Source organism: Hakea prostrata, chromosome 8, assembly GCF_041222555.1.
Source record: "Hakea prostrata isolate BN-2017 chromosome 8, UWA_Hpros_2, whole genome shotgun sequence".
Taxonomy (NCBI): domain Eukaryota; kingdom Viridiplantae; phylum Streptophyta; class Magnoliopsida; order Proteales; family Proteaceae; genus Hakea; species Hakea prostrata.
In genome coordinates this window covers 23,849,010-23,921,098 of record NC_142607.1, presented here as the reverse complement: position 1 = coordinate 23,921,098, position 72,089 = coordinate 23,849,010, and the positions used below count along the sequence as shown (strand labels likewise).

Genomic DNA, 72,089 nt, shown 5'->3' with positions numbered 1-72,089 from the left:
AAATATTCGAAGATATCAAAAGAAGTAAAGTGAGGCTCACTCCACAAACATAGCGGAACGCAAGATGAAAGTCAAAAAGGAAATAACAACTGAAACAAATGCACTAAGAAATAAACTAGGAACAAGAGTCTTCTAGTCTATAGATAACGTCTTCATAAGTGTGGACTTCATCAACCCAATGAATCCTTTCTAACTCTATGCTGTTTTCAAAAGTAGTACGCAGCTTGATCCGCCAGGGGATCATCAGAGTAATCTTGATCGTCGCCAGTACCTTGCGTGTAATACGCTTCATCGGCTTGCGCTTCACTGTCCTGCTCGTCATAATAATCGGTACCTGCAGGATAATCTAACAAGAAAATATACAAAAAGGAATGAGTTTCGAAGAAACTCAGTAAGGCAAGTTAATCCATAACATCATAGATAACATATGACAAAACATAACATGATGCAATGCAATATGAAACAGATAAAGTATGAATGCATCTAAACTCTATGTATACTGGTCTCTATGGTAGACATGCTTTAAGTCATAGCACCGTACTTCTTTGGGTAAGTCAGTCACTCCCCCTCAGCCATCCTGGCATCTTGGGTTTGCCGGTAATTGGGTAAAGTCCTCATCAAACCATGGTAGGGGATTTAGTCAACATACTCTCTCACAACCATTTGGCATAAGTACCGGCGCATGTCAGGGAAAAGCCTAGCCCAATGCAAGTCATCTAGTCAGTTATATCATCTCAGTTCCAGATACGTCCATTCCTCGTCCTTGACGATCCTTTCCGGTATCCTTCGCACTAGAGTCAGCGTATCCTATGGCACCCACCAACTCGGACTACGGACTCATCAACCCTATCAATTATCCACATATGGTAAACGGGAAGCTCTCATGTCCTCTCATGGGTTGGTTACCGGTCTTGAGCGCCTATGAGCCCAAGTCTAGCCATATGCAACCCTCCAATAAATGGCCCCCACAATATGATTCCCGTCCTCTCACGGGTTGGTTACAGGTCTTGAGCGCCCGTGAATCACATTGCTACCACGGGTCGTTCGGTCTCAATACCCTTCCGATTCGGGTCTGATATAACAGGGGTATATCCTAGCCAAACACTGCTAGACATCCCTAGGTATGACAACCAATGATTCGGGAAATCGTCGATGGGCATCTTCGGAGAACATCCCATACTATTCCCTCCGATGTCCAAGGACAAAAGTGTCAAAAGGACACTACCCAATCCCAAACCAAACTTAAGCAAACACATTCTCAGATCAATCATGACATATACAACCCACAGTTCATCATATACAAGAAAATGTAAAAGCAAAATCAGATTAGGTAATAATAAGTAATTCATATAACATGAATAATGAAAAAGATAATATAAACAAGTGCTACTGTTCTCACAGTAAGAGATCAGAATTAAATTACAATAACAGTAAGTAATCTCATAGTTTCATAAGGTAGAAACCAGAGAACAAGCAATCTATGTAGTTAAGGAAATAATTGTCCTTACCTTGATTATCGAAGAAGATGATCCAAAGATCAAAGTGAGCAACTCCAAACTTAGCAAATAAACTCCTAATAACCATAGATACAACATTAGGAAAGATGCCTAAAAGATTAGAGAGCAAACGAATCAAATCGGCGAAAACCAAAGCGTACTAACTCCTTTGGTCGAGTGCTTGGTAGACTGGCCCGATCGACCAAACAATCGACCAAGCAAGTCGCACGGAATTGTACTGATCGCTTTGGCCATAACTTCCTCGTTTGAAGTCGGATTGATCCGAAATTCGAAGGGGAACTTCCTAGGATGTATTAGAATCATATGGGAAGATAAAATCATCAAGTCATGGTAAAAATTTGGGTTCTTGATTTAACCCAAGAAATTAAGGTTTCAACCTTTATGGCTCCCCAAGAAAGGTTATGATCACAGAATGAAAGGGAATTAATGATTTGCCAATTATAACAAGAAAATCATAGAAATTATAGTTTAGGTTACTAGAAATATTACCCATGAGGTTTCCCTCGCATGGGAGGTCACCAAAGTTTTCCAGAAATCAAGCAAGGGTTAGGGTTTCCAGAAAAATATACGGCCAGGGTTGAGATCATGATGATGATCATAGATCTCAAAGAAACGAAGGAGATCACGAAGGGATGGTTGCAAGGATGCAGCATCTACTTCCTGATCTCAATCAAGAACAAGATCGAAGAAAAGAAATTCGCAATGTTGAAGCGATTACTAACCTTGAATTGTAAGAACAGCGATGAGAGGCTTCAGATCTGCAAAGGAGTTTTTGAAATCACCAGAGAGAGTTTCGGAGAGGTGTTCTCACGTTCACAAAGTGTTTAGGAGGCAGCCGTAACAAAGAAATACGAAGTAGGGTTTAAATAAAAGTGAAAAACCCTAAAATTATAAATTCTCGGATTTCACACTCCTTTGGTCGAGTGCTTGGTCGAGTGGCCCACTCGACCAAGGAGTCGACCAAGGCAGACAGTAAGGAATAAACAAGGATTTGGAGGATCAAATGGACTTTAAACCTTATGGGCTTTTGCATACACATCAAGTGACATGTTAAGTGTAAGGAAATACCTCCAAACCAAGTCAGATAATACTCCAAGTCCTTCAACTAATCTCATCTTCAGATAGCTGCAGCTTCCTTTCCAAATCTACACAGACATCGGGTATGGAACTCCATCAACAACATCCATGGGTTCAGAGTCAAACACCATGTCTTCTATTGAGATGGCCCATAGTTGGCTTCTTCCTTTACTCCGGAATTCGGACCTAAAAACAACCGGGTTACCGGGTCAAGGTCAGGGTTAGGTTAGGGCTGGGTTTCACACTTGTTCTTCAGTCAAGGCTCGAGGCGACTGCCGTTCAGCAGTCACAACAGCCTTGGCAGCTTTTACCTGAAGACTCTTGGGATCCATTCTTGGAGGCACTACAAAGACAGGACAAGGGTCGAGTTAGAAGAATTCTTAATTTTTTCAAGGTAATAAAGCATGGCGGATAGAGAGCTCACGTCGAGCCAACCCCTAATATTGAAGGATGGAGTTATATTCCATCTCATATCCATGTATCTCTTGATACCATGGAATTGACTTGATCTTCCTGACTGTCGCTCTGTCTCCTTGGGATAAAGGAAGGACCCGGTTACCCTCAGAGTATGAAGTGTACTGCTTCTAGATGATCAGGAAGTTAAGGTCAGATTGAGGCGCTTGACAGAAGAAATATCACTTGCGCCACCCTTTGTGATTAGAAGGGCAAGTTCCTTTGGCAAGAATGCTACCCCTCCAGTCAAGTTCCGCTCTATCGCGCTTGGAAAGCACAACCCAACCAGGAGGATGGGAGATAGAAAGAATGTGAAAACGTACGAAAAGAGGAAGAGAAGGTGTGATGCCAAGTTCAAAACATAATCCCAAGAAGCCGACAATGAGACGCCAGCTATTGGGAAGAAGCATTCCAGGACAGATGTCCCAATGATTTAGAACATCTACAAATAAGGGATTGAAGAAAGGAAAGCGAACCCCGCTTTCCAATGCATCTATATACAGGGAAAATTCACCCGGAAGGGTCGAATCAACTCTCTCATCTAGTTTTGGAGCCCTAAGATGGTACGAAGAAGAAAAGCCAAAACCCTGGACAGCTAAAGCAAGATTTTCCTCATTATAGGAGGAAGCTACAGAATCAGGTCCACCGGCAGATTTGACGGATTCTTTTGACCTCCCAGAAGACTCGACAGTTGCCCTAGGAGTCATGGAAGGTCCAGACTTAGGATGCATGGAAGAAGTCTAGGTTCTTTCTTCTACTCTTTGTTGACTAACTTCTGCGAAGTCACATCAAAGAGCAGTTAGGGTTTTGTTGTCACTATCCGACTGCTCGGAGGGGAGAGAAACAAAGGCCTCACTGCCACTATCACTTTTACAAGTGCTTGGCGCAGGGGAAACCCTATTATCTTCCATTACTAAAGAGTATGACGACAGTTTCTAGAGAAAAAGAAACCTGGAGACGGAAAGTAAACTTTGCAAAAAGATCGTAAACTTACTGATTCATTGAGGCAAAGAGCTCGAGAATGAAAGAATCGTAAAGGGAGGAAGAAGACGACGAGGTTTCAAAATTCTAGACAAGAAGAATGAAACCTAAGAAGACAACGAACAACTTTTAAGCACCCGCATGGATGTTCGAGGACATGAACGATCGAGATTCATTCGGCATCAACGATCGAGATTTGAGGACGGTTCAAAAATTTGAAATCACGAATCCAAAACAGGTGTTAAACTGTCATTTTGATTGTGTGAGCCACGATAGTTCTCTGTGTTAGGAGGATGTTTAGTGGCACCCTCACAAAGCTCGAGGAAAAAGCGATACCACCGCATTATATACGAAGTGACGTTTAAAGGATTATGCAAGACTATTGCTTGACAACAAACCCAGTTAAAAACCAAGCCCTCGGGATCGACTGAACGCTTGGTTTGGGGGGCTTGTGATACGGAGAAAATATGATCGAACTTGGTTCATTCATGGTTTGACCTTCGACTCCGGTCGAGGCGAAGGGAATCGACTCATTTCCGAACGAGTCGGGTTCAGGAGGTAGCTTGCTGAGGAAGAAAACTAACTCAGCTACAGGCACACCCTAATCCAATACTTATGGAGGAGGTTAATTAACCTAATGATGGCAATCAGAATTGGGCGGCTGTCACTTATCACTTTTAGAAGGATAATCATCAAATAAACGATTCGATTATCCTAGGAGTCCTCTACTAGTCCAAACTAGTAGAAGTCTATCACTCAACGGATCTATCTGTTGAGATCCAACGGCTATCCGAAGAAGGCTCGTATACATCCAACGAAGGAGATTCGAAGGTACATTCTATATAAACATCGCCTCCCCACAAGGGATGGAGGATCTAGATACACACACTTGAACGTGAACACTCAGATGCTTACTATCTGAATCGTATTCTAGTTATTCATTCCTTAGCTCTGTGTTCTAGCAGAGCCGTTTGTGATTAAGTTCATCAACTGACTTAGCCTTCGGAGGTGGACTCCCGACCCCCACGGTTGGGCCACGTCTGACGCTTTGTTTTGCAGGTCATTCTCAGGAGATCTAAGGGCTGAGCAGATTTTGGACGCATCAACATCACATCATGTTTTTGTACATATCACAATCAAGTCCAAATCATATTCACATCATTCATAATTGAATACAGTATGTAACTCACAATATGAGTAACCTATTGTAATTGCAGAAGTAATGTAATGTAAAGAAAGTAAAACAATAGTAGCTGAATCATACATTCGAATCACATCATAACAAGGTATGTAAATATGTATATTGTGAGTGGAGTACTCACCTAGAATTCGACTTCGTATTCTTCAAGAAAGAAATCAATGGGCAAGTCCAAGATTACCAAAATAACCCCAAACAAACATGGGTTAAGCATTAGGAACAAACCCTAACGATCGGAGACGAAACGAAAGCAAAATAGAGAAAAATTGAGGTTACTGACTCTATGGGTTGATTGGTTGGCAGCTTGGCCCAGTCGACCAAGTGAATAGTACGTAACAGCAAACCCTAAATCAGTGATAACTTCTTCGTTTGAAGTCCGATTGCTCTAAAATTCGAAGGGGAGTTCCACAAAAACATACTAAGATTATCTAAGAAGGTCTAAGCATCAAATATGATAAAAAAGATAGAATTCTAGTTGAATCATGAAATTAGGGTTTTACTGCAGACAGTCCATGGATCTTATGAAATGACTAGAGAGAATAATGATTCACTCTAAGGAAAGAAGAATAGAAATTCACAATCAAGAAAGGTGTTGGAGAAGATCCAGCAAATAAAAGATAAATCATGGTTCCCAATTTGGATACCCTTTCATGAGCGTTACCCAAGAATTTCCCTTCAAAATCAACCAATAGCAGATTCTCAAGGTAGAAAGGGAAAAGCGAACCACCCAACAATTATGGGGATAGAAGGAAAGGTTGTAACAATGGTGTGAGACCTTTCCCACAATCATAAAGATAGGTAGAAAATTAAGGAGAGGGTAACTCATGATTTTAGGTAAGATCAAAGACATAAAACATCACCATATGATTTCAAGAAACATATAGTGAATGGGGGGATTCACTCTAAGAAAGAAATAATAGTATTTCAAAATCAAGAAAGGTATTAGAAAAGATCCAACAAATAAAAGAAAATCAAGGTTCTCAAATGGGATACCCTTTCTTGAAGGTTACCCAAAAATTTCCTTAAAAATAAACCCAAGGTAGATTCACAAAGTAGAAAGGGAAAAGGGATTCACCCAAAAATTATGGGGAACAAATAACAATAAGTCTTTTGTAGGAATAAGCAAACGAGTAAATCTAACATGCTTTGAAATCATAAATAATTAGAAGGGTTAACAAATCATGAAGATCACATTTGATTTCCCTTCGAAATCATCATGTGGAGAACTCACAAGGTTATAGAGTGTATGGAGATCCAATCTAGAACAGTAGGGATAGAAGGATCAGTCATGGGAATTGTCAAATCTCGCCAGCCGGTACCCTATCTAGAATACCCAGAGGTGTGATCCACAGCCCCAAAGATCAAGTTTAGGAACGATCATATCCATTTATCACAATAACATAATCAAAAGCAATAACAAATCATTTTATTCCAGTATTTATTAATAAAAGTCAAGAAAGGATCTCAGAAGGATCACTAAAGAATATCAGAGTGCAGAACAATAAGATACCAATCAAAAGACAACTGTAGAGTATAGCGGAAATATACCCCACAAACATATGCGGAAGGTAGATCAAAATCTAAATAAAGCTCTAAGCTAATACAATAAAAGTCTAGAAGAAACAAGAGAATCTAATCAACTCTTCAATCGGCTCTTCTTCTTCTTCAGTCTTCATCTTCTTCACTTTAGGGTCATGCTCTTGAAGCTTCAGATCAGCATCTAGCACACGATCCCATCGGCGAATAAGACGATGGCGGCATCCGTCAATGGGAGCCATCAATACAATCCAAATCCGAGTGTTGGCTGCCTCGCTGTTCATTATCTTATCCAAGGACTTCTGGAGCTGAACCATATAAGGAAAGGTTCTCCGTGTTGGGGCACAAGTTCTCTTTTGATCCTGTAATGTCATCTAAAAACAAGTCCCCCGAAGGGTAAGCTCAAAAGAACTTAGCAAGTAATCCAAACACAATAAGCATCTTCACATGCATTCACATACAAACATATATGCAATGATATGAAACAATAAATGCAATATGCTTTTAACTCTATGTATGTATGCTGGTCTCTATTGGTAGACATGCTTTAAGTCATAGCATCATACTTCTTTGGGTAGGTCTCAATTCACTCATCCTCGGTTGGCACACCTTACGGACAACCTTGGCTGGGGTTTAAGTCATCTCTCTCTCACATCACTGTTTGGTCTAAGTACTGGCGCATGTCAGGGTAAAGCCTAGCCCAATGCAAATCTTCTACTTAGTCATATCAACTCAGATCCAGATACGCCCATTCCTCAGCCCCTGGCGATCCTTTCTGGTATCCTTCACACTAGAGTCAGCATAGTCCCATACTACGGACTCATCAACCATATAGGTCATCCACATATAGTAAATGGGAAGCTCTCATGTCCTCTCACGGGTTGGTTACCGGTCTTGAATGCCCATGAGCCCAAGTCTATCCATATGCAACCCTACCAATAAATGGCCCCCACAATGTGATTCATGTCCCCTCACGGGTTGGTTACCGGTCTTAAGCGCCCGTGAGCCCAAGTCTATCCATATGCAACCCTACCAATAAATGGCCCCCACAATGTGATTCATATCCCCTCATGGGTTGGTTATCGGTCTTGAGCTCCCATGAATCCCCATTGCTACCACGGGTCGTTCGGTCTCAATACCCTTCCGAATCGGGTCTGATATAACAGGGGTATTCCTAGCCAAACACTGCTAGACCAATCCTAGATATGTCAACCAGTAGTTAAGGAAAGAGTCAAGGGGCACCATAGGAAAGCGTCCCATACCACTTCCACTGATGTCCAAAGACAGAAACGCCAATAGGGCATTCCTCATTCCACAACTACGACCTAAGCATCCACATCACATCATGATTCCAAACATATCATATTCACACTCATATCCACATCATAGTCCATATTACATTCTCATAATCAATAATCAATTCTAATATTAAATTAACAATGTGGACAAGCTACTGTAGTTGCAGAAGTATCATGATGTAAAGAAAACCAAACAACAGTAGTTAAATCATGCATTCATATCATAATACATAAAGACATGTAAATAGGCATATTGTGAGTTGGAATACTCACCTGTAATCCGAATTTATAGTCTTCAAATAAGAGATTAGAGAACAGATCCAAAATCACCTAAACAAGCTTGACAAAACATGTATAGGTCATAAGAAGCAATTCCAAAAGATTGGAGTCGAGACGGATAAAAAACGGACTTGCTGTCACTGCGGGTTGATTGGCTGGGTTGACTGGTTCAGTCGACCTAGGCAATCTGCCCAGAATAGTGTTCGACAACAACACCAAATCAGTCATAACTTCTTCGTTTGAAGTCCGATTGATCCGAAATTCGAAGGGGAACGTCACAAAAACATACTAAGACTATCTAGCATGGATTAGACACCATCCATGATCAAAATTAATGACTTTCTAATTTAGAATCAGAAAACAACATGGTTTTCATTGAAAACATGCTATGAATGAAAGAGATGAACTAGAGATGATGAGATCTCATTCTAGTACATGAACACAGTAAATCAAGAGTAAGAATGATCATAGAGATGCATCTAATATGCTAGAAGAAATCAAAATAAGAACATGATCATAGTTTAAGAAGAAATCATGAAAATCATGTTGAGAATGAATATGAAATCATAGCATATAGAATGAGAAGAGATTGTAGAAGATATAATTGCAGAGATGCAATATCTTCCTCATAATCTTAGATTAGAGAAGAGAAAGATCATGGAAAGAATGAATCAATAACATAGAAGTAAGATTACTAACCTTTGATTGAAGAACAAGAGAGAGAAAGCTTGAGAGTTGAATGTAGATCTTCTTCCACACCAAAGGAGGCTTGGAGATGAGTTCCCTTCATTCTCTAGGTGTTTTGGAGGCTAGGGATACTAAAAACATGAAGTCTTATGGTATATATAGCAATATAACCCTATTTAGAAGATTCTGCCCGAATTCAGTATCCTTGGGTTGATTGGCTGGGTAGACTGACCCAGTCGACCCAGGCAATAGACCCAGGTAGTCAACTTATCCGGAAACAGGGATTTGAGGGCCTTTCTATTATCGGAATCAAACGAAACTTTAAACACATAAACTATGGAGTGGACTCATCTCTTCACGGAGGATTTGCTAGTATATTCAGAGTTGGTGAGGTTGTTCTTTAGCAACCTTACATGCACAGAGGAGTCTAGAGGTCCAGGACATCCTCTTCGATTAGTCCTCAGGAGCAGGGTCCTTCAGACACGGATCCGCTTCTCCACGAGAGCATTGGCTGAGATCCTATGGGTACCTTACTATCCACGGCAATGCGTGTGGATACCTGCGGGGGAAGGGATAGACAGCTACTTGATGCCGTACGAGCTACACGAGATATGCTCCACTCTAAGGGATGATCGACGATGCTACACCCCGTGGAACAGCGGGCGGATGATAGATTCGGCACGGATCATTGGTCGCATTGTCGGCCGAAACATTATGCCGAAGGCCGGACATCACCATCAGGTCACAATGATTGAGGCCTTGGTCATCTACTTCATTTACATGGGCTTACAGATAGACTCGTCTTACATCATTTAGCAGGTCATGCTGGATTTGGTACTGCGTCCTAGTATGCGGAACCTTTGCTATGGAAGGCTTCTGACTTTGATCTTTTGGCACTTCGGAGTGAGTCTTGAGGATACACCGATGGTCACTGGAGCTCCTGGGGTATACGATCGGGACTAGGACCATCCAACATATGAGGCTCACACAGACAGAGAGATCTCCTGGTCCAGAGGGTGAGGATGATGAGATAGAGGAGGAGAGGGATGAGTCTAATGATGGGGAGAGGATGTCGGTCTTGATAGTGATGATCAGGCCGGAGATGACACATAGATGCATGAGGCTGAGCCAGAGCATCACGAGATTCCTCCTTCATCACACTTTGAGGTAGGTGGTCCGTCTCATGCAGTTCAGAGACTTCAGATCTTGGTGCACAGATGAGATCGATGACTTCCATGCTAGAGAGGATGGGAGTCAGACAGGAGGAGATGTTCAGCACCATGGAGATGAGGCAGGAGAGGATAGAGCATCAGGTGACTCAGCTAACAGAGGAGTTCAGGGCTTTCAAAGACCAGAGCAGATCACCAAGATAGACTGTACTTTAGGATTTTCATTATGCATTATCAGATGTAATCGTTGTAAAAACTTTTAAAATTAATGAAGTTCACCTTGTTTCACTTTATTATTGTGTATTATGCACTTTTCTTTTATTGCATTAAGTGACATTTGTTTAAGTATAACTATGGTATGTTATTCCAAAAGTCCAGTTATGCTTTATTAATTAAGTTTCTAATCCAGTGTCCTATTATTCACTTCTAAGAGTAGATGAGTCATTTCAGATCTATGACTCAAGAATGTTCTGTTATTGTTTTATGAGGTTAGGATTTCCTTGAACTTTGGGATCTGATACCACTCTGTCACATCCACCCAGCCGGTACCCTACCTGGCATGCACGAGTGTGTGATCCACAGCCCCAAAGATCAGGTATCGAGGTAATCAATCTCCCACATAGACAATAACATAATCATGAACATAAATAATCAAATGTGCAAAGTATAAATGAGAGATCCAAATAAGGAAGGAATAAATCATATATCATCAGAGTACGAAAGGTAACAATAATGTCAAATCATAAAGTAAAGTGAGGCGAAAATCTCACTCTACCAATAGCGGAAAGTAGTTCAGAAAGAAAAGGAAAAGAGATAAAAAACTAATCCCAATAACAAGTACAATGACTGACTAAATCGTTCTCTATCTTATAGAGGACATCTCTATAAGTATAAATCTCAAAAATGGCACAAGGTCTCTTCCACTCTATTGACGGACTAAGCATTGTACGCAGCATAACCACCCGCGGAATCTTCAATGTGATCGTCGTAACCGCAATCACCTTCCTGGAGGTATTTCTCTTCTCCTTGAGCTTCTTCATACGAGCAGTCATGATACTCAGAACCTGTAGAGAAATCTAACAATACATAGCACAAAAGGAGTGAGTTTCAAAAGAAACCCAGTAAGGCAATTAATCCATAATAACATAAATAGCAGTATTTCAAAGCAAAGTAAGATGCAATGTGATATGAAACATATGATGCAATATGATTCTAACTCTATGTATGCTGGTCGCTATTGGCAGACATGCTTTAAGTCATAGCACCGTACTTCTTTAGGAAGGTCTCATCACACAACGCTGTTTGGTAGTGGGTCCGGCATCCCTCGGGACATTCCATGGCTGGGATTTAGGTCACCGCTCTCTCACATCACCATTGGTCTAAGTACTGGCGCATGTCAGGGTTAAAGCTTAGCAAATGCAAGTCTTCTACTTAGTCACATCAACTCAGATCCATATACATCCATTCCTCGCCCCTAGCAATCCTTTCCGGTATCCTTCACACTAGAGTCCTCATAGTCCCTGACTACGGACTCATCAACCCTATTGGTTATCCACATATGGTAAACGGGAAGCTCTCATGTCCCCTCACGGGTTGGTTACCGATCTTGAGCGCCCATGAGCCCAAGTCTATCCATATGCAACCCTACTAACAAATGGCCCCCACAATGTGATTCCTGTCCTCTCATGGGTTGGTTACCGGTCTTGAGCGCCCATGAATCCCCATTGCTACCATGGGTCGTTCGGTCTCAATACCCCTCCGATTAGGGTCTGATATAACAGGACATCCTAGCCAAACACTACTAGACAACCCTAGGTATGTCAACCAACAGTTTAGGAAGGTGTCCAAAGGGCATCTCTAGAAACATCCCATAATATTCCCATAGGTGTCCAAGGACAGAAGTGTCAAAAGGACATCTTCCTTACATCATGAATGAAAATGATAATCTCCTCAAGGATAATATTTCTTCAAGTGTCTACCATTCCACGAACAATCCAGCTCTGTTTGTCGTCATGTTCTTCAGCTTATATGCTCCCGAACCAACTGGTTTAATAACCATATATGGGCCTTCCCATGAAGGGTCCAATTTCCTCTGGTGGCGTGGGTCCGAAGCTAAGGTATTCCTTAATACCAAGTCCCCCACTAGGTATCGACGACTCTTCACTCCAGAATTATAATGTGACGCTATCCTTCTTTGATAATGTTGAGTGCGTGTTATTGCTTTTGCATGAACTTCATCTAACAAGTCAAGGCTATCTAGCAATCCTTGTTCATTTTCTTTTTCCTCGAACTCTCTTTCCTGTAGTGTTCCAACCATTTCCTCAATAGGTGCCAATGTTTTAGATCCGTAGGCCAATTTAAAAGGAGTTTCTCCTGTGGGAGTTCGAACCGTAGTTCAGTAGGCCCACAGAACGTTGTGGAGTTCTTCAACCCATAAAGCTTTATCAGCTTCGAGTCTCTTCTTTATCCCCTCAAGTAATGTTCAATTTGTAACCTCCACTTGGCCGTTGCTTTGGGGGTATGCCACTGATGACATACGATGCTCGATCAGATATGTACTGCAAAATTGTTCAAATTGTGGATTATCGAATTGTATGCCATGATCGGTCACGAGTATTTTGGCATCCCGAACCGGTAAATGATAGACTCGAGCAAGAACTTCTCCACTTTTCTTTCAGTGATGGTTGCCAGAGCACTAGCCTCGACCCATTTGGTGAAGTAATCAATTGCTACTATTAGGTATTCTCTTCCGCCGGATGCTTTGGTGAATTTTCCCATGAAATCGATTCCCCACATCACAAAAGGGATGGGATCTAGAATCGAAGTCAAGGTTTCAGCTGGTCTTTTAGATACCGTAGCATGGATTTGACAATTGCTACATCGATGAACATATTTCATAGTAGCTTGCTGGAGCTTCGGCCAATACAAGCCGAGCCTTAAGATTTTGTGGGCCAGGGCCCGACCGCCCATGTGAGCCCCAAAAATTCCTTCATGAACCTCTGCCAAAGCTATTTCTAATCCCTCGGGACCTAAGCATCTTAAGAGGGGTCTAGCATAGGATCTTTTGTATAGCCTTCCATTCTGCATTATGAATCGTGCTGCTCGTACCTTGATTAATCTCGCCTCTTTTGGATCTTCTGGCAACTTATCATCTCTCAGATATTCCACAATCGGATCCATCCAGCATCGTGCAGCTTCAATATAGGATACCTCCTTATCTGGTAACTTGGGAATGTTACTTCCTCTATATAGACTAAAGGGTCTAAATTCTTTTCCTTGGCATTAGCTAGTCTTGATAGCTCATCTGCCATTGTATTTTCTTTTCTTGGGATCTGAAATACTTTCAGATTCCTGAATTCTTTCTGCAATGCTTGCACAATCTCTTGATATTTTTGCAATCGGGGTTCTTTGACACCATACTCCCCTTGTACTTGATTGACAATAAGCTGTGAGTCACTAAAAATAGTTACCTCCGCTATCGCCAATGCTTTTGACAAGCGAAGTCCAGCTATTAGAGCCTCGTACTCTGCTTTATTGTTACTTGCTTCGAACGCAGATCTTAATGCATACCGAATAATAAAACCTGCTGGGCTTTTCAGAAGAAATCCTGCCCTTGCGCCTTGTTTATTGCTCGAGCCATCCACGTACACCTCCCACATGGTTGGAATACTAGGCTCGACAATCTCTTCCATTGGTGCAGTTGTTTCTACCACGAAGTTAGCCAATGCTTGGGCTTTAATTGTCGTTCGAGGCTTAAAGCTTACTTGGAACTCGTTGAGCTCGACCGACCAAGCTACCATTCTTCCAGACAAATCAGGTTTACGAAGAACTTTACTAAGAGGAAAAGTTGTAAATACCTCGATTGGATGGGCTTGAAAGTATGGCCGTAGTTTTCTAGCTGCTATCATAAGAGCCAAGGCCTGCTTTTCGATCTGGGAATACCGTGTTTCCGCGTCGAGTAGTACATGGCTGACGTAATAGATTGGCCATTGCTTTTTATCTTTTTCCTGAACAAGTACCGCGCTTACTGTCGAAGGGGATGTTGCCAAATATAGTTGCAAAATTTCCCCCTTTTCCGGTCGGGATAGTAGTGGTGGTCTTCCCAGTGTTTCCTTTAGATCTTTGAATGCCTTTTGACATTCTTCAGTCCATTTCGCCTCCTTACTGCCCCTCAAATCTTTGAGTGCTTTGAAAAAAGGTAGGCCTTTTTCTCCCGACTGTGAGATGAACCGGTTCAACGCGGCTACTCTTCCTGTTAAGCATTGCACATCTCGAATAGTCTTGGGTGCTTCCATATCGATCAAAGCCTGTATTTTGGCCGGATTAGCCTCAATACCTCTTTGTGATACCATAAAGCACAAGAACTTGCCCGACGAGACTCCGAAGGCGCACTTTTCCGGATTCAGCTTCATTTGGTACTTCTGCAGTATTGAAAATACCTCCGCTAAATCCTCAATGTGTTTTGACCTCATAGTGCTTTTCACTAGCATATCATCAACATATGCTTCCACGTTCTTCCCGATCAAGTCTTTAAAAATTTTGTTGACAGCCCTCTGATAAGTGGCCCCTGCATTTTTCAGGCCAAACGGCATGACTTTGTAATAGAAACTCTCACGATCAGTCATGAAGGCAGTAAACTTTTCATCCTCTTTGTTCATGAGGATCTGTTTGTATCCTGAGTATGCATCCATGAAACTCAATGTTTCATATCCTGCTGTGGCATCTATCAACAGATCTATCCTGGGCAACGGATAACAATCCTTTGGGCAAGCCTTGTTGAGATCTGTGTAATCTGTACACATTCTCCACTTTCCATTTGCCTTCTTGACCATCACCACATTGGCCAACCAGACTGGGCATTCTATGGGTTCAATAAAACTAGAGTTCTTCAATTTTTCAACCTCACCCCGAACGGCTTCATGCTTTTCTATGGAGAAATTTCTCCTCTTTTGAATTATATGTTTTACCTTTGGATCTATCCAAAGTTTATGTTCTGCAACCTGCCGATCAATTCCCGGCATATCCTCTGCAGACCATGTGAACACATCAATGTTTTGTTGAAGAAAAGAATTCAGGTCCTTGAATTCTTCCAACTGCTCAAAGCCGATATAAATAATTATTTTTTCATTATCGGGATGCAGCTGGATTTGTTCCAACTTCTCGACTGGCTCAGGCCTTTGCATCTCTGCCTCGTCCCGAACGTCTCGTACTTCTATTGGTAACGCCTTTACTTTCCTCGGGCCCTCCTTATCATTCAAATATGCTACATAGCATTGTCGAGAGATTCTTTGGTTAGAAGAAACCTGACCAATTCCCATTTCCGTCAGGAATTTTATCTTCAGGTGCTTTGTTGAAACTATAGCACCTAACTTCGATAAGGATGGCCTTCCAGAATGACGTTGTAAGCCCAAAGTTCTTGAACCACCAAGAAATTTACCCAAACAATAGCCTCTTTGGGGAAGGTTCCAATCGACAAATCTAGCTGTACTGATCCTTCTACTATTGCGGATGATCCCGCAAAGCCATATAAGTGTGTGGATGACAGCTCCATCAAGTCTTCATCCACTTTAAGCTTTTGATAAGCTGCATAAGATAAAAGGTCTGCAGCAGACCCGGTGTCAACTAACACCCTATGCACTTCTCGGCGTGCGATCTCTACCTTGATGACTATGGCATCATCATGAAGTAAACAGACTCCTCTTTCATCTTCCTCAACGAAGGTGATCGAGCCCTCACCATTCGATCTTTTCCACTTCTGTGTTTCTCCGGTTCCAACAAACATGGATTTGGCTTTCAGCTTCCGGAGTGACTCAGGTTCGGGACCTCCAAATATTGTTAGTATGGGTGACCGAGTGGCATCAATCACTTCCTTACCTTTCTTAGATTTAGGAGCCTCTGTCGGTTGTTCTGGACTAATAGAACGTTCCCTTTTGTTACCTGTGCCTTGTTGTTCCGTTCGTCTTCCTCTGACGAAATTGGACAAATGTCCCTGAGATATCAATCTTTTAATATCCGCCTTTAAATGTTTGCAATCATTGGTATAATGACCGTAATCCTTATGGAAACGGCAATACCTTTCCCTATCTTGCTCCCCAGGTTTCATGGGAAGCTTTGGTGGCCATTTCAAGATATTCTGTCTCTTGATAATGTTTAAGACATCAGCTCGAGGAGTATTTAATGGAGTATACTCACTTTTACCAGGAGATCTTTGCCGCCATGCCTAGTGAGGCTTTCCAACTCGATCACGAACATTCTGCTTCGGCCTCTGCTTGTTCTCAGGGGCCTTCTGTTCTTTTGTAGAGGCTTTATTATCCCCCTAGCATGCATCCAAGATCTCCGTCACCTCTACTTGCTTCTGACACCTTTGCACCAGTTCAGCATAAGTGGTAGGCATGTCTTGGAGTAGTAACTCCAAGAGCCGTCGGTTAGTGAGTCCAGTGAACAAAGCAGTTTTAGCTACCTGTTCATCTAGATTCTCTATCTCCATTGTGACCCTGTTAAATCTTTTCAGATATTCCCGAATCGATTCACTTTTCCCTTGTCTGATAGTGAACAAGGTCTCTTCGGTCTTTTTAATCTGGATTCCACTCTGGAATCGTCCTATGAATTTTTGCACCAATTCTTCAAAATCCACGATCCTTCCCGACGGGAGATTCGAAAACCATTTCTATCCTTGCTTAATCAAGGATGAACCGAAAATCCTGCAAAGGATTTCATCGGAATTACCCGCAATAGCCATATTTTATTGATATTAACTGATATGAGTGGTGGGATCTCCCGAACCATCGAAAGTGGAAAAGGTTGGCAAGCGAAAATTGTGAGGAAATTTATATCCGGTTATGGCCTCGGCAAATGGAGTCTTTCAAATAATCAAATAAATATCATTAGCTATTCTCCCTCTCGCCAATTGTCCGAGTTTTTGATTAATATTGACCAATTCTTGACCAATATGTGTTGATCGATCTCCGACGACACGATCATTCTCACGAACCGCGCGCCTTATAGTTGGTGAGTGAGTTCCCCCCCCCCCCCCTTGGGGGGGGGGGGGGGCTTTTCCATACTCCCCCCCCCAACCCCCGTATTGGAATCGTGGTGGCTTCCTTTTTTAAAAAAAAAAAAAAAACCCCCCCCCCCCTTGCTGGTGGAGCGCGCCCCAACCCAAAGAAATATGCCACTTATAATTCAACTTCTTCGTAGTAATGCGAGAGTGGAATGATTCAATTTTTGTTAACTAATTAACTAAACTAAACGATCCTAATCTATACGTCTAATGCAATCGAATTGAAACGAAAAATAAATTAAACACAATCAATGCATAAATAAAAGACAGGGGAAAAAAAGTAAAACCAGTTAGTATGTTAAAGCAGTCAGTAAAATTTAGTTCATAGCTAAAATGCAGATGCAACACCACCCGTCACCAAAAGCAGAGGCACGATTGTAGGCTTGCTCCGGTTATGTGGTCCGAGATTATGAATGAATAGGCAGAAAGTAAATAACAGAAAATAAATAACAAAGCAATAAACAAAGCAATAAAAGGAAAAGGAAACCTTAACCAAAGAGAGGCACGACTGTAGGCATCTCTGATCAAGGATCCAGGGGAAGGGAGAACAATAAATAATGCTGAAAGTAAATCCTAAATTAAGAATATGGAGGGGTAGATAGAAGCGGGAATGGAGGGAGGAGAGGAGATTAATAAAGAAGGTTACTTACTTGCGAATTGAACAAATGATTCGAATCTCAACCAACCCTAACAACCAGATCTAGATCTAGAATGATCTAAATCTGCAATTGCTAGACCCAGAGAAAAACAAATCTAAAAAAATTGAAACTTGAACTTGAAGCTTGAACTTGAATTGCATTACATAAAAAGATTAAACCTAAACATTGAATCTAGAAATTTAAATCTCACTAATGCAAGCAAAGAAAACTAGAGAAAGCTTAAATAAACTGAAGAGAAAAGAAAGAATGCTACTACTAAGCTCTAGACCATCTTCTCCTTTGATGGAATATGATCTCCTTTTATAGAGTTTACATGAGATATGAAGCACGGCTGAATTTAAATAAAACTCAGGGTTTCTATCTGACTCATCCAATTAGGGTTTTGACGTAGTAATCGCGCCAACTTAGAGAGATCAGATGCATAATTCCACGGTTGGATTTGAGGTTTAAGTAGTCGTGAAGCTCTCCTCCAAAAATCAGCACGATCGGACATCGGATGACCGTTTGATGAAGGGTTTGATCGAAACTGGACAGAGACATTCAAAAACGGGATTTTTCCTCTTTTTCTTTCTGAATATAATTCTTTTTCCTATTTCTCTTTCTTTTATTAAATCCAAGATAGGAAATAAGATATTGAGGTATGCAAGGACTCTTTTCCATTTGGACTCTCTCAATAATATCTCTGTAGATTTGATTTAAAATCTCAGCCGTAGATCAGATTTGCCTTCTTTATCTCTTCAATATTTCGGAGTTGGCCCATAATCACACATCTCTAGCCCATCATGCTCCAGATCAGGCCCATTTTCGCATTTGAGAATTTGAATGAACTTCTTGACGTGTAAAATAGCATGATTCAAGCCCAAAACTCCAAATATTTGCTTAAATCTTGAAAAGTCCTAAAATCTGCAAAAACAACATAAAACCCAAGGTAACTCCACTCTAAGTGTATAAAATGCATGCTTTATGCCCTAAGATTTCACACATAAATGTGCTCATCAGATTCCCCCACACTTAGACTAAGCTTGTCCTCAAGCAAAAATTAAAGAAAATTCAAATGCAAGTAAGAAACTAGTGCAACAAAATAAATCCTAACTCACTTTCGTAGGAATCACGGTTACACTTAGCATGTGCAACAGGCCTTTAAACCACTAGGTTACCCCTAGAGGACGAGTTTTGTCTCGTGGATGTTTGCAGTGAATGTACATCCAAAATTCCAATTTTAGCTCAAAATAAAACATTGCAAATTCCAACTCAAACAATTGGTAAGTACTCATACAAGATCAATAGCTATGACAATTTTTCTCACCATTGATTTAAGATCCCCCATACTTGAACTTTATTACCCCATATTGATTCTTGAGACTTAGCATATATCTCAATCAAAGACTCACCTTATATCTTTCAAGTACACCTCTCCTTTAAGCAAAACCACTCATAAAGTAAGGGGGCCAAGTACTAAGGTTTTGAAGTATTTTTGACCAAACAATTTTACCAAGGCATTGATGACACTTGTATTTATCTCTCTCTTTTCTTTTGAGTAGTGAACTCTACATTACTCCACTACGGTTGGCTTGAATGACATGGTGGAGCAAACACCATAAACCCAAGTTACTTTGTAGCTTTGCTTTGCATATGCCCACATAGACAGTGATTGGAGAGTTCTTTTCAATAATCTCCTTCCTAAGAGTTTCGATCAAGTCACCTCGATTCCTGAGTCGAAGTGCCCTGTCTAGTTCCAAGGAATTCAACTTTTACTTTCTACCTTTTTTTTTTTTTTTTTTTTTTTTTTTGTCATGCCATACACAAAATTGATCTCAACTTCTAGCCAAAGAAACAAGGACCCACAAAACTCATAGATGGTCCAACGCCTTAAGTTAAGGGCCTTTTATTTTTCTAAGGAAACTCTCATCTCAACATATATAAAAGTTACCTTCCTCTCAACAGGGTTTTTATGTGTTCATGATGGGTACCAAAATCACTCTCATTTCACACATCATAGCAATTGAAAGAATATGTATACTAACCAAAAGTCAAAGTTAAACTCTACAAAGAAGCTACCCCCCCCCCCCCCCCCACACACACACACTTGAGTAATGCAATGTCCTCAATGCATGATGAAAAGAAGAATAAGGGCAAGGAAAAAGAGGGCATACCTTGGATTTTCTCAATCACCAGTGTAAAAAGGCTCATAGAGATCAATGATCTCTACACTATCAACACTTGGCATTTCAAGGAAAGGCTTTAAACGTTGACCATTCACTTTGAAAATTTGCTTAGAATGAGGATCAACTATTTCCACAGCACCATGGTTAAAAACACGGTGAATAATAAATGGACCTTCCCATCTAGTTCACAATTTTCCTGGGAACAAATGTAGCCGAGTATTGTACAACAAAACCTTATCACCAATAGAAAATGATTTCCTAACAATATGCTTATCATGAAAGGTTTTAGTTTTAGCCTTGTAAATCTTTGAGTTTTCATAGGCTTCATTTCTAAGTTCCTCCAACTCAGATAGTTGGATACGACGATGGATACCCGCATCGTCAAGATCAAAATTCAACTTCTTGATTGCCCAGAAAGCCCGATGTCTAATTCAACTGGGAGGCGACAAGCTTTACCATACACTAAACGGTATGGGGATTGACCCAAATCCATCTTATATGCAGTTCTGTGGGCCCATAAAGCATCAATCAAACGATTTGACCAATCCTTACTAGTGGGGTTAACTGTCTTTTCTAAAATTTGCTTAATCTGTCTATTGGAAACCTCTACCTGACCACTCGTTTGCGGATGGTATGCAGTAGCAAGCTTATGGGTGATTCCATACTTTTTCATCAAGGCCTCAAAAGGCCGATTAGAAAAATGCTTGCCCCTGTCACTAATCAAAGCACGAGGAGTGCCAAAACGAGAGAAAATATTTTCCTTTAAAAACTTGACTACCACTTTGTGATCATTTGATTTACAAGCTATGGCCTCTATCCATTTGCTCATGTAATCGACAGCCAATAGAATATATAGATTCCCGTAAGAATTAGGGAATGGTCCCATAAAATCAATACCCCATACATAAAAAATTTCAACAATTAAAATTGGATTCAGGGGCATCATGTTCCTTTTGGTCACTCGACCAAGAGATTGACAAGCTTTGCAAGCTCTGCAAAAAGAAAATGAATCCTTAAATATTGTAGGCCAATAGAACCCACATTGAAGCACTTTTTCTGCAGTTTTCCTAGGCCCAAAATGACCCCCACAGGCATGATCATGGCAGAATGAGAGAACAGACATTTGTTCATGCTCAGGTATGCAACGCCTAATGATTTGATCTGAACCTATTTTAAACAAGTATGGATCATCCCAGAAAAAATATTTCACTTGTTAATGGAACCGATATTTATCTTGGGTGGACCAATGGGATGGGGTTTCATTGGTCACAAGATAATTGACAATATCTGCATACCAAGGTACCATGTTTACGGATAACAATTGCTCATTTGGAAATGTTTCTAGAATTGGACTTTCTTCCTTTCTAGAATTAGAAAGGCGGGATAGATGATCTGCAACTAAATTTTCAGTTCCCTTCTTGTCCCTAAGTTCTAAGTCAAACTCTTGTAGTAGCAAAACCCAACGAATAAGTCGGAATTTTACATCCTTCTTCTGTAGCAAATATTTGATAGCTGAATGATCAGTGTAAACAATTACATGACTACCTATCAAATATGAGCGGAACTTCTCTAATGCAAACACAATAGCCAAAAATTCTTTTTCAGTTGTCGTATAGTTAAGTTGTGCATCATTGAGGGTTCGACTTGCATAAGAAATCACGGTGGGCATCTTATTTAGCCTTTGACCTAGAACTACCCCTAAAGCATAATCAGAAGCATCACACATTAACTCAAAGGGTTCTAACCAATTTGGTGCTTGTATTATAGGAGCGGTGGAGAGCTTCTCTTTCAATAGTTCAAAACATAATAAGCACTCAGAGGTAAAATGAAAGGGGACATCTTTAGCAAGTAATGAAGTTAATGGTCTGGCTATCTTGCTAAAGTCCTTTATAAAGCGGCGGTAAAAACCAGCATGACCTAGAAATGATCTAACATCCTTGACACTCTTAGGTGATGGTAAATTAGAGATAAGATCAACCTTAGCCTTATCAACCATAATTCCTTCCTTAGAAACAATATGACCTAAGACTATTCCATTCTTCACCATGAAGTGACATTTCTCCCAATTAAGAACTAAAATTTTGGCTCTACTACGTTCAAGAACTAAGCGGAGATGGTGAAGGCAATCAAAAAAGGTAGACCCATGAACAGAGAAATCATCCATAAATACTTCCAAATAATCCTCTACCATATCTGAGAATATGCTCATCATGCACCGTTGGAATGTGGCAGGAGCATTGCATAACCCAAAGGGCATGCGTCGATAGGCATATGTTCCATATGGGCATGTGAATGTGGTTTTGTCTTGGTCTTCGGGTGCTATAGGGATTTGATTATAGCCAGAATAACCATCAAGGAAACAGTAATAAGCATGGCCGGCTAAACGTTCTAACATTTGATCAATGAAAGGCAAAGGAAAATGATCCTTATGAGTGGCTGCATTAAGCTTCCGGTAATCAATACAAACACGCCAACCAGTTTGAATACGAGTTGGGATGAGCTCATTGGTAGTTGATGTAACTACTGTGACTCCAGACTTCTTAGGAACAACTTGGACTGGGCTTACCCACTGGGTATCTGATATGGGATAGATAATCCCATTATCCATGCATTTCAACACTTCTTTGTGAATGGCTTCTTTCATCACAGGATTAACCCTTCTTTGGGGCTCCCTAGAGGGTTTGGATCCATCAATCAAATTTATATGATGTTGAACTATGGAGGGACTAATTCCTTTAATGTCGGTCATTTGCCAACCTATGGCTTCTTGATTGTCTTTAAGCAAACTAAGAAGCTCATCCTCTTGGTCTTTGGTAAGATCAGAGGCAATGATTACAGGAAGAGTTTTATTGGGGCCTAGAAAAGCATACCGAAGAGTCGAAGGCAAAGGTTTCAATTCTAGTTGGGGGGCCTCAACCACAGATGGGACAGGAAGATTTCTAGACAGCTTACCAAGTGGTTCATTAAATTGTTGCAAGCTCATCATATCAGAAAAAAAAAATCACTCCCTATATCCTCTAGTTCTTCCAAACAAGTGTAAAAATCATCATCAAAACCTTTTTCAATGGATAAATCAATATCATCAGAATTGCTTTGCAACATACTAATATTCTCAGAAAAGTTTGGTTGTTTCCCCAACCTAAAGACATTGAACTCAATGGATGTATTCCCAAATGATAACTTCAAAAGATCATTTCGACAATTAATAAGAGCATTGCTTGTAGCTAAAAATGGTTTCCCTAATATCACAGGAATTTGGTCCTTAAGATTTGTAACTAGATGTGTGTCTAAGACAATGAAATCAACAGGAAAAACAAATTATCCTACTTGAATTAACACATCTTCAATTATTCCATTGGGTATTTTGACAGATCTATCAGCCAACTGGAGAGTAACCGAGGTTGGTTTGAGTTCCCCAAGACCCAATTGTTTATAAACAGTATATGGCAATAATTAACACTAGTGCCGAAGTCTAGTAAAGCATGTTCTATTTTCTTATCACCAATAACACATGGAATTGTTGGACTTCCTGGATCTCTATACTTAATTGGGACTTGTTCTGAAAGGATTGAACTCACATTTTCTGTTAGAAAGGCCTTCTTTGGGACATTCGTGGTTCTCTTTTGAGTACACAAGTCTTTAAGAACATTAGCATAAGAAGGGACATGAGAAATAACATCTAAAAGTGAAATGTTGACACTCACATTTTTGAAAACTTCTAAAATTTTGTCAACATTTTCATTCCTTTTGGTACTTGCTAATCGGCTAGGAAAAGGGGCCTTAGGTACATAAGATCTCTCATTTGAAGTTTGTTCTTTTCTCAAGGTTTCAGATAATGATTCATTAGACATAGGTACCTCTAAAGCAATTGGTTCCTCCTCAACTTCTAAGGGTTCTTCAGACAAACCCTCATTAGGAGATACTTGAACATTCTCCGCATCACGATGGTTACTAATTTTGCTCTAGTCAGTAATAGGAGATTCACGCGTTAAATACCCTTTTCCACTTCTCAATGCATACACAGAAGTAATTGGCTCTAAAGAAGAAGAAGTTGTTTCAACTTGGTTGACTTGATTTGGTGGCTTTTGTTGAATCTGAGTCCTAGGATTTAACTCAGGCTGGCTAGGCATTTTACCTTTTTCTCGCTCAGACAAAGCACTTGCAAGAGTGGAAATTTGTTTTTCCATATTATGCATAGAAGTCATGAAGGTGCTGGAAAGTACTTCCATATTTTTCTCTAAGGTAGAAAGACAAGAAAACTCTGGATTATTACTTCTATTGAAACCAGGTGGTGATTGATTTTGTGCAATATGAGGCATACGAGACATAATAGGTGGATTGGCAGGCCTAGCTAAATTGGCATTCTGAAAATTAGAGGCTTGAGGGAACTGGACATTTGGATTATGAGAAAATTGGGCACTTTGTTTTTGAGGGGCACCAAACTGATTTTGTGTGGAATAATTGCTTAATCCATTTTGGTTTTGCCCTTGAGACCATGAAAAGTCAGGATGATTCTTCCACCGAGGATTGTACGTGTTACTGTACGGGTTTGGAAACATCGCACTAACATTCTCATGTTGGCCTCCAGAATAGCTAGGACATTCCTCAATTACATGTGTAGGAGACTGACACCATGCACACATAGCAATAGATTTGTCAATAAAATGTGCTTGACTTGGTGGTGCAGCTTTAACTACCAAAGTTTCTAACTTTTTCAAAATGTTATCTATTTGTACTTCCTTATGAACTTGGCTATCAACAAAATATCCCCTACTAGTCCTTTCAGACTCTTGGGCTGACTCCCATTCTCTAGTTCTATCTGCTAGGTCTAAAAGAAAATTCCAAGCTTCGAAATCATCAGTGAATGATGTAAATCCTGTGGGGCACATTGATTCTAAAAGTTGCTTTGTTTGGTAATCGATACCCTCATAAATTATTTGGCATAAATGCCATAATTCTATACCATGGTGAGGGCATTCTTGGAGAAGGCTTTGAAACCTCTCCATTACCTTAGCAAAGGACTCATTGGGTTTCTAACGAAATTGAAGAATATCATTTCTTATTTTGTTCGTTTTAGAGAAAGGAAAGAATTTCTTCAGGAATAGGACAGTAGATTGTTCCCATGTGATAATGCTATCCCTAGGTAAGCTATAAAGCCACTTTTTGGCTTGGTCTTTTAATGCAAAGGTAATAAACCGTAGTCTTATGGCATCATCAGTAAGTTGTTGTACCTTCATAAGGACACAAACCTCCTCAAACTCCCTAAGGAACAAATATGCATCTTGATCAGGTAGCCCATGAAATTGGGGTAACATAGATAGATAATGAGATTTGAGCTCAACATTATTACCCCTCACTTCAGGTAAACGTATACAGGAAGGTTGTGCAGATCGGGTAGGATAAAATCTATCCCTAAGACTCTTAGGTGGAGGTGGTGGAGGTAGACCTTCCATGGTCAAGTTAGACACTCGGACAATTCTATTTGTAGAATCACGAGTCTAGACACACATGCACTAACCACTTAATGCAATTAATGACTCTTATGAAAGAAAATAAATAAAGTAACTAAAGAATAAAATAAAAGAAAATAACAAAAATGAAGGGAAAGTAATGAATTTCCCACCACAAAGATTGAAACAATGATTCCAAAGCCGTAAGGTTGTCGTATAGCTGAGCGCTGTATAGGTTTGATAGCAAGGGAATCCGTATAGTCTTCGGAGCCACCTACAATCGAATCCTGGGGATTCTGCAGTAGAGTGGGGACTACTATACGTTTTTGTTTCTACTCAAGTTAAGAGTAATATCTTTGATATTTTTTTTTAAACACTTCGATTTACCTAAGAATGAAAAAAATAAAATGGACTACTACCTCCCCGGCAACGGCGCCAAAAACTTGTTTGTGAAATTTTAAAAGTAACCGCAAGCGCACGGTATCGTGTAGCTAACGGGTCGATCTTAAGGAGATATGCCACTTATAATTCAACTTCTTAATAGTAATGCGAGAGTGGAATGATTCAATTTTTGTTAACTAATTAACTAAACTAAATGATCCTAATCTATACGCTTAATGCAATCGAATTGAAACGAAAATAAATTAAACACAATCAATGCATAAATAAAAGGCAGGGAAAAAAAAGTAAGACCAGTTAGTATATTAAAGCAGTCAGTAAAATTTAGTTCATAGCTAAAATGCAGATGCAACACCACCCGTCACCAAAAGCAGAGGCACGACTGTAGGCTTGCTCTGGTTATGTGGTCCGAGATTATGAATGAATAGGCAGAAAGTAAATAACAGAAAATAAATAACAAAGCAATAAACAAAGCAATAAAAGGAAAAGGAAACCTTAACCAAAGAGAGGCACGACTGTAGGCATCTCTGATCAAGGATCCAGGGGAAGGGAGAACAATAAATAATGCTGAAAGTAAATCCTAAATTAAGAATATGGAGGGGTAGATAGAAGCGGGAATGGAGGGAGGAGAGGAGATTAATAAAGAAGGTTACTTACTTGCGAATTGAACAAATGATTCGAATCTCAACCAACCCTAACAACCAGATCTAGATCTAGAATGATCTAAATCTGCAATTGCTAGACCCAGAGAAAAACAAATCTAAAAAAATTGAAACTTGAACTTGAAGCTTGAACTTGAATTGCATTACATAAAAAGATTAAACCTAAACATTGAATCTAGAAATTTAAATCTCACTAATGCAAGCAAAGAAAACTAGAGAAAGCTTAAATAAACTGAAGAGAAAAGAAAGAATGCTACTACTAAGCTCTAGACCATCTTCTCCTTTGATGGAATATGATCTCCTTTTATAGAGTTTACATGAGATATGAAGCACGGCTGAATTTAAATAAAACTCAGGGTTTCTATCTGACTCATCCAATTAGGGTTTTGACGTAGTAATCGCGCCAACTTAGAGAGATCAGATGCATAATTCCACGGTTGGATTTGAGGTTTAAGTAGTCGTGAAGCTCTCCTCCAAAAATCAGCACGATCGGACATCGGATGACCGTTTGATGAAGGGTTTGATCGAAACTGGACAGAGACATTCAAAAACGGGATTTTTCCTCTTTTTCTTTCTGAATATAATTCTTTTTCCTATTTCTCTTTCTTTTATTAAATCCAAGATAGGAAATAAGATATTGAGGTATGCAAGGACTCTTTTCCATTTGGACTCTCTCAATAATATCTCTGTAGATTTGATTTAAAATCTCAGCCGTAGATCAGATTTGCCTTCTTTATCTCTTCAATATTTCGGAGTTGGCCCATAATCACACATCTCTAGCCCATCATGCTCCAGATCAGGCCCATTTTCGCATTTGAGAATTTGAATGAACTTCTTGACGTGTAAAATAGCATGATTCAAGCCCAAAACTCCAAATATTTGCTTAAATCTTGAAAAGTCCTAAATAACACGAGAGCGTCTGACTCACCTCCAATAACTAGAGTTTCAGTTGATCCAGTTGATACTGGAGCGGATCTGGAGGATTATTACCTCCCTATCCACCATCTTCCTGTACTTCAAGAGGTCGACTTCCCTCAAGGATATTTGGATTATTTGCTCCGGGAATTTGAATGCCAGCATCTCGCTGGGCCACCGCAGCCGCTGCTGCTGTTGTCGATGATCTGGTAACCATGGCTTTTTGAAGCGTTTCCCACAGACAGCGCCAAATGATGCGTCCAAAATCTGCTCAACCCTTAGATCTCCTGCGTATGATCTGCAAAAAAGAACGTAAGATGTGGCCCGACCGCTGGGATTGGGAGTCCACCTCCGAAGGCTAAGTCAGTTGATGAACTTAATCATAAACGTCTCTGCTTGATCACAGAGCTAAGGAATGAATAACGAGAATACGATTCAGATTGTATATATCATCTTCTACCTTGTGGGTAGGTGATGTCTTATATGGAGTATACCTTCGAATCTCCTTCGTTGGATGTATTTGAGCCTTCTTCAGATAGCCGTCAGATCTTAACGGATAGATCCGTTGAGTGATAGATCCGTATTAGGTTTGGCTAATAGATAACTCTTTTGTTGATACGACTGTTATATGGTAGTTATCCATATAATAGCAATAAGCATCTACCACAAGTGTTGTTACCCGTTTCTTTGACAATTAGTCCATTCCGAACATAGTGGATTAGGGCGTGCTTGTTATTGAGTTAGTTTACTTCCTCAACAAGCTACCTTTTGAACCCGGCCCGCTTGGAAGCGAGTCGATTCCTTTCATCCTGACCAGGGTCGAGGGTGGAACAAGGATGAACCCGGTTCGATTATATTTTCTCCATATCACTAGGTAAGGATCTTTCTCCTTTCTATTATCGAATAGAGATATATAGGATTTACCTACAGATTATAAGTATGTAAAGCATTGATTGTAAGATCTATTTTACCATTCAATAAGTAAACATGCTCAATCATTTTTTATTAGATTTTTCTAAAATAAAAATTGCTTGATGAATCAATAGCTTCTATTTGAATATTGCTTTTCCTACTTATCTCTGTAGATTTTTACATTTTTGAGTCATGATCTTCCACTTGGATTATTGCATACGTTGCCTACTTTTGAAAGATATTTGTTTTCAAATCTTTTGGTATAGACTTTCTTATGAATTATTCTTAGGCTATTGTTCTCATGTATCATTTCTAATGCCATGCTTGAGTTATGTTTCATTCTTTTCTTCCCTAAAGCCTCATGAGGCCATTGCTCATGAAGTCTCAAGAGTTCAAAAAAAGCATTATAATCCAAGAATCAACTACAACACGTGCACTCAAAAGTCCCCTCTTGATTATTCCTATCAGCTTTATGACAAGTATAGTGAATCCTTCAAATAATGCATTACTCAAATGTACTTTTCCCCCAAATTTTGATTCTATGAAATCCATGTATTTCATTGAAAAACCTATTGTGTGCTTCCTCTTCTCCTAGCCAGATGGAGAATCAGTAAAACACCAAAACTCAGCTGATCTTCTCCAACTCGAATTGATCGAAGGTTCTATCTCGGTGTCTCTATGTCCAACTCACACACAACGAAGGGTTCTTTTATATCTTCTGAATCAAAAGTGAGTTTCTCAACCAATATTGTATCAAATTTCAAGGTCTCCATGAACCTATTTTCAGCTTCTTTTGTTTCCTAGTTAACATAGAAGTGGAAAGAAAAACATAAAAATTATTTTATTTGGCTTAATAAGCATACAAGTGAGAAGGAAAAAGAAAAATATAACAAAATATTCCAAGTAAAAATATTTAGACAAAGTATGAAGGAACCGTGTAGAAGTTGCAATATCTAAATCTTTAAATGATTTTTTCAATGGACAAAACATTCTTAGTATACAAGGGTAGATAAAATTAATAATCAATTTATCATATTAGATAATTAAAAAATAAAAATAAAAATAAAAAAAATAAAAATAAAAATAAAAATAAAAAAACTTTGTTTAAGATCTATTATTTTTTGTTAAGTAAAAGATCAAACTTTTATTTGAAGTGTAATATTGAAATACTCATAAATCAAAGAGATTCATTCTTGCAATAACAGTTACTCCACGTACATCCAAACTCACTAGTTTCAAAAGAATTATCAAAGAAAATACAATATACAAAGAATCCATATTGTTCACCCAAAACCTGAAACCTTGGGAGCTCTAAAACACAACTCCTTCATGACATGTTCAAACCACTCCACTAAAGGGGAAGAAGTCTGAATATTAGCGGCTGATTTTGCAAGAAAAGTTAGCACTGGGGTTTGCCTCCTATAACAGTGGGTAATCCTCCAATCAATCTACTCCATGTAAACTCCCAATCCATACCAAAGTTGCAACACAAACCAAGGAATTCTAAATTCTTTCATCACCAACATCACAGACATATAATCAGTCTCAATCCAAAGCATCTCAACACCCAAAGATCGAGTAGTAGCCAACATTTTCATCAAACCCATGAATTATGCCTCTAAGCTTGTCTTCACATCCAAGTACCAATATAAAGAGGACACAATATAACAAAAAGTCGATTTTCAAGACATTTCCTTTCTTACCCTACATGTGTACCCAAAAAAAAAAAAAAAAAAAAAAAAATCAGAAACAGAAATTTTGAAGGTTCTTTTGGATGATAAACGGACAGTAGGAAGCAGCAGATTTCATAGGTGTTTTTCACCTTGATTGAAGAACAACCTTAAAGATCACCTTGAAGCATACTAAATACGTGAATAACTAAGTAGGGGAAACATAAAATCTTCAACGTTCAATCAATATCGACGTTAGAAAATTAGGAGAGTAAGCAACTACTAAGTCCAGAGACAAATCCAACATTCTACTTTACTGAGTGACGGAAACCCATAAATTTAGGATCGTGATTCATGGAACATGGAATATCGAATCCAAAGTTTTAAAAATAGACTTGAAGCTTCTGAGCATCAAGGCAGAGAAATTGCAAAACGGGAGTAACTAGAAAATTTGTTTGGAAACTGATATTTTAAACGAAGCTTAATTGCATCAGATCTTTTCAACATTAAACATATAATATTAGATATCTGCAGGTGAGTTCGAAAGAAAACGAAAACAGATACTAAATCCTGAAACAAAAGACAGGTACAACATTCATATTGGATTTCCCTTACTCCAGAAAAGGGATTCCTGAGGATGGTGAAGCAGCGCCGTACTTACTGCTATTCGGACTGCCATTTGAAATGGGATTTTGATCATAAGGTAAACGAAAAGAAAATTTTACAATGAAATCAATTCTTCCAAGGCAAAGATTTGCTTATGGGAAAAGGGATGGAGGACGAATGGTGCTTCTCGCTGTCATGATACACAAGGGTTTGGTCAGAATCCTAAATCTAATTTTCCTGCAACCAAATCCATAGCAAGCATTAAAGAAATGAGTAACACAGGTTTCATCAAATGTAGTGAGAAAAAACATCACCGTCATCAGAGAGTTACTGTGGAGGAGACACCAGATTTGAGCTTACGACCTTCTCCTGGCTCTTGGTTCTTTGCATGAACACCTGAGACGGGTATTATACAGAGAACTGTTAAGTGTTTCTATTCTTTCTGCAAAGCGTGTCTAACAACATCTGTCACTGATCATTTTTAAATAACAAAAGAACGAGCCGGTTTCCCAAACTTGGAACATACAAACACTGGAAACTTTGAGATTTGTAAGTTGAGGGATCAATGCAATATTGAAGACAAGAAACTTCATGTAAAAAAGTTGAAGCTGCCAGGTAGCATTATAAATATTGCATATATATCTCTTCAACCCGTAACGAAAGTTGGAGATAATATGAAATCAGTAAAACTTACCCTGCAATTTCAAAACATGCCTTCTCAAAATTCGTGTTGCACCAATGAAATTTTTACAAAAAGAATCACTGAGTTGAAACTACAGGGATTAATACAAATATTTTTCTTCATGGGTGAGGAACAGGCAATGAGGAGACAAGAAAATTTCTACATATATGCTACTGAACTCCAAGCTTGGGGCACCCTGTAGGAAGAGGCAAGTCCAAATTCTCAACTATCCGAAATGTTCTTGGGACCATCTTGTCAACATATATCGTCCCATCCAAGTGATCACACTCATGCTGTAATATGCGAGCCTGCCAACCTGATGCATCTACTTTGATGGGCTGACCATGACGATCCAATCCTGCAACCTCAACATTGAGGTATCGTTCGACAACTGCTCGGTATCCATCAACACTGCAAATTATCAATCAGACAAAATCACCTAATATGATTGACATACATGCATACATACATGTTTACTACTTCAATTGTCAAGGTCCAAGGACTTCACAGTAATATAGGTAAGAGCATTTGACGGGTCCTGGATAAGAACAGAACTAACATACAACAGATACAAATTTCAACCAAATGGATATGCTTCCAAAAAAATATGACTAAGATTTTGGCATTACCCAAAGATCCTCCCGAATAACACCAAGTACCATCAGGTAATGTAACCTGAGTCTAGGGTTAGGGGTGTTAGGTAAATTCCCTAGACTTAAGAGTTAGCCCAGGAAAGTCCAGCAAAGGGGAACGGCTGAACCAAAGAGTTTTGGGTAGTTCTAAGGCTCAAAAGATGGGTGGACTTGAGTTTCAGGTCTGAAATTGATTAATCTAGTGTTTTAAAAACTCAGCAGAATATTCTAATGAAGAATATGAGTTGCAGAAAGTTTCCAGATTAGTGTAACTAGGGTTGATTGGGCAATTACTTATAGGAATAGGTTCTAGAGCTTAGGGCGATGCCAAGAGAGAGTGAAGAAAGGTAAACAGGGGAGGGGATATGCTGTGACACAGGGAAGAAGGAGATGGGGAAGGCTAAGGTGGCTAGAGCTTGGGCAGTAACTGCAGGGAAGGGCTGGGAGGATGTTTGCGATGGTTGAGGGAGATGGGAAGGGGTCAGGGGACTTCTGTACTTGTAACTGAGAGAGTTTGTTGGGACTTGTAGTTGAAAGCTTGGAGAAGAAGATGTAGGTCTTGAATTGAAGAAACAAGAGCACAATATTCAGCCGCAGGTCACCCAAAGGCTCCCACGACTTCTCACAAGTCAATTTCTCAAATCAATTTTATTCTTTAATCAACACTGACTACTACATCAAACGACTAGGCTACTTATAGCCTTAGAACCCAAATTGACTTCAACAAGGACTCCCTAACTAATAGGGATCCGAAACTTGACCCTTAAGTCAACAAATACTTACTAAAATAGGACTACAACTACTAACTTCAACATAAAACCAACTTAAAACCACAAAATAAAGACACTTAAGCTAAGGAACCCTATCCTAACCAATTAACAACCCAACAACTAACAAGAAAACAACTGAATTACTTACCAAACTAGGACTTTAAATAAAATAAAATAAAGTAAACAGAATTAAACTCCAGAATTTTTGCTGGACTTGACCCAACTAAATAAGACTTGAACCAGGGGTGGAAGATGACCAATTTGCCCCTGGTCTGGTTCCAACTTACACATGGGCTTGGGACGTCTTTAGACTATTTTGAGACTGTCTGGGGGCTCGTTACATCATCAGGATTTATTCATCATTGTTTTTTCATATTCGTCATATTTTGAGGAAACCAATAATTGTTCAACAAACGCATGTTACACAACCATAATTGCATTGTTTTGCCTTAATCCATGGGCTTGTCTAATTGTCATCACCATAGATGAACCTGATCATGGTAATGGAACTTTATTTACCTTTCATAAATTGACAGTAATATTTCAAGGCGGGGGTAAAAGTGGTCCAATAAAATATACACAGTCTTCTTCATTGTCACTTACCTATAACAAAAAATAACCTTTCCAGTCACAGGCGTCCAGTCTATCTATCACTAAAATGACTCTTCTAAATGTCTAGTAAAAAGCATTCCAGGTTGCAAACCTTTAAGTTTGGATAATATATCTATACAGTTTTCCCCACTATGTACTAAAAGGATCCATGCAACCAACCCCATTTAGTTGGGACAAGGCTATGTTGTTGTAAACTATAAGAAACACTATTTCATGCAGGATCTAGGCTCCGTAGCAATGCAACAGAAGGAATAGTTTGTTTCTCTAGGAATTCTCGTCTTGCTATGAATCTCAAACCTAGTCCACTAGAGAATTCCATTTTATTAGAGTTGTGTTTTCAATTTCTTTTCTTATTTTAATTATTTTCTGTCCTAGTTCAGGCAGAGGATCAGGTCCAGTCCTATTATTCGTTTCCTATCTTCCCTTTCCTCTTCTCCATCAATCAAATAGATCAATTTATTTTCTGCATCTCAAGATAGAGGGATAATTTAGGGCCGTGGTACATGAACAGAGATTTCAAACTCGGATTCATGAATCCGAGAATATACCCGTTGGTTGTAAAAACTCTAGATCATGAAATCGATTCACGTTTAGTGTAAAAGGTGAACCGAGATTATGGGTAAGGGTGAAACCGAGATTTCAAAACCCCTCAAAAGTGGGCGTCCCCCACATGCAGTTGAAGTAGTTTTCAGTTGATTCCGCTCTGCCGCCCTAAAGCAATCTGCTTGGTACCCTAGGGGTGTCAAAACAGGGTGAATATTGGATTGGGTGGGAGTTGTATGGTGGCTCACAAATAGCCAGTTGTGAACCACAAAAGGATGAGGTAGAAACCACAAGAGACTGAAACTGGTCGAAACCTTTGGTCAAAATTCCAGTCTGTTTCAACTGAAACATTGTAACAAAACAAACTTTTTCATTTCGGTTTTGAAAAATGCAGATATTTCAATCGGAATTTGTACCATGCTGGCAAAGTACGAATAAACTGGAAAGTGGTCTCGCATGGATGCCAGTGCGTAAGTCAATCGGAGTCCTCTTAGATTTTTGGGTGGCATCACGCAGGTACACTATGAGCCGGAGTATGTATGAAATGCTACTAAATACAGGCAGGTCCTTTATGACTAGTCTACAACTGCATCATTACCTCGCTCACACATGAGCTCATGAGAACACCACATTCGCCTACGGATGGATGCTTCGAATTTTTTCTCTCACTGGTAATGTGTCCCATGCAAATCTCCATTGGAATGTTTTTAAATGTTCTTGGTGGGTTATGAAGTAATGAAATACTTGATTTTTTGTCAAAAATTAGGGTTTCTAGCAAGATTTTATAGATTGTGCAGTTAGGGATGTCAGAACAGGCTGAACTTGGACGGAATTATGTAACGATGTAGGATATGATCCTTTAAGTTCGGTTGGATTTGGATGGCTAAATTGGAAAACATGGAGTCTCTTATTTTAGGGTTTTAGGATTATTAAAAATAGAATAAAATAAAATAAAATAAAATAAAAAGTGACAAGAGAATATTGGATGTAGGCTTCAAGCTTACCTTGACAGAGGAGCCTCAGTTGATTGTGGAGGAGCTGGAATGCATATTCGAAGGCTGAATCCTGTGCCACAGCAAGATCAAGGTTTCATTCCCTAAATAACCCATTCTAAAAGTTCCTTACCAAGGCTACACTACTGAGCTAGATTAGAAAAACACTCATAACAGCAGCAGCATAAGCTAAAAAACAACTAAATATTTAGTCTGTATACTTCCCAATCAAAGGGGTAATGTATATAGTTTTACAGCTGAAGTCCCCCTTGGACCAGGAGTTGAGTACCAACTCAAACTGTGACATAAGTACCCCTATTGGACTTAGGACTTAAGCTAAAAGGAACTTGGACCCTAGGAATTAAATTAGGAAAATAAATCCTAATAGCTAATTAAAATAAGAAAAAGACATCTACCCTCGACTTAAATTGAACCGGACGTGAACCACTGGTTCAATTGACTTGACCTAAAAACGAATAAAAACCAATTGATGGAGACTCGGTCACATCCACAAAAAGGCTCAAAAGAAAAAGGCCAAGAAATTGTGGCCTAAATAGGCCCTATGCTAAGCTTTTACAGGTTATTCATTGTTTCAACTAGAACCATGGTCTAATCAGTTTAGTTTCAACAAAATTTAGCTCTAGACTAACTCAGGGTTGGAATAGTCTATTAACTAATTCATTCAATAGTTAAAAGGTTTTATTTATATTAGATTGTATTAGGATCCACTCTCACGCAAGAGATAGAGTAGGGTTATGTCTAAAGTCCTATTAAAATGCTATCTAGATTATAGGAGCATGCTTGGATTTAGCTATTTAGGTTTTAAATTCTTTTATGCAGTTAATAGTATGTCTTTTTAATTCTCCAGACATGGAAATTGTTAAGCAGTTTCAATATCTTCCCAGGTCAATTATCTATCAGATTCCACAATTGTAAGGCTATTAAACCACATGCTTTATACCCAACTTGTGGACGATGGAGACAAATTTTTAGATTATCAACTCAGTTGTGTGCCTGAATTGTTCCTAATAGGGAGTAAGGTCCTAGTGGTTAAAGCTTAAAACTGGTTTTGGAGTGGTGTTTGAAGTTGAGACCGGGTATCCTAGGTGGATCAAGTCCTAGGTGAAAGATAGCATAGTGCTCAAAGTCCAAAAATCTATTTAGGTTGTGGAATTAGCTTGTCAAATCAACCCATCCAATAAAATGCAGTAGCCCAACAAGGTTGTGCAGTTATAGGTTATCTCCACCCCCTTCCCCTTGTTTTGATATCTTTTTTCAAAAAGACATTCCATCGAGCTGTACTCGTTGCCCCTGCATCCTGTCATAAAGACAGCCCCAGAACCACCCCCCCCCCATTGATCTTTCATAACATAGAAACCTGCAACTGCAGATTTTTTTTCATGGGCCACCATTGTTCAGAATTGGACCTCATTTTTAGAAAGCACTCCCCTTTAAGGTTATCCCCCCCAACTCAAGTTTCACCCCAGAAATTCCTCCCCAGCCCTTTTGATCTTCGGTTCGTAAATTCCCTCAACTACCCCCTCCTACTTCATAAAAACTTCAAAATCATCTGAAATTCAAATCAATATTCATTAGGGCCTACAAACCAAACTCCTAAAGCCACATGTCAAAGTAGAACACAAGCAGAAAACCCTCATAGCCCTTCAATGAAAGTCTAAAAAGATTGATGAAGAGGGCTCGTAATGATCTTCTCAAAGATCAAAAGGTGTTGAAGTGGTAGGATAGGGGGTGACTGGGCGGTGCCTTCTGAGTGGTCAATGTTGGCTAAGTTCCTTTTCTTTCGAAACCTCAGCTTCCACCCTGTCATTTGTTGAGGGATTAGTCATCAACCTGCCAAGAAGGAAAGAGACACTTGGAGGAGATGCACAGAGATTCATTAGAACTGTAGAGAATCAGAATCCATTACACCAGCTGCAGAAACTGTTGAAAAATCAGCCTTTGGAGTGACTCCTGGTATAGTCGAAGTCCCCGCCACCCTGCAGATCTCAATGACACGACAGCACCTGGAACTACACTGCTGCTGCTGCCCTTCGAGCACACCTCCTTCAGCCAAAGAGAAGGCTGCAGAAGTGGCAACAAAGGAAAAAGAGTGGAAGACCCTCCTCAAGATGTTATCAAGTATCCTTCTTACTATAGCATAAAGAGCAACTATTCAAATGTGAAGGGATCGGTGTAGAACTCAACCTCGAGAAATGTGTTTGCCATTTTGCTCCATTAGCCTCTAGGAAGCAACGATATACAGAAATTGGATTGTTGACTAAAGGAGTTGGGAGTTGGGACATTGTATTTAAAAAACCCCTTTCTCTAATATAATAAACTTTGAAGGCTTAAGAGAAAAGATATTGGGCCTTATCCTATTAAGTTCAGTTTTGGTGGATCCTAGCAGAACCTTAACCTTGTGTACTACAATCAGGCTATATAGGGAATTCCATAACTCATGTACCAACATTAGGTCCATCGAGTTGGCCAATTGCGAAAGGGTTTGGTGCCTCGCATTGCCTTGTTAACTAGGCCAATGGTTTTCGTTGCCCTCTATTGCCTAGCATCGCCTTGGTCAATCCCATATGACCATCGAAATGATTTGGTGCATATAATTGTTTAGTTTAACAATCCCATTGACTCTTGGAATTGACAAAAACCCAACTTCTAATATTATTGATAAGCTAGGGTTTGACCTTTTATCAGCTGTGGATTGATTCTGTTGAATCATGGGAGAATGTCTATATCTCCAAATCCACTTTGATTATTTCCTTGAAACTTTTTTGTGGATCTCCTTTGATACGGTAATATAATACTAGAATTTAGACTAAGGTATTAAATATTCTTTTTGAACCCGAATTTGTAAAAAATCATATTGACGTTTAATAATGAAATTTTAACCTCATATTTTTAGGGTAGGCTTTCAAGTAAACCTATATTCCGTAATAAATCAGGCAAAAATATTAAAAATCATAAGGTATAGTTTTAGAGTTGTCTTTTTACTAGATACAAAATTTAAATGTATCCAAATTTAAGAGCACTCTAATCTCCTTTGATATGGTAATATAATACTAGAATTTAGACTAAGGGATTGAATATTCTTTTTGAACCCGAATTTTGTAAAAATCATATTGACGTTTAATAAAGAAATTTTAACCTCAAATTTTTAGAGTAGGCTTTCAAGTAAACCTATATTCCGCAATAAATCAGGCAAAAATATTAAAAATCATAAGGTATAGGTTTAGAGTGGTCTTTTTACTAGATACAAAATTTATATGTATCTGGACATTGTAGTTTAGGAGACCTGAAACCCAACCCTAGAGTTGATTTTGACTCTGATCTTTTTGGGGATGCTATAATTAGAAGTCTAGTTTAATTGAAATCAAATTTAGACCAATTTGAGTGTAGGATCTATTTATCCATATTTTACGGCTTCAGCATGCAGAATCGGTAGAATCTGTGAACCAAAATTGTGAAGTTGGTTACAAGTATAGAGACTAAATTTTATGCTTTTAGGGTTTGAAATTATAACCTCAGAGTTCTTTTGATTTCTTGGATCTTTTGATTTCTTGGTAGCATCTTATTAGGTTCAGAGAGCAGAGGTTGTGGGATTGTACTGGACGCTTCATTCCACATATAGGTGAGTGGGATTTGTTTTGTTTTTGAATGCTTTAATCTATTTATACGCATCATGCATCATTATTGTTTATCAATCTTGCATTGGGTTTGGGACATGTGAATATGATTGCAATAGTGAACTATATCTATAACTGAAATACATGATTGTGATGGATACTGTGACAACAACAGGTGGGATTATTATGATTCTCTCCTTCACTCATTACAAGAGTACATGTGGTACGGGATGTATATAAGTGTAATGGGTCATAACATCATGTGAGTTCTGCGTGCAATTGACCGAGTGAACATACCCAAGAACAACAACTCTTGCCAACAGGGGTTTGGGTGGTGGATAAATCTTAAGGGACCAGTTCGATGAGATCATGCAGCACTTCAGTATCAGATCTAAGAATGAGTTTAGGTTTAGGTAAAAGGGAGTTTCGAGCTTGAGAGGAGTGATACCAAGGTTCGGCTGCTGCTCTTTTGGAATTCCAGAGCTGAATACATAAGTTAGGGCTTAAATATTGCTGCTGTAGGGTTTCAATTGGGCTTGGGAAGGGGCTGTTTTTAGCTATTTTATAATTTCAGGTCAAGTCTAATAAGCTTAGGTCAGTCCTAGATGCATTAGGATATGTCTGAAGAGTCCTCAACGGTTTGGGATTCTTGGAATTGATTCGGGCTAGGATCAACTGTAGGAGAAGGGGTGGAAATGTTAATCCTAAAAGGGTATAGGGTCTGGTTGAGGGGTTTGAGAGTTATGAGAGTTTCAGTGGAACTAGGTTAGGGTTAGACTAGGGTTTGGGTCAGTTCAATTGGGCTGAAACTGGGAAGGAAGGTCACTAGGGTCAGGGGAATAGTGTTCCTAATATTTGGGACATATCATGGTTTTAGGGTTTGAAAGGGTGGCTAAGGGTAGGGAAAGGGTTGGGATTGTACTTACTTGATTGGGAATGACACTTGAAGACTGCTGGGCTGTTGAAGATTGATTGCTGAAATTGAAGAAGAACGACCGAACTTGAAGAACACTCAAATGTGCCGTGGCCCTCCCAAGAAGACCACGACCTTACTTGCCTCCAAAATTCATAATTTTATTCATCAAATTCAACTTGTCTTACAATGAAGTAGGGTGGGCTATTTATAGCTTTACAAGTGGAGGGAAAAGACTTGCACTCTAACAAGGAAACCTAACTTGACTTAACTAGGAAATCACTTATAGACTAGGATCCCCTTTATAACTTGTCAGAATTTCAGCACCTATGATCAGCCTAGGGATTGAAAGGAAATTTAGAATGAAGAAGAAGAATCGAAGAGGACCAAAGACAAAGAGAAGAAGAGGGGAATGTAAAATCAAGTCTTAGTTTGAGAAAGTAACCTAAACTGAGTTGAAAAAAAAAAAGAAAATTACATTTACCTGTCAACCAGCAATAAGAAAAATTTTAAGTAATCAATATAGAAAACAACTAAAATAGAGAGTATGAAAATTAGCAACACTTTAAAAATAAAAACTAACTACAAAAGGAAACTTTGATTCTCGAAAACTTGTGCACCAAACTTGCTTTCCAAAACAGAAACTTTGTAAAGTAGAAACTTGTGGACTAGGTTGCTGCTTCATAACTTACACAAATCTCAACACTCCACCTTGGAGAATAACAAGAACATATATTAAAGCTCCATCATCTTGAACACAAGTAGCAATAGAAGACGCCGATAAACACTGAGAAACTTCACCCAGGAGATAATCAACATCAAAAAAATTCTTTAATTCTTCATGTCGAACGAACCATTCAATAAATGAGAACAATTGGTGATCCATAAGTACAGTAGCATCAAAGGCACTACCAAATAATGTCAGTAGTAGAGAGGAATCTCCACACTAACAGATAAAAATTGTAGCTCCAATATCCACATAACCTCTTGCATGAAGGCAAAGTAGTAGGCAAAGGTATGAAAAAGCAATATTGGTTACTATGGACCAAGTAGGTAGGTAAAAGGCAGTACATGTTACTATTGACCCAGTAGGTAAGATAGTATGAGTTACTACAAACCAAGTAGGTAGGTAAAGGTAGTATAGGTTACTACAGACCAAGTAGGTAAAAAGAGGTAGTATAAGTTATGTAGACCAAGTAGGTGGATAAAAGTAGTATAGGTTACTACAGACCAAGTAGGTAGGTAAAGGTAATATAACCGTATAGGTTACTATAGACCAACTAGTTAATTAGGTGTTGTTGTAGAATACTATCTTAGGAAGACAAAGATCTTCACCAATAATATTCTTCAACAAGTCCTCAGTAGATATAGAATAAGTCTCCAATCTCCCCCAGCCCCTCGCATGTAGCATTACACGTGGACAAATATGATGATAACCAATTACCAGCATCTCAAAGTCGGTATTGAGGAACTGTGTTACATGATGAAACCAAGTACAAGAACTTCTAGTCATTACAGTAGAAAATTACGAACCACCAGCATCAACCCAAATGGGGCAGTAGCAAAAGTAGTATTCATAACAGTAGTAAACCATGTAGCACAAAGTGAAGCACCAACCTATGTTAAGGTAGGGAACGCATCAGAAGAAAAGCTTATTTCCATTAGTATGTCCCAGACATCCCCAAAATAATAGCAAATTAATTCATGAAGTGGACTCAAGTTGTAAGATCCCAACCTAATTGGGAATCTCACCTGCACAAGGACTCTCAAATAACTTGCAAAATAATAAACTGAAAAATAAAATAAAAAAAGATCTAGGGTCCAAACAACACACTGGACTCAATAGAACCCAGACGTAGGACACCCAAACAATGTTAAAATCACGAAAATACCCCTATAAGGGTTCAGCCAGCCTTTGGTGCACTAATTGGGCCTGGATTTTTGGGCCCAATTGGGGGTGTCAACCTTGTTCACATCATCGGGAGCCTTCTTCTTGATAGTCCTAGCCTCTAACTGCCAATGGCGGCAGCAGAGAGGTCTGCTAAATTAATTTTGAGAGGCACTACAAAAGGAAATCCTAAACAACGCAAGTTAGGGTTTTAAACAAAAACAAAAAGAAAAGTGTTCGGGAGTGAGGGCTCACCCAGAAGACGAAGGATACTAGTATAATCCATGGCAAGCCTGTGCAGCTCCATGTCTCCATGTCTCAAGTACTCTCCCTTATTCTCTAGACAACATCCAATTCGACAGTGGTGGGTGGTTGGCAAAGGTTTAGAGCAACAAATTCTTTTGCCTTCCGATCTCTCCATGCTGTTGAGAATACTGGGTAGGAAGGAGGACCACAAAAAGAAAAAAACTAGAACCTCCACCCTTTATTATTCAAAGGAGCATCTTCGGGGCAATGAAGTTCCCCGACCACTCAATGGATCTTTGGGAACGCTTAAAGAAGCATACATAACCAGGTTGGGAGGACTTGTTTAAAGAACAAACGTCGTAAAAAATAAATAAAGAAAGAAAGAAAAGAAAAGATAACGGGTGGGGCAAAGTGTGATACTGAGATTGTAGCAGAAACCACCTACTCGATCAAGATCCTTTAACTGTTCAGGAGGAGCATTCCCAAGTAAATGTCCCAATGGCAGAGAACGGACTGAAGAAACCTATGCATGGGAAGGCGAGACCGTCGAGTAGGACGTCATTGTACAAGGTGAATTCGCCAAGCGGAGCCTGTCCACTTGTTTATGAGAAGCTAGCAGACAAAGGACGTACTCATCGAGAATCCTACATGCCTAAAATGTTGCTAATCAGACTCTAAATGTAGGTTGGTACCCACTCCAGAGGTAGCCATAGTGGTATTATGGGTGTTTGGTGGTGAGAGGTTCCCGACGGGGGGCCTTGGAAACAATAGCAGGTTCAAGGGTGATAGGCACCTGAGCGGAGGTTTCACTCTTGAATTGGGAAGTAAACTTTTGGTCTAAGTTAGCCAAAGTCAGCACCACCCTTTTAAGAAGTAGTAAGAGTCTAGGAAGGATTAAATGAAGGGCCAGACTATTCATGCATGGGGGTTAAACCCCCATAAGCTATGCTAGCCCCACCTATTTGGTCACTATCCCCTTCACCATATAGTCATCCTCAACCCTAGACCGCTTGTCCTTTGAACGACCCATAGAGCAAATCAAAAGTCAATAATGTAGACAGAAATGAAAAGGAATCCAAGGAAGAGGGGAGATGAAGATAGATGACTTACTGGTGGCAAAGGAGAAGGAAGAACTAAGAAGATTGAGAGTTGGATTCATAGATTGGAGGGACGAACGGAAATTGCACGAACACAAAAGCTGCAAAGGTTCCAAGTGTTGAGAATGACCAAGTAAAAGGAAACGAGAAGGAGATAATCACTTTTATAACTAGAACTAAATTTGAATCAACGATCGAGATGAACAGGCCAGATCGATGCAACGTTTCGCTTAACCGAGCAAACATTATGACATCTGAATCTGTCAGCCCACATCGCAAAACCGTACAAGTGCAACACTGCTCGAGGAACCAATGGTCACATCACATTAATAGTGACTCTTGGATTTTCCAAGTAAGCTCCCACCAACATACTATAAATATCCCTCTTTGTTTCTTCCTAACTAACTCAAGTTAAGGAGCTAAGAAGTATGCTCGGGGTGCTCATGACAGACTCCACCAACTAATCATTGAAAGGTAGATTGGCACACTAGGGGGCTAATGTATGGTCATCTTGACCATCCATACAAACTGACTCGGCCCCAAAACTAAACTAGCCGTATAAAGTCGGCATGAGCCGAGGTTCAACTAAGCAAACTGTCGAGTAAGAAGTTTGGTGGTCGGGAATGTACCCAACTATTGAGATTGGAGTAGTGTATACACATGAGCCATTGAGAAACACAAAGGAGATCAAGTCATCCCAACCAATCACATCACTCAACAAAAAAGGAAGGAATCCATGACTATAGCCAACTATAGATGTGATGCCAGCACAACAACCAGTCTACCACATCCGAAGTTTTCGCCATTGGATAGTAGAGTTTGAATAGGAGACTAACCATCACGATTAGGAGGTCCAGAGAGAAACGCAAGCAATATGACAGGGTAATCCAACAATCAAGAACGAGCAGGTTTAACTCATAAAAACCCTACACTCACCTCACGTAAGGTACATTTAGTCACTCGTTTCTTTCCCCAAGCTCTAAGATCTACTACTTAGAGCTTTTGCGCCCATCTACTAGGGCTAGTGATATGTCCTTATTATTGACTTGATGGTTGGAGGCAGCCCATTGACACACACTGGTCAGCTTGTTCTCACAATTTTTGCTTGCTTCACAGGTTAAAAAATAGATCTTGTCGGTTTACTAAAGACATTCAGTTTTGGACGCAACACCTAGTTTGTTAAGCAGTCCCCTAGAGTTGTCCTACTTCTTAAAAGGAATCCATAGCTATTCTTAGAATACAAATTGGATTTCTATGGAGTAATTTATGAAGGTTCCTTATGTGAGTTAAAGTCCTAGTCAATTAGGGGTTTTAGTTTGATTAGCATTGCAAGTTAGAGTCCTAGTTTAATTTCTTTTAATAGGCTATAAATAAGCCTTCAAACCTTGTAATCAGCAAGTTGATTTATGAATAAAATATTGATTGAGTGTTGGAGGCAAGCTAGAGAGGTTGTGGGTTCCCTGGAGGGGGCTTGTGGCTACTTAGAGTGATTTCTGCAAAATTTTCTAAATTCCAGCATCCTTCTCCAATTCCAGTCCCTCCCCTTCCCTCCATCCCACCCCATTCCCCCTTCTCACCCACCCGCAAGCCTCCCCTACCCTCTAACCCTAGTTTCTGCAATTCCAGCCCCTCCCCTTCTATCGTGGACAACACCCAGCCCTTCCCAACCTCTGCGACAGCCTTAGAAATCCTCCCCCATCCCTGTTTCATAATCCCTTACCCTCCCATAGCCGTAGTCTCCTAATCCAGCCCTTTCCCTTTAGATTTTCTTCTTTTTTCTGACTTACAAGCTTGCAGCAGCATCTGGAAATTCCAGAATTTAAAACCTTTGGTTGCAGCAGCTTGGCAGTACAACTAGAAGACTATCCCCTAGACCTGAACCCTTACCCTTATGAATTCTCAACCTAACCCTAGTCCCTACCTTCAATCCCAACTTCCAGTCCCTTCCCACATCTTACACCCTAAAATTCTGCAACTTAGCTTCATAATAGAAAACCCTAACCCTAGGATTCTTCAAACTTCAAATTCGCAAACCCTAACTGCAAATTACAGATCTAAACATGGTTGTCAAGGCCATGGTAGAAGATCTCGCTCTCAAGCAAGATCTCGCCACCTTGAAAAACCGAGATCTCGGTTGAGATATACAATTTTTTGGCGTCAACTCGGTGGCCCATCTCGGTGAGTTTTAGGGTCTCAATTAGGTTGAAACTTGGTATTTAGCTTATGTAAGGCCTTTTGAATATATTGGTGGCCTTGGATTTGTCAGAAAACAACCCCTAAGTCTACCCAAAGTGTGAAACCGCAATGTTGTATGATTAGGGAATGCAAAGTTATACAACATGTAATATAGAACCTTTAAGGCATATAAATGAAAAGCAAATGTATCAAATGCATCAAGTAACCTAAATGTTATCAAAATTCCATCCATAAGAGTATCACAATCTCAATTGTCAAGAATAGAATAATAAAATTATAAATTATAAAACCATTAGAAGTTCTATATAAGTCATTAAATCATGACTTCATAAGACAAGTAGAGAATGACTGATCTTCCTTCGATGTTGTAGATGTGCTAAGAGTAATTGCAAGTGAAAATCCAGCCGAAATCCACAAAAAAGGCAAAAATTGAGAGTTCCAACGAGATTCAAGGCGAGATATGGCGAGATATAGTGAGATATGGCGAGATCTCGAGCGAGATATCCCAACTCTTTGCTCTCGACCTCCATCTCATTTCGCCTACTCAAAAAAAACGAGATATCTCGAGATCTCCCACCATGGTCAAAGCGTCCACCTAGGCGGTTGAAGAACCGCTTAATTGACGTCCAAACTGCAAAAGAACAACTCCAAGGCCCAAAGTGATATAGGACCTATTTTTCGCACCGAGGCTGCAGCTCCCACACCCCTGCCAGGGTAGCCTCCCCGGACCCCCGCCCGCTCACCCCCATGCCCGTTGGCAACAAAATGTGAAGCATGAGCCCACACTCATCATCAAGAACCAATGAATCAGTAAAGGCCTAGGCGGACGCTTTGACATCTATGGTTTGATGAGATGAACTTATGTTTGTGTTCTTTTTTTTTAATTATTTTATTTATTTATTTATTTATTTATTTTTATTTATTTAAAATGAATGTGACTATTGATTATTTGTTTAGCTTATTATAGAAAGTAGTTGTATTGACAAAATTTGACCTAATAGCTTTGGTCGCCTTATTGCCGGCGCCGCTTTGTCGCCTAATCGCCTAGGCTGAGCCCCAATCCCTTTTGCCGCCTTGTCAACCATGGATCTGAAGTACAGCAAGGTTTAAGGATTGAAAACATAAAACCATAGACCCTTAAGCCTGGCCGAACCTACCCTAACCCTTGCATCACTAGAATTTGTCATAAAACCCTCCACCAAAGGGTATTCCAGCCCTAGAATACTGCTGGTTCTCAGGAAGAGGATCCTGGAGGTAAGCTTAGATCTAGGGCATTATTCCAATCAATCAACCCTAGATCCTAGTTCACATCACCAGAATAAACCCAACTTTGAACACAGCCTTCTCACAAAAACCTCACCTTCAATCCACCATCCCACTTTCAGCCACAACAGAAAACCGTAACCTCAGTTGTTGCTGTTCATGCCCAAAACCCTAGTTTCTTGACCTAATTCTCAAGGAACTGCATAACTTTTTAAGCAGCCACTTAAATTTGCCCAAACTCTGAGAGCATTACCCCCAGATTAACCCTACTCTCGATTCGAGTTTCACCTCATTCTGAGTCGTAAAAGTCACCCCAACCCATCACTCAGATATATTTAGTCTTGGACCTCCTCAAACTTTCCATCTGAGTTCAACCAGCCTAACCAACTTACAATGCTAAGCATAAACCCGATCGAGACCACCCAGCAGACCCTGACTGAATGTATCCCAAACACACCTAGAGACTGTTCCTGGAGTTATTACTGATTGAGATCTTGGCAGTTAGGACCCCATACAGTTAAGTCTACATCGCACAAGCAACTTTTTCCTAGCTAAATAATGATGCAGAATGAATAAACCCAAAAAAGAAATTGTACTTTATGCTATTGTAATGAAGACAACATTATCTTCAAGTTAACTAGTTAAGTTCTGCTTCATACCTCAGACAGCCTTCAAAGAATAATGCAGTTTTGTTGCTCTTCCTTTTAATTTTTGGATTCAGTATCACCTACCTCAGAAGAACTAACAGATAATAAGAATGAACAATTTTAAGAATTATATTCTGTTGAGAAGGAAAGAACAAACATTTACATATTTTTCTGACAAATAGATGAGATTACCAGAAGATCAAATGGGCATCGTTCTTGTTCCCTGGTTTCTTCCTTAGGAGCATAACTAATATATTCTTTAGTGTCTTCCAAAACAATTATCTGCAGAATCAGAAACAGCAAACCTTTTGTCAAGGTGAACTGTATACGTAATTTAGGAATATTGTTATTGGAATAGTGTATATGAAGCTCTAATTGAACTAATATTGCTTTTCATTTACAGCATAGTATTATAGCTTTTAGAAATGTCTTCCAGCATTATCAGTGTTTCATGCGATGAATGAAATGCAGGAAAAGAGGAACTCCTCATCTTGGGAAAGAAAGAAAAATAATAATAATAAAAAAAGCCCACAGTAGACAGGGATTAGACAAAAACAAGAGGGATCCACAAAAGAATCTGATGTAAGGTTAATTTACGAGTAAACTAATCCCTACAAATATGAAAGTCTAAAACAGCAAACCAATCCCAATCTTCAGTCAGACTGGGTTTAAAACCAGAAATCGAAAATATGACTGTTCACCAATATTCCACCAGTAGATGGGCCAAAAATTCTGGCTGAACCTAGGTCTAGCCATGATGGGTTACCCTCCAACTTTGGGCTCATTCAGATGGTTGGATGTGGAACAGAAGCTGGTTAGAGAATTAAAACATAACAAGTGACAGACAAACCAACAAGCATAATGGTGTCAGACTTGTACCAATGGTAGACCTTGGTAGTAGATAAGACTCCTCCAAGTCTTAGCTGTTTCTAGTCACTGGTTGCAGCGATATAGTTCTCTCCAAGTTGTAGCAATAGTAGGCCTTGAAACAGCAAGGCCAGATGGCACAGAACTGGCGAGTAGCTTGATAATCTGAGACCAGACCTAGCTCAAACTTGGGACAAATGAACCTCCAGGAGAGTTGATGTAATCCTTGAAATTTTAGCAGCCAAATGCACCCAGCAGAGAAGACCAGGTTCAACTCAGCAGGAACCGAGAAAAAAGAAACTAAGCCTGTAACATGGATGAATGTCCCCGCAGATCAACAACGAGTTCTCCAATGGTTGAAGAGAAGTCTGGCTCAAACCTCAGTTGCAGGGTAGGGGAGGCAATTTATAAGGTAAAATAAGGTGGGAGGGATTTGAACAGGAGAAAAGGGAAAGGGATATTGGCTCTCTTAACCAGGCGGTGATGTAAACAGGGTTGACCCCCTCGCTGAAACCCTAATGTGGGCCCATCTGGGACTGGCTGAACCCTAAAGAGGGCATTTGGGTCAAAACCAGACCAAAATAATTGCTGGATTTTATTTTCCAGAATTTTTCTTTTTATTTTCATAAAAGTTTTAGTCAGTCAGGGGGTCCAGCTTGAGTTATTCTTGAGTCTTGGGACTTCTTTTAAGATAAAAATATTAACAGTCTTCAATTACAAGAATAGTTCCTTACTATTTAAAGTCTCAGGGGAATCTATTTTCAAGGAGACCATGTTAAATCTTTTATTATTCATTTGGACGGTTGAGATTATCTATGAAGGGAATCTAATCTATAAAGGAAAGCCATTTAGGATTAGAGTCCTTTGGTAAGCTATAGAAATTAAATAGCCTAATCTTTCTTCATAAAACTTAAGTCTGCTTATTTGATAAAATAATATTGAGTTGAGGACTGTGGTTCCTGTTTGAGGGGGCTACAGCAGATTTTCAGTCAAGCTTTCTTTCTTCAAAGATCAGCAACTCTATCTAGCACTCTTTTCAAAAATTCCAGCAAGTATTAACGATTCTCCAATTGAGTGAAGCATCCCCAGCCCCTTCCCCTTCTCCCCTACCACTGCAAGCTTCCCCCATCCTCCCCTGTTCTAAGCAGACATCCCGACCCCCTTCCCCTGCTGCAGCATCATGGCAGCAACACCCCTAGGGCCCCACAATGCCCCAACCCCCTCCCCCTACCCTACGGTAACCCCCCCCCCCCATCTCTAAACCTCTTGGCCCTCTCTCTCTCTATGTCTCTTCTTCATTGCAGCAAAACAAGAAAAAACAGAAGACAGAAAAACAGAAAAGAAAGAAAGAAGGAAGAAAATAAAAGAAAAGGAAGAGCAAAGAAGATACAGAAAAATTCTAGTTTTCTTTCCAAGATCCAACCCATATTGACCCAAATTAATTATCCTTCTTTCCTACCAACCTCAGGAACATTTTAGATATCCAAGTCTATCCCATAGGGATTTGTTAAAACCCCAAGCTTTCCCTGCCAATCTCCCACAAATCGCATAACCATCTTTTAGTTAGTCTTTACCAAATCACGCCCATCATAATTCTTGAAAGACATTCAAATCAGACCATGCCCTTTCATTGAGGCTTCCTATTAGATCCTTCCTCTTTTGCTCGAAACTTTATCAAAGAAACTAGGCAAACACTTAATTTTAGGGAATCTTTACAAGAAACCCAAACCCTAAAATCGGGTCTCACATCAGGCTGTCTCAGCCATAATACAAGATTTCGCAAAATTCTGCCAAAATTCTGCCAAATTTTGGTAGTTTCGGTGGACACTGAAACGGAATGAAGATTGAAATTCGAAATTGCAAAGTTTCACCCAAATTTCAGAAATTTCGCAGAAATCTCGAAAATTTTGGTGAAATTTTGAAAATTCCAAGGGGTCATACCGTATAGGGCTTATGGATATGCTGGAGCATATAGTGGTTCATCTACTAACTCCAATAGCATGACTGCATATGGGTATGGAGATGGAACAAGTGCATCATTTGTGGACTCCATTTTGGATATCCATCAGGACCAACATAGCTAGTTACGCGGCCTCCATGTAGTCTAGTCTTGGACCATGACAAGATCTTCTAGAAGCAATCCTCATCAAAGCAATATGGCTATGACACTGTTCACGTGAACAGCATTTTTGTCTTTTCTTCTCCATGTTGTCATCTTGTTGTGATGTGGGCTTAAGGGAATTCTTAGTATACTTTTAATTGTGTTTTGTTTGTCTGTTCTGAGGGTATGCTTGTGATTATTTTGAAATATCCCAGCACCGTTGCCTAGTCTTTGGTTCTCTTTACTGTTCTTAATCATCATAGGTGCTGATCCTACATCAACTAAGGTAGGGGTCCTTGGATTATTCTCGCTTTGGTATTGGGATGAAATTGATTGGGGGCAAAAGTAATGTGCTTTGTCTCAAAAGAGCACAACTATTAACAAGAATTAATTAAATAATATGCATCAACTTCAATAACGACTAACTATATAACATGCATCAGGCTCAATAGGACTAAATAAATAACACCAATCTTAAGTCTTAAGCAAAAAAGAGTAAACTTAATAAAAATAATAAATAAAAAGAAAGAATAGACTAAGTATGGCTACTAGAGCCCATGGTACTACTTCAGCAGCGGGCCTAGGACTTGGTTTGGCCTTTAATTTCCACTTCTTGTATGTCATGGAACCTACACCATAAACTCTAATCAATTCCGAAAACCCTAAAGCCTGCAATCTTACTGTCCAGCCACTCTAACCATTAGAAGATGTCCCAAACATGAAGGAGATCATCCCTCTACGGTGTGCATACTTGATCCAAGTTGCGCCCATGTCCTCCCATCAAAACCTAGAATCTGACCTTTGCCAATTTTCATCAGGAAGGAAGAATATTCAGATTTCTCCTCCCAACCATCAGCCTTGTCCAAAGTTAGGGTCGAGCATAGCCCACCAGCCCTTTGACTCTAGAACCTAGACCCAATCCCTTATTCCCTTTAGAGAACCTAGTTCCACAATTTTCCTCAAATTTGAAACCCTAACCGTATGTTACCCTTATTTGAATTGTTTCTTTTTTCTGATCAAGTTTTATAGGTTCTTCTTGGTCCTTGCAATTGAAGGCTGGGAATGTGAAGACTTGACATAAACAATCAGCAATCTCCTCTCAGAAATCACAAAGCAAAACTCCATTCGCTAAGTCCATTTTGGGTTGGCTGAAAAATCAGAAAAAACCAACCAGACAGCCACAACTTCTCAACAACGAAACTAAAAAGAGTCACTAATTTAAGACTGTAAACCCGAATTAACAGTCTCATTGTGTTGTTCAAGCTCCAAATAACTCCAGCAGAGAAACCCAGGTTAAATCTTGTAAAGTCCATTATTAGAATGAATGAGTGTGTAGCAATTCAGCCAAGTGAAAGGGCTTGGATTGGGATTGAGTGTAGGTGCAACAACACTAGAAAGAACTCCAAATCTCAATCAATTCCAACCAGGGTTGTTGAGTTATGATTTTCACAATCTGGAGCAACAAGACTAAATCACAGGAACAGCAACAGCCTTCAATTATGGGCAACGGCATTAGCAGCCTCTGGAATCAACTGAGGATGGATCTATTCTTCAGTTTGAGACCTTAACAAATTGTTGCAGACACAATATAACAGCAGCAAAGAAAGATAGGGAGAAGAAGATACAAATATAGAAAAGAAGGGGGTAGGGGGATGGGCTATCTCAACCTTATCTGAGCTGTTGAACATCTCCATAAGCAATGGCAACATGGCCTGCAAATTTGATTTCTCTAAAGTCTAACTTTCTATTGCAATATAAGGGCCTAATTATAGCTTGGCTAGAGCTTTACAATGAACAGAAACTTAATAGACTGAAAGAAAAAAATAACCTAGTAACTAGTGACAAGAAAATCTTATGGAAAATAGAAACTCGCTAAAATTAGAAATTAGCAGGTTTACAATTCAGCCACATGCATAAATAACTAAAAATAAAAACTAAACTAGACTTCTAATTCTTCCTAGAATAAAGTCTTCACGTAATCTGATCTTGGGCCTCACAAATCCTCCATATATATTTCCAACATGCCAAATAAGTGGTTGGAATACTTTTCATGCCTAACGTGAACAGTGTTTTGGCTTCCTTTCTTCATCTTTTGCCCTATTACAGCCGTCCAAGTTCACCAGTCAAAAATTATGAGCAAGGGAACCTTCAAGTAGGACCAGCTGGCTGGTGCGGGCAGGCCTCCAATACTGGTTAGAATTGGTCCTAGCTGGCTGGTTCTAATGTCCCACAATTCTACATCAGTGATAGTATCAAAATACATACAAACATTGATCATCCAGCAACGGATGTCCAAGTCTAATCCTGACCTGTTGAATGAATATAATGCAGATCTTATGACAATAATTCAGTTCAGAGGTAAAAACATCTTAAAACATTTGATGGTTTTCCCAGATGACCTGGCAGGCAGCATATTTAGCACTTTGGTGTAGCCTCAAATAAATGAGGAATAGTTAACCAAAACAGAAAGCCCACTCAAATGGATGGAAAGGTTTGGTCTCAAGGGAAAGGGTTAGGTTTCAAAAGGATTCATTGATACTTAGCCAGTCACATGGGAGATATGGGATAAATTTCTTCAGAAGCAACTACTAAAGGTATCAGGATGGATTGGAACATAGAAGACATAGGCAATTATAGGGATAAGATCCTTCAAATTTGGTAGGGTGTGGATGGTTTAATTCGAAGATATATGGAGTTCCTTGTTTTCAGGGTATGAAGGGGTATGAGATTCACTGACATAAATATTTCTTAAAAGTGATTTGCTAGAATGGGATCAAACTAGGATATAAGCTCGATAGAGTTGAAGATGTACCTAAAGTTTGGGGCAGATCTAGTTGTTAGATCCACAAAGATTTGACCTTAAAATTTGGGTATCTTGATAAGTCCAAAAACTAAACAAAATAAAATAATAGGAGAAGGGAATGGAGTGTAGACTACCAAATACATAGATGGGAGTCTTGTAGAAGCTTGAATTGGATGGGAGATGGAGTTGTAGAAGGCTGTCCTTCAGCCACAGTAAGGAACCAGGCTTTATTCCACCTTAGGCCTTAGTGTTTCTTCAATACCTACCAAATTAAAAATAAATTGTGAAGAAGCATAAGACTCACAAAGGGGACTTCGATCTGAAGACATTATTGATAATCCTAGAGGAGTAGCTTCCAACGAGTGTGATAAGCTATTTGTGAATTGTAACCAAAAGAAAAAATCTGGATAGCTAATGGGAATATAACCCTTGACAACAAATGAAAAGAGCTCTATTTGGACCAGAACTCTTAACGAACTTCTAATTGACTCAGACACTAAAATCCAAAATAAAACATAAGAAATGACTATCCTACCCTTATAGAATTTATAGAATTAACTATTCTCGTACATACCCTAGATGCTTAACTTCTAAGCCCATCATATAAGCTCATGCTAACATAAACCTATGAAACAAAGGCCTAACACCCAAATCTATCAATCCTACGTTGATTTCAAGAAAGGAAAAAAAAACTCAACCTAATTTGCATCACAGTGAGCCATGCAATCAGGAGGATACTTAAAAGACCAAAAAGTGGTACAGCTGGTTGGATCCAGCCTAGTCTTGAAATAAATGACATGCATACTTCGCTTTCTGGAAAATATCAATACACCAAGCACTGGACTTAGATTTATAAGTTCAATTTGGTTAAACAAACTTCTATCTCAAGTTAATTGCCACATGGCCCCACTGTATTTCAGTGATGCCCAATAAAAATTGTGGGGCATCAGCGTCGAAATCACCAGAAAAGCTTTCCCCTTTTTACCCACTTTAAGAATAGATACAATATAGTGTGTATATATATATATATATATACCCATTACACCTTGCGCCCAAGGTGGTAGCAAAGCAGTTACATATTCCTAGATAACTACTCTATCTGGTTGAGTCTAAGTAGGACTTGAATATTGCTTTCTCTTACTTAGTTGAGTCTAAGTGAAACTCTAATTAAGAAATTAGGGTTGAGGGAAAGAATATTATAAAAAAATAAAAAAAGGAAAAGAATATAAAATAGATCACTGAAAATATTCGAATACTCGGGTTCATATCGTCTGCAGTTCCCACCCGCTACACTTCCCTATAATTTCAATGATTGCAACATGTTAATTATCCAACCGTCACAATTAAAATCCAACTAAGAATTGAATCTAATAAATTCCCAAATTTTCTCCCAATTTTGTCTCTCCTGTTTTCTTGAGGCTTAATTTTAGGGACTTATTAGATTCAGTTCCTAATTGGGTTATAATTCTGACCCTTGGATAATTAAGTCGAAATCTAGATTGGAATTACAGGGAGTTGCAGGGGGTGGGGATTGTAGACGATGAAAATCCTTGAATACTCTCCCTTGCCTCTCTCACTTCTCTTTAGAAAGAAATTACTCCTAAACCTCCATTGCATCGACATTTCTGAACTATATGATCTTGAACCCATCTTTACATTAAGTTTTTAACAGTGGTATAATATACTAGAATGTAAGCAATCATAGACCGAAAAAATGAAAATGCACGTAACAGAAGTTATCTAAATGTAATTCAAAGGGACCTTCAGAGGTACTCCAATCTGAGGAGCAGCAAGACCAACCCCAGGTGCCTTCCTCATGACCTTGATCATACTGTCAATCAGTTTCTGGATCTTCTCCGACCCAATTTCATCGACGCTGACATCTGACGCGGGCTCATGAAGAATGGGATCTCCAGCTTTTACTATCTCAGGTAGGTTGGCCTCCTTCCCTCCGAAGCCCCGAAACCATCCTAATGCCGCCCGTAAAGTCGAAGAAGATGAATTGTAGGATCTTCTGGTGATGAAATCACGAGTAATGACTCTAGTCATCTCTGAAGTTCGCAATTTTAAGAACCTTTCGCGATTTCCATGGAAAGACAGAGACGGGTGTATCAGACACTGGTAGCATTTTGAGCTTCTGAAGCACTTATCGGCAATAGAGATGGGAAATAGGCGATAAGAGAAACGGTGGACGCTCTCCATCGTGTCTCCTGGGGGCTCAAACTCGGTTGAAAAATCTCAAATTAAATACCGGCAATAGAGATGGGAAATAGGCAACAAGAGAAACGGTGGACGTCTACCAAAAAAAAAAATTTGAGAAACGGTGGACGCTTTCTCCAGGGGCCTCAAACTCGGTTGAAGCCAGTGTAAAACAAATCGCCGAATTTCGGCCGGTTCGGATACTATCGAATTAAAAAACTGACCGAAATCGATATTCATAAAAATTACCGGAAAATCGAACCGGCGAAAATTCCAACAACTACGTAGAACCTGAGTTCTGTTCCCGCAGCCGCCACCTCCTCAGCCCTTGCAGGCGTTTATCGGAGGTGAATTTGCACTTTGCAAATTGGTAGCGTTGTTGTTTCGTCGCCATCGTCATCACCGTAGCCATCGAGAGATAATATGGTACCGACTGCGACTACTGAGCCTTCTCTAGACGATGGGCAGCGTGCATAGTAGATGCTTTTTTCATGATTCCCAGTCCTTGATTGACTTACTCCCTCTCTTCTCCTTCCACTCAGTCATCGGACTTCAAAACCCATCTATGCAAACTTGAAGTTTTACCATTCACATCACCTACAACAATATTACAAGCAAATATCGGCTGAAATTTCGGTGAAGTTTGTTGTTTCTCAGGTTCTGCCAGAGAGCAAAACAACGAACATCGCCAAAAAGTCGCACTCTAGCTGAAGCTCACACAAGATAGTGATTTTGCGGCTTACAGGCCCAGGGAAAGGGAAGGTATGGATGGAAGTTTGAATGCACGATGATGTGTCTCAGTTCTGATCATGGTTCCAACTAAACCGCACTAATAAGTGAGTGCCCTCCCGAGACCAGAGACGATGAGTCCTACAAGAAATGTCAGACATGGGCCGGCTAGGATGCCAGGCAACCGCCTCCGATGGCTAAGTCAGACAGTGATCAGGTTAAGATCCTGTGGAAAAGCTACATAGGAGTTTACTCATAATAAGTTCGTTGCTTACCGGAGGGGTGAGTCCTTGTTTAAATAATTTGTAGGTTACCTTTTCGAATGTAGGCAGGCTTCCCCGACGGTGGCCGCCTAATCTGCCTTGGCTAGGCTCCCTTGTCAGTTATCTCGTCTAATCATCTTCGTAGTTGACCTTCCATTCAAGGCAATGTTGCCATATTGGTCCAGTGTAAGTGGAGCCTTTAATTTGGTAGGTCGGCTAAGGTCCCAACTGGTGACTTGGCTTAGCCCCAATCGGGTCTAGTTCAGTTAGGTACAAACTTCCCGTATCACTAGCCCCCTATCCCGTGGGATAAATGCATTGTGCGGGGTAGCCTTCCGGGACATGTTTGAGGAGTGTTCATTAATTGCTCCCACCTTGAGGAGTTAACCGTTACGATTGGGTTTCCCCAAACACTACGCCCAATCTAGTGTTGCCACGTCAAATGTCAAAGTAAATTATCATAATGATGGCCTCGGGAAGTCCAAAGGTCTCTTATTACGAACCGTTGATTTCATTGCTTGGTAACCGTTGGATCGAGATCATTTTTTCTTCTTATGGTAGTATAAATACCCCCTTTCCATCTTTGTTTCATTCCATCGCTTTCATCGCTCACGACCAAGATCTAATCTTGACAAGCTTTTGAGTTCCATCCAACTTTCCTTCACTAGTAAGTTTATTTTCCCGATCATGATGCCGAAGGGTGTGTTTAGATATGAACCTAGTGTTCTCGTCCCCAAAGAGCGCGAGAGGAAACGTCGTGCCCATGAGGGTTATGTTAGTGGGGGTGACAACGATCAGATGAGAGCTGTTAATGTTACATCCACCCAGCCGGTACCCTATCTGGCATACCCGGGATGTGATCCACAGCCCCAAAGATCCATAGTTCAGGGACCACACCACCCACATCGACGATAATACAATCATGAACAATCAATATCAAGCTAAACAATTGATAATAATAGAATTCGGAAATGAGATACCAAAGATAATCAGAGTGCGGAAAAATATCTTATCAGATAAAATTAAGAAGGCAGTGGGCGGAATCCACTCCTTCAATCAAGCGGAAAGTGAGGTCAAATCTAATTAATTGCAAATCCCAAGTTATAAAGATAATTCAAAAGTTATTACACTTCTTCCAAGTTTGACAAACATAAAAGAAAGGGAATGGACATCTATGCATAAGTCTCCTCTACAATAAATAAGTTCTCTTCAACAGTGAAGACCATAGAGATCCAACAAGGCTGCTCCCAAACTATCCAAGGGCTAACCCTGATACGCCGAAGGATCTTCTTCGGTACCGTCACCGAAGGCTTCATGGTAGCTAGCCTCCGGATAGTAGTATGGGGTATCCGGGTCCGCCTCGGGGAACATACCATCAGAATAATCACCTGTAGAGTAGTCTAACAAAACATTGAAACAGAAAAAGGAATGAGTTCAAAAGAACTCAGCAAGGTAGTTATTCCACAACACATAATCCACATGATAATCATAAAATGATGTAGATGATATGAGACATATGATGTAATATGATTCTAACCCTAAGTATGCTGGTCATCTATGGTAGACATGCTTTAAGCCGTAGCACCATACTTCTTTAGGTAGTCTCAGTCACTCATCACCTGGGGAAATTGGGTCCTGCATCCCTCTCGGACAAATCCATGGTTGGGGTTTTGGTCACCGCTCTCTCACATCACCATTTGGTGTAAGTATTGGCGCATGTCAAGGTATAGCCTAGCCCAATGCAAGTCATCTACTTAATCATATCATGTCAGTTCCAGATACGTCCATTCCTCCCCTCTTGGGATCCTTTCCGGTATCCTTCACACTAGAGTCACGGATATTACTCACCGGACTCATCAACCCTATTGGTCATCCACAAATAGTAGACGGGAAGCTCTCACGTCCCCTCACGGATCATTGCACTGGTCTTGAGTGCCCGTGAGCCCAAGTCTAGCCATTTGCAACCCTACCAATAAATGGCCCCTTCTGGGTATCCGCAATGCAATTTATGTCCTCTCACGGAGTGGTTACCGGTCTTGAGCGCCCACAAATCCACACTACTACCATGGGTCGTTCGGTCTCAATGCCCTTCCGAATCGGGTCTGATATGATAGGGACATCCTAGCCAAACACCACTAGACAAGTCCTATATATGTCATCCAATAACCCGGGAAAGCGTTGATGGACATCTTCGGAGAACATCCCATACTATTCCCTCCGATGTCCAAGGACAGAAGCACCAGTAGGGTACTCCTCAATCCCAAGTTATACTTAAGCAATCACATGCCCAAGTTCATCATATCAATTCACAAGATACAACATCATAGTAAACATTCTATTCATAACATTGACATAATTCATCATATATTGAAATTGATAAACATAATAAGGCATTGTAATAAAACAAATGTGAACACAATGCCACTGTTATAAGACATATGTAGCAAGTCTAAAATGGTAAGAACATGAGATAGAGACTATGTTCACTATGTTAGGAATATCAAGTCAAAATCACACATCCTAAGTGATTGTAGCGATAACTATCCTTACCTTGAGTTGGAGAAGAAGATGGTCCAAGATCACAAGCAAGTGGCCCAATTAGTCTTAAAACCCTAAACAAACATATATGAAGGATCAGAGAAGAAATTAGAATAATCGGAGATCGAACGAATCAAAACTAGGCAAAAGTTGCTGACAACAACTCTGTTGGTCGATACATTGGATTGGGTTGATGGTATCGACCAACAAGTATCGACCCAAAGAGTCTCGGACAAGCAAGTGGGTTTTTGGGTTTTAGCCCAAATTTGGTCTTCCGGGTCTTGGATCGATACGAAACTTGGGGAATAGTCTAAACACACTGTAGAGGCCTTAATTATCAAAGAATCAACATCATCCAATGGTCAAATTAGAAACCCCCAAATTGGCATATCAAGTTCAAGAGTTGGAAATCATGGCATTGGTTATTACTTAATACAAATTCAGGGAAAAACATAGTGGATTAGGTAGGGAATAACTTAGGAGCAATATTGAAATCATATGCAAGGTATAGATTAGGTTAATCATGGGCTTCATCTCAGTTTTGGTAAATAAAGTAAGTTGGTAAGCAATAAATCATGGAAATGCATAGTTAATGCTCAAGAGTTAAGTAAATCATAGTAAGATTGGGGAAAACATCAATGTATGAAGTAAAGAAGACTCATAGCAAGGTGTTTGCAAGGTTGCAGTACCTTGGCCATGGTCCAAATAGTAAAAATGGGAATAAAGATGAGTGAGAAAGAGACTAGGAGAGAGACTCATACCTTGAGAGTAGAGTAAGAGAGTAGAAGTGAGTGGTTGGCAATGATTAGTGGGGAAGATGCTTCACCATTACCAAGGAGGAGTTATTGGGAGTCTCATCCATGTTCTCAGGTGCCTCAATGATTAGAATAGGGTTCAAAACACGAGGATGGAATAAATATAATAGGGATATTCCACAGAATCTTTAATTCGGATTCAGTAACACTGTTGGTCGATACATTGGGTCGATGGTATCGACCAAGACATGTTTCTGCAGAATTTTTCAGAATAGTTCAACAACTTTAGGTGTGGACTTGGAGGGCTATACAAGGTCAAATTGCATGGGGTTTTCTCCTATAGTTCACTCAAGAAGTCTAGTTTCGGGGAATACCTTCGGATTGTGCATAGGAGTCCGTTTGATAACTCAATTGTCTCACTCTTCATCAGTGCGCAGATTCTAACTTAACACTGATAATGTGCTCAAGGAAGGAGCAACATCATCAATGTCCATAGAATGGAGTTCCAACACCACGTCATCAACTAGTAGGGTCCACAAGTCTCTTCTACCACCACTTCGGGTCTTCGGACCTACAAACACAACAATTTTCGGGTCGGGTCAAGGTTAGGTAAAAGCTGGATTTTACAGTTAACCTCACGGGGGATCGTGTAAAGGATTTGCATGAGCAATCCTCAGAAGATGAGTCCAGCCATTCCTCGGGTGATAGTCCTCTCGATAATGACCCAAGGGCTTATAATGATATAGTTGAGATGGCCCGTACGATGGCTTTTGTCACGACTGAGGAAGTCCCTGTTGAGGAGGTTCCGGGCTAGGTTTCTCGAGATGCCTCTAGATTTGAGGCTGAGTCTGAGTCTGCCACTCTTTCTACTTAAAGTATTCTTCGACCGGAGTCAATGGCTACTTCTTCTCATGATCCTCCCGCGTCTACTTCTCCGGGTTGTCCCTTCTCGATCAAGGGCTTCTCTTCGTCTGCCTTTTCAATGTCCGAGCAGGGTTCCGGGGGCTATTCCCCATAAGCCGGATAGAAAGAAATTAGATGCCTGGGCTTTGGAGCTAGCTTAGGCTCAGCCCCGGACCCCTTGGCATGTTGATTATGTCTTGAATACGTCAAGACCAAAATTTTTATCCATGTTCTCTTTCTTCCACTAATCTGGACAGATTTATTTCTTGTTTTTCTATTCCTGATGGTTATGAAGTCATCCTCCCTGGTAACAACGATCGGGTAAATAGTCCCCCGAGTGGTTTCTATCCCCTGTATTATGATGCTTTCATCGGGGGTGTCACGCCCTCCCAGCCGGTACCCTATCTGGCATACCCGAGAGTGTGATCCACAGCCCGAAGATCAGGTATCGAGTGATCAACCTCCCACAAAAAAAAAAACAAAAACAAAAAAAAACAAAACAGGGGGGGGGAAAAAAAAAAAAAAAACAAAAAAAAAAAAAAAAAAAAAAAAAAAAAAAAAAAAAAAAAAAAAAAAAAAAGTATCAAACGGATAAGTAAAGTGAGGCAAAAATCCCACTTTACAACCAGCGGAAAAGTAGCTCTAAAGAATAAACTAGACAAAACCTAATCCCAGTAGCAAGTACATTGGGTAACTAAATTGTTCTCCACTTTATAGACAACATCCTTGTAAGTGTAAATCTCATAAATGGCACAAGGACGCTTCCACTCAATGGTCGGACTAAGCATCGTACGGAGCATAACCACTCGCGGGATCTTCGGAGTAATTGTGGTAACCGCAATCACCTTCCTGGAGATATGCCTCTTCGCCTTGCGCTTCTTCATAGGGACCGTCATAGTACTCGGTACCTGCGGGATAGTCTAACAACATTGTACAATAAAGGAATGAGTTTCAAAGAAACTCGGTAAAGGCGATTAAAAATCCATAATAACATAAATGGCGGGATTCAGAACAAACATAAATGCAATATGATATGAGACAAGCAATGAATGAATGAATCTAACTCTATGTATGCTTGGTCTCTATTGGCGGACATGCTTTAAGTCATAGCACCGTACTTCTTTAGGAAAGTCCACTCACATCCTCAACCATTTAAGATATCTTGGATTCTCTCACGGATCATTTCACCGGTCTTGAGCAGCCGATTGGTAATGGGTCCTTCATCCCTCGGGACAAACCTTGGCGGGGGGTTAAGTCAACACACTCTCTCACAACCATTTGGTATAAGTCTTGGCGCATGTCGGGGTAAAACCTAGCCAAATGCAAGTCTTCTACTTAGTTACATCAAGTCGGATCCGGATACGTCCATTCCTCGTCCACGACGATCCTTTCCGGTATCCTTCACACTAGAGTCCTCATAGTCCACGACTACGGACTCACCAACCCTATTGATCATCCACATATGGTAAGCGGGAAGCTCTCACGTCCTCTCACGGGTTGGTTACCGGTCTTAAGCGCCCGTGAGCCCAAGTCTAACCATATGCAACCCTACCAATAAATGGCCCCCACAATGTGATTCCTGTCCTCTCACCGGGTTGGTTACCGGTCTTGAGCGCCCATGAATCCCCATTGCTACCACGGGTCGTTCGGTCTCAATACCCCTCCGATTAGGGTCGACATAACAGGACATCCTAGCCAAACACTACTAGACAATCCTAGATATGTCATCCAACAGTTTAGGAAGGTGTCCGAGAGGGCATCTCCGGAAACATCCCATAATATTCCCGTAGTAGTCCAAGAACAGAAGTGTCAAAAGGACACCTCTCCTTTCCAAACCATACTTAAGCATACACATGCATCAATTCATATCATCACATATATGGTAACTTCATATATGGAAAGAAATCAATAATTACAATCACTTTTATAACATTGGTAAGTAAATCATACATGAATCAATTTAATATGAATAAGTAATGCTACTGTAATCAAAGTTATGCAACGGTAGTATATCATTGTAAGAATCTAATTTAGGAATCATATCTATGATATTCAAATATAGAAACTAGATTCATGCTATCTATGTAATTAAGGAAATAACCATCCTTACCTTTTATAACTCGCAAAGGAATCCTAAGAAATCAAGTAAGATCTCGGCAAACTTGAGAAGAAGGTCCTAAACAAGTATATACAACATATTAGGAAAGATCCCTAATGAGAAAAGATACCAAAACATCCAACATAGACCAATTCTGGAGTTCTTTGTACTCATTGGTCGAGTGGATTGGTCGACTAGTCGATCGACCAATCGATCGACCAATGCGAGACGATAGCCTAAAAAAACAGAGTTTTAAGATATGAAATCCGAATTTGGTGGTTCAAAAGGGTACTAATCAAGGGGTAGACTACATCAGTAGTATTCTAACATATAGGGGACCTCAAAACACTAATCCAATCAAGATATCAAGATCCAAATTAGGAAACAAAAAGTTACCATAATTAAATCAACCATGGATCTTGATGAATTTGAAATAGAAAACAAAGACAAGAACAATAGGAGGATGGATCATTGCTTCAGGTAAAGGTATCATGAAAACATACTTAGATCTTCATGGAATAAGGCTTAGAAGCATAAATCTAAATAAGGAAATAAAACCTACCATATATGTAACTACCATGCATCATGAAGAACACATAGTAAGGTAGAAGAGAACAACTAGAGATTTATAGATTATGGATCATGGAAGGAAAACACAGTAATTAACTACTAACATGATCAACATAGAAGATCCAAAGAGATCAGAATTCAGATTAGAAGTTTAACAAAGATTAGATCATGGTTTGATCATGATTCCTTCAAAAGCTTGCAATGATCATGGTTAAGATCATTGTTCTAGCCTCAAATCCTTAGGATGATCATGAGAACATGTTCGAGAGATGTTTGCAACGAGAGAATGCAGCATCTCTTCTCTGTGTCTCAACTCAAAAAGGAAAGAAAAACAAAGATGGAGGAGAAGAAGAGAGAGTAGACATACCTTTTGATGCAAAAAGAAGAGTTTCGACGAAGATCCGTCAAGAAAACACCAAGGATGCAAGAGAGATGACTTGCGAGAGGTCTTTGGTTCGTTCGAGAGAGTTTGGAGGCAGCAAATACGAAGTGGACTCGAGATTGGACTTAAATAGAGCAAGAACAACCTAATTGCCAAAGACGACACTCATTGGTCGAGTGGATTGGTCGGCTGGCCCGATCGACCAATCGGTCGACCAATCTTGGCGACAAGACCAAAACGAGGGAATTGAAGGTCAGATCAAATCCAATCCTAAAGGGGTTTTGCACACAAGTCAAGTGACTTACCTAATAGGTAGAAATGCCTTCAAACCAAGATAGAGAGCACTCCAAGTCCATCAACTAATCAGATCTTCATCGGGATTCGGTTTCCATAAATAGAACCTCATCATCAACTTTCATGGATTCAAAGCCGGACACCAAGTCCTCTCTTGGGATGGCCCAAAGCTGACTTCTTACTTTACTTCGGGTCATCGGACCTACAAATAACAAGGTTTCCGGGTCAAGGTTAGGGCTGGGTTTTACATTCTCCCCCCCCTTAAAGAAATTTCGTCCCCGAAATTGAAAGCGTACTGTGCTTCCAAAGAGGTAAGGAAACTTCTCCTTCATATCTTCTTCCTTCTCCCAAGAAGCTTCTTCGAGGGGTATGGTTCTTCCACCGAATCTTCACCAAAGGAATGGTGCGATTCCATGCTGCTTGTCCTTCCTATCCAAGATTTCGGCCGGTTCTTCATCATAGGTCAAATCAGCACTAAGTCCTTCGGGTGCTTGCTGCAAAATGTGTTCCGGATTCTCTATGTATTTTCGGAGCATCGAAATATGAAACACATTGTGCACACCAGCAAGAGGCGGAGGTAATGCTAATCGATACGCAACGAGGTCCAACCTTTTCCAAAATCTCGAAAGGTCCAATGTAACGAGGGCTAAGCTTTCCCTTAACATTGAATCTCATCACACCCTTCATTGGTGAGACCTTGAGAAAGACTTTCTCTCCAACTTGAAATTCCAAATCGGTCCTTCTCTTATCGGCATAAGATTTACTGTCATTGGGCGGACTTAATCCTTTCTCTTATCATATCTACCATAGCACTTGTAGCTTCAATCATCTCGGGACCTAAGACTTTTCTTTCACTGTCTCGATCCGGTACAAAGGTGTCCTACAAGTCTTGCCATACAAAGCCTTGAATGGAGCCATGCCTATTGTTGCTTGATAAGCTGTTGTTATAGGCAAACTCAACCAAAGCTAGGTGTTCATCCCAATTACCACCCATATCCACCACACAAGATGCGAGCATGTCTTCCAATGTCTGAATTGTCCGCTCGGATTGTCCATCGGGTTGTGGATGATGAGCTGTACTCAAGTTCAATTGGGTTCCCAAGGCCTTCTGCAAACTATTCCAAAACCTTGAGGTGAACCTAGGATCACGATCCGAAACAATACTCAATGGCACACCATGCGGACGAACCACATTATCCACATAAAGCCTTGCTAGCTTATCCGGAGTATGAGTGATCTTCATAGGAATGAAATGGGCTGATTTGGTCAACCTATCAACAATCACCCACACGGTGTCATTGCCTTTACTTGTCAGAGGCAAGCTAGTCACAAAGTCCATGGAGATATCCTCCCACTTCCAACTAGGAATAGGAAGAGGCTGAAGTAATCCAGGATGGAGGTTGTCGAACGGCTTTCACACGTTGGCAAGTCTCACACTTGGCAACAAAATCATCAACATCCGCCTTTAGACCAATCCACCAAAAATGTTCCTTCAAGTCCTTGTACATCTTGGTGCTTCCGGGTGTCTGATAAAAGCCATTTGGTGTGCTTCCTTCAATATTTCTTTCTTAACTTCTTCGTTTGCGAGGCACACACGGTCTTCCTCTAAACAACAAAGCACCATCCATGGATATACCAAAGTCGGGGTCCGACTCGGGATTCGAAGAAATCTTCTCAACTTTGATCAAAAACTCTTGATCGGAACTCTGTGAGCAACAATCTTATCTCTAAGACCAGATCTTGCCGTCATGGCGAGAAAGAATAAATTCAGAATTCTCGGGAACGATTTCCAAATCAAAACTCTCAATAGAAGACCACAATGGTAAACTCAAAGCATTCAAATCCAAAGTCTTCTTCTGGTTCTTCCTACTAAGAGCATCGGCAACAACATTTGCTTTCCCGGGATGATCTTGAATATCACAATCATAATCGGAGACTAGTTCCAACCATCTCCTTTGTCTCATGTTCAACTCCTTTTGGGTAAAGAAGTATTTCAAACTCTTATGATCCGTGAAAATGGCAATCTTCTCACCGTAAAGATAATGTCTCCAAATCTTCAAAGCAAAGACAACGGCGGCAAGTTCTAGATCGTGAGTGGGGTAATTCCGCTCATAATCCTTCAATTGCCGAGAAGCATAGGCTACGACCTTGCCATGTTGCATCGGTACACAACCCAAACCAATCTTTGGCGCATCGGTATAAAGCTGTCATACCACCGGAACTATCGGGTATAGTCAAAACCGGGGCACTTGTCAATCTATCTTTCAACTCTTGGAAATTCTTCTCACGGGCGTCGGACCAAACAAACTTCTCTTCTTTCCTGGTCAACTTAGTCATAGGAGCAGCCAACCGAGAAAAGTTCTCAATAAACCTTCGGTAGTAACCCGCCAATCCAAGAAAACTTCTTATTTCCGTTGCGACTTCGGTCTCTCCCAATCAGCCACGGCTTGGACCTTTTCGGGATCGACACGAATACCTTCGGCTGAAACTACATGACCAAGGAATACCACTCTCTTAAGCCGGAAATCACACTTGCTAAACTTAGCGAACAACTTCTTTTCTCGCAACCTTTGCAAGGTGAAACTTAGATGACTCGCATGCTCTTCTTCGCTCTTCGAATAGATCAAGATGTCATCAATGAAAACAATCACAAACTTATCAAGCACATCATGAAATACTCGGTTCATGAGGTCCATGAACACCGAGGAGCATTGGTCAATCCGAAGGGCATGACTCTAAACTCGTAGTGACCATACCGCGTTCGGAAAGCTGTCTTGAAGATATCACTAGACTTCACTTTCAATTGGTGATATCCGGACCTTAAGTCAATCTTTGAGAACACAACTGCACCCTTCAAGCGATCGAAGAGATCATCGATTACGGGCAGCGGATATCTATTCTTGATAGTCAACTTATTCAACTCACGGTAGTCGATGCACAAGCGCATACTACCGTCTTTCTTCTTGACGAACAAGACCGGAGCTCCCCAAGGTGACACACTAGGCTGCACGAAACCTCTATCTATGAGCTCATTCAACTGATTTTGCAACTCTTTCAACTCGGTAGGAGCCATCTGTACGGAGCTTTAGATACCGGAGCGGCACCGGGGACGAGATCAATAGAGAATTCGACATCTCTGTCCGGAGGCACTCACGATAGATCATCGGGGAAGACATCAACAAAGTCGCAGACAACTCGACTTCATCGACTCTTTTCTCCACTATACCCTTGTGCCTTGGATGAAGCATCATCCACTAGGGCATAGACTTGCATCGGTGCGAGACGGCACCTTCTTACAAACCCTTCTCTTTTCACCACTGAAATTCAAAGACCGGACTTCCACAAATATGGGCCTGAATCTTCTTTGAGGAACAAAGGAACACGGCTTTGTGGGCTGTCAACCAATCAATTCCCAAAATAACATCGAAGTCCTTCATGTCAAGAATCACAAAATTGGCTTCCAAGTTCTTCTCACCAATCAACACGGGACATTTAGATAACCCCTTATCTAGTTTCCCACGAGGACCAGTGGGTGTACTAATCAATAAACAACTAGACAACTTCTCGGGGCTTAGGTTAGTCTTCTTGATGAATGCGAGATGACATGAACGAATGAGATGCACCCGTATCAAATAAGACAAATGCGAAATAGAAGCGACTAACAATGTCACTGTAATCACATCATGGCTTGGATCTGCTCGGCCTTGGAAATACTGAAAACTCTACCGGAGGGAGGAGCGGGAGCACTCTTCACCAGGAGGGCGGCGGGCTTTGGGCGGGCCGCTCGGACGAGCACGAGCAAAATGACCAGCTTGCTTGCGGTAGAAGCAAACGGGATTCTTTGGATCCAACGGGGGTGGTGGCTGCACGAGGGCTTACGAACAAAAGGCCTTGCACTTGCACTTGCACTTGCACTTGCACTTGCTGGTGGTCGGTTTCCGCCATCTTGTCTAACTGGCCGGGCTGCTGAAAACCCGTGTTCGACCTACACTCTTAGCACGAAAGGTAGGAGTGGGGTAGGGTGTAGGTCTCACAAAGCGACGGTCATTACGATCCACCAAACCAGAATTCCTTGTTGCCAAGGCTTTTGCACACGAGCACTTTCCTTCTCTGTTTCTTCCAACTTCTTCGAGTTACTGCACCACTTGAGCATAGCTCACTATAGGCTGGTTTGTGAGGTAAGCTTTAATGGCGGGACGCGGTCCTTTGAAGAACTTCTTTGCTTTGGCGAGGTCTTCCTTCAAAGAATGCGGAGCAAAGAAATGAAGCTCCTCGAACTTCTGTTGGTACTCCAACACGAGACGAGTTCCTTGAGTCGGAATCATAAACTCGGCTTCCTTCGCATCCTTCACCGCCTCGGGAAAGTAGTTCATACAAAAAGCCTCTTTGAATAACTCCCAAGTTACAACTCCTGCATGCAAACCTTCCAAAAGCGGGACGAGTGGAGATCCACCATGCATCGGCTTCTTGTTGCAACACGTTCGGCAAACAAAATCTTACGAGCTTCCGAGCATTGCGGATGTCGGAAAGCCTTCTCCAACTCACGAAGCCACTTGTTAGGAAACAAGGGGTCCTTGGTAACTCCGGTAAAAGTGGGTACTTGCATCTTGAGAAAACTCTCCATCGAGGCGAGTATGAGGAGTTCAGCTAAACCTCCCGCATTCGGGGACTGCGGCATGAGGATTCACATTAGCACCAGCCCGGGTCTCATTATGCGAGTCATGAAACCCACCAACATCTGGTTGAGGTGAGGCTGCTTCTTGCTTTGCATCATATTGCCCATAATATTGGCAATATCTACGAAACTTCCAACATTCGGGGCACCGGGGGATCTCATGGGTACCACTGATCAACATTTGGTATCCCACCACCTCCATGAGGTACTTCACCACCTCCACTGAGGTACTTCACCACCTCCATGACCCTTTGGATTCACCACGCCCACTTCTCGGAGTAACCATTACGCAAAACCGAGAACATCAAAATACCGAATTTCGAAGATTCAACATAAACCACAAGTCCAAATGATTTGAAAACTTAAATCATGCTCAAATATATCCATATAGTCATCAAACAATATTCCATAAGGCAAAAATCACATTTTCCAAAAATTCAACAGCAAATGAGGTCTGTGACCATTGGTCGAGTGATTGGTCGAGTGACCCGGTCGACCAATGAGTCGACCAATGCGACGAGAATGCGAAAATTCGCATTATAAGCCTCATTTTCACATTCCAACCTCATTCTAACTTCTTCCAAAGGTGAGAGAGCTCTAGGGAAAATCTCCAAGAGTTCCCACAAGTGTTCTTGAGGTGATTTAGTGCTTCAACAACAACACCACAACACACCATCTTCACAAACAAGGTAAACCTCTTAATCTTCCTTCCATTTTCATCTTCTCATGCTTGCATTTCAATAAAACCATGCTTTACTTGTATCCAATGCTAGAAATCATGCTTAGGAATGCTTAGAAACATATTCCTTAGGTTTTAAACACAATGCCATGCATAGACAACAAGTTTTAACACATTGGTGCTCATCTCGCAAAGTTTTATACCGAAATCGATATCTTTAGAAAAATTTCGTTTTCTCTCAAATCGCTTGAAATTTTCGCACGAGATCAAATGCTACATGCTCAAGATGACATTGTAGATAGGTCCATACAATTTGATTTAACCAATTTCAACTTTTCAAAAATCCAATTTTGACCTAAATTGCAAAATCCCCAAATTTCCTTCTTGCTGAATTTTTCGCTTTAATCCAAGTTTTCGATCGATTTTCATCAAACAAACTTCATAGACATGAAATTCCAAGTATTGCGCACATGCTAGTATGTTCAAATCAAATTTCCCCCAAATTTGAAATTTTCCGGAAAAATTACGAAAATACCCTTTTGGCTCAAATCTTAAAATAGCACTAATTGGAATTGTCTCTTGTCTCTTTCACGGATACACTATGCAAAGGGGAGGGCGGGGACGAGGTAGAGGTCGTGGTCGCATCGTAGGTGCTCTTAGGGGCGAGAGGTCGGGTTCCTTCGAGCCTAGACGGGAGGTTAGGGAGACCGGACATGTTTGACACACCTCGGGCCGAGTTCTGTACGAGGCCTACTTCGATTCTTGCAATATCGAGATGGGACGTCTACTTCACTTACGCCAGCTCGGAGCCTTTAGGATTCGGCGGAGGTTCGACACATTGCGGTGGACTCATCTCTTCACCGAGGATCTACCGGTATGCCGGGAACTAGTGAGGTTGTTCTTCGGCAACCTTACTTACACGAGGAGGAGGCTCGAGGCCAAGGACATCCACTTAGACTTGTCCTCGGGAGCGGGGTCTTCCGGACTCGGATTCGCTTCTCTACCCGGACAACTTTGGCTGAGATCTTGCGGGTTCCTTACTATCCACGGCGGTGTGTGTGGATACTGCGGGAGCGGTCTGGACAGACCATACGATGCCGTACGAGCTTCGCGAGATATGCTCTACGCTATGGGATAGCCGTCGATGCTTCACTCCGTGGACTAGCGGACGGATGACGGGTTCTGCACGGATTATCGGTCGCATAGTCGGCCGAAACATCATGCGAAAGCCGGACATCACCATCGGGTCACGGTGATGGAGGCCTTAGTCATCTACCGCATCTACATGGGCTTCGAGATCGATCTCTCCTACATCATTCGGCGGGTCATCTTTGGACTTAGTTCTGCGGCCTAGCATGCGGAACCTTTGCTATGGGAGGCTACGACTTTGATCTTCGGGCATTTCGGGGTGAGTTTCGAGGATACACCGGTGGACACTAGATCACGGGGATACCCTATTGGGACTCGGACCATTCGTCGGATGAGACTACGGCGATCGGAGAGATCTCTGGTCGGAGGGTGAGGATGATGATGAATCGGAGGATGAGGATCGGGGATCGGAGGATGGAGGAGAGGATATCGGTCCGATAGTGATGATCGGGCCGGAGATGATGCGAGATATGCGCGAGGCTGAGCTTTGTGCATCACGAGTTTCCTTCATCACACTTCGAGGTAGGTGGCCCTTCACATGCGGTTCCGGAGACTTCGGATCTTGGAGCACGAGATGAGATCGATGACTTCCATGCTAGAGAGAATGGAGGTCGGACGGGAGCAGATGTACGAGAGGATGGAGTCACGACGGGATAGGATAGAGCATCGGGTGACTCGGCTAGCGAGAGGAGTTCGGAGCATACGAGAGATCGGAGCGGATCACCTAGATAATTTGTACCTTAGGATTTCCATTTATGCATTTCGGATGTAATCGTTGTAAAAACCTTTGAAATTAATGAAGTTCATTTTGTTTCTCTTTAATTATTGTATGTTATGCACCTTTCTTTTCCTTGCATTAGTGACATTTGTTCAAGTATAATTATGGTATGTTATTCGGAAATGTTACGTTACGCCTCAAAGGTCAAGTTTCTAATTCGGTGTTCTATTATTCACTTCTAAGAGTAGAAGAGTCATTTCGGATCAATGACTCGGGGAATGTTCGATTGTTGTCTTTTGTGGTTAGGATCTCCTCGAACCTTGGGCTACGATACCAATCATCACGCCCTCCCGGCCCGGTACCCTATCGGCATACCCAGGAGTGTGATCCACGGCCCGAAGATCGGGTATCGAGTGATCAACCTCCCACATAAACAATAACATAATCATGAACAATCATAACAAGAGTGCGGAAGATAAATCATAGATCCAATAAAGAAAGAATGAATCATAAATGAATCGAGAATAATAGATATAATCGGAGTATCAAACGGATAAGTAAAGTGAGGCAAAAATCCCACTTTACAACCAGCGGAAAAGTAGCTCTAAAGAATAAACTAGACAAAACCTAATCCCAGTAGCAAGTACATTGGGTAACTAAATTGTTCTCCACTTTATAGACAACATCCTTGTAAGTGTAAATCTCATAAATGGCACAAGGACGCTTCCACTCAATGGTCGGACTAAGCATCGTACGGAGCATAACCACTCGCGGGATCTTGAGTAATTGTGGTAACCGCAATCACCTTCCTGGAGATATGCCTCTTCGCCTTGCGCTTCTTCATAGGGACCGTCATAGTACTCGGTACTGCGGGATAGTCTAACAACATTGTACAATAAAGGAATGAGTTTCAAAGAAACTCGGTAAAGCGATTAAAAATCCATAATAACATAAATGGCGGGATTCCAGAACAAACATAAATGCAATATGATATGAGACAAGCAATGAATGAATGAATCTAACTCTATGTATGCTTTGGTCTCTATTGGCGGACATGCTTTAAGTCATAGCACCGTACTTCTTTAGGAAAGTCCACTCACATCCTCAACCATTTAAGATATCTTGGATTCTCTCACGGATCATTTCACCGGTCTTGAGCAGCCGATTGGTAATGGGTCCTTCATCCCTCGGGACAAACCTTGGCGGGGGTTAAGTCAACACACTCTCTCACAACCATTTGGTATAAATCTTGGCGCATGTCGGGGTAAAACCTAGCCAAATGCAAGTCTTCTACTTAGTTACATCAAGTCGGATCCGAGATACGTCCATTCCTCGTCCCGACGATCCTTTCCGGTATCCTTCACACTAGAGTCCTCATAGTCCACGACTACGGACTCATCAACCCTATTGATCATCCACATATGGTAAGCGGGAAGCTCTCACGTCCTCTCACGGGTTGGTTACCGGTCTTAAGCGCCCGTGAGCCCAAGTCTAACCATATGCAACCCTACCAATAAATGGCCCCCACAATGTGATTCCTGTCCTCTCACGGGTTGG

General features: G+C 40.6%; 1 protein-coding gene across 1 annotated transcript; it reads right to left on the bottom strand.

The window, feature by feature from the left end:
- Window positions 1-31,126: 31,126 nt before the first annotated feature.
- PDF1A (peptide deformylase 1A) lies at window positions 31,127-54,999 on the bottom strand. The gene is made up of 4 exons (XM_089166104.1): window positions 54,342-54,999; window positions 47,002-47,091; window positions 46,822-46,889; window positions 31,127-31,786 (listed from the first exon to the last, which is right to left on the bottom strand). Exons 1-4 carry the CDS (start codon window positions 54,780-54,782, stop codon window positions 31,546-31,548), a joined length of 840 nt encoding a protein of 279 aa, XP_089022230.1. The 5' UTR covers window positions 54,783-54,999; the 3' UTR covers window positions 31,127-31,545.
- Between the last annotated feature and the right edge of the window lie 17,090 nt (window positions 55,000-72,089).

Excerpts from the sequence above, each read along its gene's own strand:
- PDF1A (XM_089166104.1), bottom strand. The coding sequence starts at position 54,782 with ATGGAGAGCGTCCACCGTTTCTCTTATCGCCTATTTCCCATCTCTATT. Across the intron at positions 47,092-54,341 it reads AGATTGGAGTACCTCTGAAG|ATAATTGTTTTGGAAGACAC; the intron begins GTCCCTTTGAAT and ends CTGATTCTGCAG. Across the intron at positions 31,787-46,821 it reads TTCTTTGAAGGCTGTCTGAG|TGTTGATGGATACCGAGCAG; the intron begins GTATGAAGCAGA and ends GATAATTTGCAG.